The sequence below is a fragment of the Microplitis mediator genome, chromosome 2, assembly GCF_029852145.1.
Source record: "Microplitis mediator isolate UGA2020A chromosome 2, iyMicMedi2.1, whole genome shotgun sequence".
In the NCBI taxonomy this organism is placed as follows: Eukaryota; Metazoa; Arthropoda; class Insecta; order Hymenoptera; family Braconidae; genus Microplitis; species Microplitis mediator.
Window position 1 is genome coordinate 6,153,781 of NC_079970.1, and position 72,089 is coordinate 6,225,869.

Sequence of the window (72,089 nt, forward strand, 5' to 3'; positions counted from 1 at the left end):
AATGTATATTCATTCGTTAAAATAATAATTTTTCTTACAACAACACTAATTTTTTTCTCTTTTAAATTACTAACTCACCGATAATTTATATAAATTATTAATATGACATTGAATATCTTATTTAAAAAAATGATAGCAAAATTTTTCATAATTATTATTTTTCTTTAGTAGTGAAAGCGTTTCACCAACTCATGTACCAGAATTACGTGATATTGATATTCATAGTACGTTATCACAAGCGTGTCAAGGCTTATTGGCTAATTATTGTTTACGAATTTGTAATGATGATACTATCATTAATGTTATTATTTTTATATTTTCTTAATACAATTAAAAATTTATTTTATTTATAAATAAACCAGAGTTTCCTAAACTTCATTATATATTTATCAATATAAGTACACATACACATAAGGTACTAATTTTTTTATTGTTTTCTCAAATATAGAAAAATATATGAAAAAAATATACGTTATTTCTCACACAACAATCGAATGAAACTCAATTTCCTAATTAATATAAAGAAAAAGTTTTAATAATTTCCTATTAATAACTTTCTTAGACTTCTATTCTACTCATTGTCATTTATCTATTGTTGAATAATTCAATTATTAATCCTCGGTGATATAAAATGAAATTAATAAACGATCGAGTGGTATGTTATTGACCCAAATATTTATTTTGTTCGTACATGTGATTCAGTATTCAGGACGTGAGTGAAAAATGAAAGGCTACAAGATGGAGAAGAGAAGCTGATACTAAAGGATAAAATAAAATATTTTTTTTTGTTAACTTTTGGCGGAGTAGTTTTTTAATTTTTTTTTTTATACGGAAGTTATTTACAGCGTAATTGAATAATTCAAAGGCAAGAGAAAGAAATGAAGAGAAGTGAAGCAAAGTAAATGTATTCAAATAACGAAATTAACAATTTAAATTTTGAATATCACTATATTGTAAGAGAATGTTATTCTAATTTGATAATCAGTTAACAGTTTAGTAAAAGGTCCATGTGTTCTTAAGGCAAGTAAACAGAGTTTGACTTCCTTCAAGTGCTTTTCTTACTTGGAATTTAAGCTCAATATTAAAATTAATAATAACAATATCTTATGCATGATAGTAAATTATATACAATGTATATATATGTTGTAATTTTAATAAATGTGCAGCAGTAACTAATAAACATCGAATGTAAATACATACAGGAAATTAAACTTTATGTTATTTATCATACACCGAAAAAAAAGATTTCTTGGCACAAAAAAAATTCGTATTATGAAATAATATCAAAAATTTTCTTGTAGAATTCTTGGGTCAAAAAAATTTTCATTTTAGGCAAGTGAAAAATTCCTTGGGACGAGTAAAATTTTTTTTGCACCAAGAAATCTCGTGTAAAAAAAATTTTTGTTCAAAATAAATTTAGGTCTAAATTTCATGACGAAACTCAGAACGTGACACAAATATGACTTTCATCATGAATTTATTCCAACTTTTCGTCTAGTAAATCGGTACCAATTATGAAATTAATTTATTACGTTTCTGAATTGGACTTGGGATGACTTCGATAGAAACTTGACTGATTTTTTACTGGATTAAACCTTTTGTCAGATTTATCGATTCAGAAATTACCAATAAACTTCTTCTATCAAGTACTTGATTTACGTTAATCAGTTTCGATTGTAAAATTAATTTAGTGACTGAACTTCGGATCACTTGGATTTCAATTTTACTGAGTCATAATTTTTACGTGATTAAAGGTGATGATACAAATTCATGATGAAAGTCATATTTGTGTCACGATCTGAATTTCGGGATTAAATTTATATTTAAATTCTTTATGAACAATAATTTTTTTACCCGGGATACTTTTTTTCTGTGTAGTAATTAAGAAATTCTGAAAAAAAATTCGATTCTTTAAAATTTTTTTCAACTTCTGATAAAAATTCAAATTATGAATATTTTAAAAATCTTAGCTGTACATTTTTAAAAATTAATCAAAACTCATATTTTAATGAAAAAATTAACAACTTGAAAATTCGATTAATTAAAGGAAATATAAATAAACTTTTTTTGAAACTCGTGACCGAAAATTTTTATAGAAAATTTAAAATTCATTATTCCGACAAAAAATTTAAATTAAATACGATCATAAGTTTAAAAAAAAGTAGTGAATATTTATTGTTTAAATATTTAAAATAAATTTATTTTCATAAAAAAAAAATTAAAATAATATTGAGAATCATAAATATTTATATTATAACTAATTTTCAGTAATTCTTTATATATTAAAGTACCTGGAATACGATGAGGGATGAATACAAAAAAAAAGGTAATAATAACAATAATAAATAAAACAGCTCATTAATATTTAACAACACAAATCACGTACTCTCGTTGCGCGTGAAATCACAGAAAATGTAAAAAAAATAGCTCGTTAATTCCAGCACTAATTATCGTTACCATATTTTATTGCTACTTAAAAAGATATCAAAATTGTATCAATCTATTATCTGCTTCGCGGTTAAAGTGCAAGTAATATTTTTGTTATACTTGTATAAAAATGTTTGTATACAAAATTAAAATTTATTACATTATTGTGAATGAATCTTAAATAAATCTAGAAGGCCGGAGATTTAATTCCGTCATACTCGTCACGTGCAACCTTTATTCAAGTCTATTTTATGCATATGGAAATGCGGAAAAACACGAGCAGGAAATAAAAAAAATATCTCCAACACCAACGTACTGAGAAAAATAGTTTTTTTTTTTTATACAAAAACACGCTAGTCTCAATATCAAGACTTTGCTCTGTTCCTCATGAATAAATCATATATTCTTATTCTCATAAATCTTATAATTCGGCAAAAAAATCCATGAATAAATTAACAAATATTACGCATCCTTTTGTCACTCCGTACTTTGAATCGTCCAAGTATTTAATACACCAACGAATAAGTGACTAATTTCGTCAGACTAATATTGAAACAATCTCAAATTATATACCGAGTAAATTTAAAGTTCAACAAAACTTTAATACTTGAGACTTAATAATAAACTTCTCAACTTAGATGATCACAAATTAAAACTTTATAAATTTGAATTTAGTCAAAAGTTTCATTTAAAATAATTCCATTTCAACAAACATTAAATTTGTTGTTGCTTAAATTAAATAGTTTGTATATCAGTTCACTCTAATTAATTAATTTTTATACATGATTAATTTCTAATTAAAATAATTAGACTCAATGTTATTTAAAATAAATAACAAATAGATGATATAAATAATTTTTTATTACGCCGCGTTGTTCGTGAACCCTGCGGTCATAATATTCCATTTATTGCGTCACATTTATGTACAAGAGCTCTTGAATACTATTAGCTGTATTCCAACACTCGTCAACGCATTCCTCATACCAGTGGCAATATTAAAACATTGGATTGCACATTACACTCTCTATTCTACACACCGCGAGGCCTAACGCAGATGCACATTTTCATCCTGTCAGTCTCGCTTCCTGCTCGTTCGCGACCGGTTCGATTTGCAAACTCTCTTGTGTCGATCGTTAAGTTTCTTTTTTTTTTCCAGTTTGCTTTACGTTGTTTCATTTAATTGTTTGCTGATTTGTTTCTGTTGTTAATTAATAATTATAATTATAATAATCAAGTCATTTTCAAATTTTTCTACCCTGATTGTATAAACAAATCAGTCAACATGAAGTTTCCCGCCATAAGGCGGATAGTTTTCTTGGTAGTATCGGCAACGATTGGCTCGTGTCCTACTGCCAGTTCCAGTCCACGTAGTCCAGCATCATCTGGACCAAGTTTTCTGCTCGATGGGATCTCAAATGTTGCCAACAGCGCTTCAAACTTCTGTAGGTTTTATTTATTATTTATTTTATTAAAATAAATAAAAACAAGTTTTTATAATTTTAAATTTAAGTTATTTGTAACATGCGCAATACTAAGTACGCAATTTTAAATATAAACTGTTATGTCACTAAAAAATTGAAAGTTTCATTGAAATAAGTATGTAATGCATGTTATTTTATTTATATATAATAATTTTTAAATTACTCATTAAATGGAAAATCACTTATTTGATAAAATTTAAAAAATTTTTTTTCAATTACTTGCATAGATTGCATTGATCGATTTTTTATTTTACGATACTATTGTTGTCGATTAATTATGACATTATTTTAGGGTATGATTATTATTTATATTTAAACATTGTATTGTATACAATGAAAATTTGCGTGATGACGTGACTGCGGAGTGAAAAAAAAGTGATTGAATATAATCATACATCAGATAAAACTACGATTGATGATGGAACTGATACTGCACGAACAGTATTTGTCACATCCTACTCGTATCACGGTGCAATATAAATCGCCACGCATGCGGATCTTTTATTACAAAATTTTATCTTTCGTTAAATTCAAAAAGTTTGTCATAATAAATCAAATTAATGTTTTAGTTTTATTTTTACTGTGAAATATAAAATATTTGGGAAGAGATGGATTTGAATATATGATTTTTGTAATTTACTTGGTAGGTTTTAAAAATTGAAAGGTTTTTACCGAAATGGGTTGACCTTACATAAAAAAAAAAAAAAAATGTTCTCACTTGGTTAAAAATTTTTTTTTTTTAACTATGCTGTAAAAAATTCTTGGAGTAAACGTGGATTAAATTCGAAGTGATCGCGGATTAAATACGGAGTAAATGCGGATTGAAATAAAATTCAGATCACTCCGAAATCACTACGTTGAAAAAAACAAACTTTCTTTACTCCTTACGCGAAATTTTTTTTTAAATTTCCGAAACTCCGAGTGCCGGATTGAATTCGGATTAAAAAAAAATCCGTTATCGTACCGAATTCACTCCCGATTGTCTATAATCAATAACACATTTTTTAAATTATAAATAAAAAACAAAAATAAGACTTTTATAAAGACCTGATACGAATTGAAAAATGATTACAATTTAATTTTGATGTCCATTAGTTATTATGTTGATAATCACTTAATTTGTTATTTTTTTTTATTTTTGTGAGATGACCCGTCTTGATACAAAAATAAAAATATTTTCTCTAACGTGAATATTTGGATTCAATTTATTTAAAATTTTTCAAATGTAACCACCAAAAAATTAATTTAACAAAAATATAGTACGGCAACTGTGAGCACAATTAATTAAAAAAAAATACGACTTCAAATTGAAAGCGGAATGTATCCAATGCACGTGTTGATAAAATGAAAAAAAAATATTTATTTAATTTTCTCCACAATTCCTATCTCATTTATAAAAAAAAAACTAAACTTCAATACTTACAGCAACATTAATCAAATCAAAATTTCCTGTTTATGTTCATTACAAAAAAAAAAAAAAACATCGAAATTAAGTACATTATAACATAAAAAATTTTTTACAGCGTACATAAGACGGATAAAAATTTTAGACGTCTTCAAAGTTGAAAAATTTTTTTTGCATTAAGATTTTCGTATACTGAACTACTTTAGAAATATTTTTGTGATTAATTACACTGTAAAAAATTTTGGTGTAAAAATGGCCCCAGAGAACTTTACACTGCCGTGTAGCGTAAAATAATCGTGTAAAAAAATCCTCCGTGTAATTTTAACACTGGGTAATCTACTTTTTTTACACCATTCCGTGTTACTCGTTATAATTTTGATTAATGAGCAACGAACGATAATTGAAAATTTTTAACTACTTAATCAACAAGTCTATCAATTTTATTAAGATATTAAACAGTATTTTGAACATTTCATTATTTTTATGATTATTTTTTTTACCGCAAAATTATCATTAATTACACATTTACACGCTTGGAGATGTAAAACTTTTTAATTCACACCGCCTAAATTTAACACGATATCTGATGTAATTTTTACACCAAAATTTTTGCACCGAGTCCAAAAATTTTTACAGTGTATTATTAATGCAAACTATTTCAATGAATTATTAATTAATTAATTTTTTACAATAACTTTCAATGAAAAGTTATACCTTTGTTGAGCGTGTCGAGTAGTAGAGATAAAGAATAAGTTTTTAATTATTAATGTATATAAACCCCGTCGGATTATTTTTGTCCCACGCAGTTGTTTGTATTTGAAATCTCGACGCCTCGACAAAGGATTTAATAACAAATGTAATTAATATGATGTAAATAATGATTTTTTTTTTAGTGACGGGTGTCGTTCAGCGACAAAAGGAGCTACTTCATCATGTGACAGACTCAGCAACCGACTACGGTATTGTTTACCAGCAAAATAAAATGACGGTGTAATAAATAATTAATATTGAAGAAAAAGCTAAAGAATGTTTTTGCAAAGTATTTGAAATTTTTTAGTCGCCAATGCTGTGGAGAAGCCGCGGAACCTCCTGATGAACACGGCCATTATGACGACTAATTACAGTAAGTTTAAAAAAATATAAATAATTATCAAATGAAATTAATTTAAAAAAAATTTTCTGTGTCCGTGACACCCACTAATTTAAAAAAGGATAGTCGACAGTGCAGCGTCAATTGGATTGGACTTCAAACTCAGACGTCTGCTGGAAAAATTTCGTGCTCGAATGCCACATGGGTTTCCAGAACTCGATATTCCGGTACTTGAGCCCCTGCAACTGCGCGAAATTTATCTCGAAACTCATAACCCAGAAATTGGCGAGTAAGTAAACACCCGGATCACATATTAATAAATTTAAAAAAAAAATAAAAATAGTAATATTTTTTTTATCGGGGACAAACATTTACTTAATTTATTTGAATATCAACAGACGTAGTCTCAAAAATATTTTTACAGCTTTGGATAAATTAAACGTTTAAAAAAATATATGATATAGTTGACGATTAAACAGAGATGTTTTTCATATATTTTCGAAGTAGCTACATATGAAGTGGTATTTATTAATAGTTATACGATATTTGCACAGATGCAATAACAAATTATCAATTAATGAATTCATTAGCAATTGAATAGAGGAGTGGTCGTTATTTAAAGATAATTAAGTACACTGACTTACAATGAGGCACGTATATATTTTTTTTAAAAATAACCAGAAAAATAAAGTTATTATCGAGATAAACTTATTTTTTGAATTCTACGTTCATTAATTATGTATTCTGTTGTACTGATAAGACATTTTTAGCATCAAAAAGAAGAAAAAAATGATTTTGTATAAATTTTTTTCATAAATATATTTTATAAATATTCAACAAAAATATATAGGGGAGAGGGGGGGGGCAGAGTGGGCCCCTTAAGGAAAATAATTATAATATCAATAATTTTTTTTATGCGTTTACTTCTTTTTAGACCCTTAATACTTATTTTCACTTCATTATGCTGCGTCCATTAAAATTGAAAAATTGAAAATTAGGGGCAAAGTGGGCCCTCCAAAAAATTTCGGATTTGATATTTTTTATTCTTTACACGTGTGATATTTGCAAATAACTATAATACAATTGTATTTTAATAATATAAAATTCATTTTAATAGTCTGCTGCGATATAACTCTAAAACGTAATTTTGTTATCTTTAACTTTCTTAATAAATTATATTTAATCAACAGTTTTGGTAGTCTATTTTAGCCCTCATTATATAACAAATTTCGATAAGCTTATTATCCGTCCGAATTTATTGGCGTATAGAAAATTTTGAGGGGCCCACTTTGTCCCCATATTTTTTTAAGTTTTGAAAATTTTAAGGGGCCTACTTTGCCCTCTCCTTCCCTATAAAGCAAGGGGGAGGGGGTCAAAAGGGTGTTTAATTAAAATTATACGCCCTTTGATCTATAAAAATTTTTGTTTTTTATTTTTGACATTAAAATAAGCCCCCCAAACGACTACCCGAGAAAAAAGGTTTAGATCTGACCACATATAATTATATCCGATCAGATATAACAAAGCAGATATTTAAATTGTCTCTATCTGACGAGATCTAATCATATCTGGCCAGCTTTCGTCAGATATGATCTGGTATTTAGTTCAGATTTAGTTCAGATATACACGGATAGATTAGAACCCGACTGCTATAGCAATAAAAAAACATGCTAAGTCCTTTCAGTTTTAGGAAGCTCTGAAGTAAAAAAGGCGGGTTCAAATATAACTCTTTTAACCGCAATTTTAATAAGTATAATTTTTTCAGAGTGACTCACTTTACCCCACATTTACAATTTTTTTTATGACTGTCATTTTGATACCGGGAAAACCTAATTTTTTTTAAATTACGCCAAAGCTAAAAAACGATAAAAAAAATTCATTTATAAATAAATTTATAATATAAATTTTTTTTTCCAGTATAGAAAAAATATTGTTAATATTCCGCACAGCTTCCGTATAAAATCTTTTATAACTCAAAAACTTGTACACTAAATATCAGAAATGAATATTACGACACTTGCCTACAGAAAATGCAAAAAAGTAATTTTCTCAAAAATTTGGATTTTGGCAAAACCACTGAAAACGACGATATTTTTATTAACACACAATTTATATAAATATTATTTCAGCCTAAATATATTTGTTGACAATGTGACAATTTCTGGACTATCAACATTCGTTGTGGACCGAGCAAGATTGTCACTTATTGGTCCAACAATCGCTGTAAATCTCACAATACCAACAGTTATTGTCGACGGTTATTACAACATATCTGGAATACTTGGTAACACATTTGAACTTCACGGTTCCGGACCATTTGCAGCAACGGCCCGTGACTTTCGTATTTTTTTTGAAACCGTTCTGGGTTACTCACGTGGGATGTACATGAAAAGTTTTGATCTCGACTTTTCAATTCGCGATGTAAAGATACGTCTAGATAATTTTATGGGTCACACTAAATTTAGTTCAGTCATGAATGAAGTAAGAAATGATTTTATTTGTTCACATGTAGAAATAATTGTAGCAATTATTAAGGTAAAGATTATAAAAATTTTTATCTTTTGTTTTCTCTTTAGGTCTTTGAAGAACTCACCCCGCGAGGTATTGAGATCATTAAGCCTGAAATATTGCCGGATATACAGGACTTTATAGCAGCGCGAGTTAATGACACAATTTATCATCTAACGATGAGAGATGTACTGACCTTTCTCATTGGAGAAAATGAAATACGAAACAACCCTCATTTATTACTACCTTAAAATAACAGTAAAATATATTTTTAACTGTTTTATTTTATTTTACACTCGTAATACATAAATTATATTTTTATTTTTAAGCTTAATAGGTTAGTTAATAAAATTGATTTATTGTATTTTTTAAAAGGACTTTGTTAGAAAAAAGGTAATTAGTTTTTTATGTTTATTAAAATTACAAGTGAAAATGTGAAAACTAATAAAGGAAAATAATAATGGTTAAATATATTTATTTATTCAGAGTTATCACGTTTTTGTTTCTCTTTCAAGTTGATTATTCGCAAAGATATATTGCATATATCTAGAGACTAATACATTAAACTTGCGCTCTCGAATTCGTTAATAAGAAAGTGCGCGCCGAGAAAAAGAGAATGTAGAAAGTTGCATTTAATTATCTTTCTTTAAGTTATTAAGCGACGATGGCTGGGAAAAATTTTTTTATTTTATTTACCATTTTTATAATAATTGTTAAATATAAATTATTTATAAAAAAACAATAAGGTTATTTATAGGGGGGGGGGGGGATATTCAAAGTAAATAGTAAAATTTTCAATTGCAGTTAAAAAGAAAAATTTCTTTTTTGCGGACAAAATGGTTGCCCCCTAAAAAAGATAAAAAAAAAATTTCTGGATGTTAAACAAATTTTATTAAAGTAAATTTTTAAATTGCCGATAAGAAAATTGAAAATTTTCAAAAATTCGGGAAGTCATTGGTTTCGGTCCGATTTCCGGAAATTGAATTTCTATCAAATCTTGACGTTTCGAGGTTCTAAGGAGTTATTCTGTCTAATTTCAAGATGATGTCCGAGTGTATGTATGTGTGTTTGTACGTACGTACGTACGTATGTAAATATTCTATAACTTTTGAAAGGATAACCCGACTTTGATCTCCAAGGTGGCATTAGACGCGGCTTGTTAATTGCTAAGCTGTAAAAATTTGAGCTTCATCAGTACGGTGCGTTCGGAGATATTTCAAAAATAAAATTTTTTCAAAAATGTTTTTTTTGGATAACTTGTAATGTGCTCGATGGATTGATTCCAAAATCAACTGGGCTCTGAAACTTTATAAGCCGCGTCGAATGCCTCCTCAACCATCAAAATCGGTTGATTCGTTCCAAAGATATCGTCGGACAAAAAAAGTTTCACACACACACATGCACACGGACGTCCATCCGGAAATAGTCAGAATAGCTTCCTAGGAGCTCAAAACGTCGACACCTGATGAAAACTAGATTTTCGAAAATCGGACCGAAACCGATAACTTCCTTTTTTTAGAAAATTTCCAATTTTCTTAGCGGAAGTTAAAAATTTCATAGTTTTTATCATAAAACAAAAGCCATTGATATTTTTTGACTGTTACTCGATTTTTGAAAAAGTTTAATAAAAAAATTCAAAATAATGCTCAATTATATTTTTTAAAAAAGTATCTTTGAAATATTTGAGAATCATTTAAAAAAAAAAATTTTTTTTTCATAAAATTGTGCAGGTACTCCGTTTTGCCCCTTCCTCCTATCCCCCACGTAAATTGGAAAATACCGGAAATAAATTTAATTTGCTTTTTAGATTGTTTATTAATTGTATTATTTTGGGATCGATTACTTTGATTTGATAAAAAAAAACTTCGATTTAATTGGCAGCAAATAGAATTTTTTCTATTTAATTATCTATTTTTTAAATGGCTGTCGTGACAGTAATTAAAAAAGTGATAACTTTAATAATTAATAAAATTTTAAATTAAATTCATTTTCGTAGAGAAGTAAAAAATTTTATTTGGGTTGAATTTATAAAAAAACATATTTCCAGAACTATAAATAAAAAAAAAAACTATACAAAAAGATTTGATAACAAATTAATGAGATTTAAAATCATGTAAATGAATACCAAAATAAACAGTTGGTTAAAATTTTTATAAATCAAAAACAAAAAGATTTATCAATAATAAATCGAATATTTTTTTGTATTTAAATAAAAGAGAGTAAATATAATTTGACTATCTCATAAGAATAGTAAATATTAAAAATATATTGAGATAAAAAAAAATGTGGAGTTGACGAAAATACGTCGATGCCACTTAAAGTGTCATCTGTGTAATTAAAAAAATTTAATAATAAGAATAAAGTTGAAAATAATATTAAAAATATGATAAAATAAAAAATCATATCGAAAATAATGTAAGTGGGCAAATAACAGACACGATAAACAAACTTCATTGACATGAACGTGTTTTTTGTTAATAATTTTTTTTTTTTATGCACGCCGAGGATTTTTTCCTGCTACAATATACATGGGAAAAATTTAGATATTTACTACATATCTACAGTATCGAACTTTATGAGTAATTTTTACTAAAAGATTCTCCGCGTGTACACGAGAAGCGACTTATCAATAATCGTATGATAGTTGAAATTTTTTTTTATCCTTTCGTTTTTTGATCTCATCGATGTAGATTATTTTAAAACTTTTATTATCTCGATATCTTCTTACGTCAAACGGTTTTGTGTTATTTTTTATCGGGTACAAGTTCATTCGCCCGAATAGTTTTGTCAATGAATACGAATAATAAAAAAAAATAAACATAATAATTATAATAATTCACTGTAAAAAATCGGCAGTGAATTCGGAGTGATCACGGATTTTATTTGAACCCAAATTTACTCGGAGTTCCGAGGTTTAAAAAAAAACACTCCGCATATGGAGTAAATAGAGAGTTTGTCTTTTCAGCGGAGAGATTTCGGAGGGATCTGGACTTTATTCAAATCCGCATTCACTCCGATTTCGAGTTTTGATATTGAAATAAACTCCCCTCAGAGCAAATTTCACTCCGAGAGGATTAAAAAAATAAACATCGAGTCTGCATTACCTCCGGATTTATTCCGCGTTCACTCCGCAAATTTTTCTAGAGTGTACACACAAAAAAAGGAATTCTTGGGTCAAGAAGAAAATCGTTTCCAAAAATAAATTCTTAAATTAAAATATCCTCTTTTCTTGTTTGAAAAAATTTTCTCTTGGTAAAAATTTTTTTTTTTTTTAATTAGAGTATATAAAGCTCTTCAATAAAGAAATTCAATTTTGATTTAAAAATATAAATTTTTGCTTTAAATGTTTTTAGTTTCTCCGAACAAGAAAACAACTTGGTTGGCTCAAGAAAATTTAGCTCTTGGTTTTAGAAGATACCAACTCATTCTAAAAACATTGTTCTCTCGAATGTAGTCGATATCGATTCATTTCGATACATCGAGTTTTTAAACGGATGCACATTTAACTTACTCCAAGTAAAAATTAATTTATTTAAAGATTTGATAACATTTAGTTCAAAATAAATGTAGACTTTATCTGAAAACAATTAATTTTAGATTAAAAATATAAAAAACTCATTTTAAAACTAAATTATACATTAACGTAAAATAAAAAAAAATACTTTTATTTAAAATACAATAATTAAGTTCAATTTTAAATTAATGGTTTTTATTAAAAATTATATTTTCAGAGTATATACAATTAATCATCAAAATATATTTTGATTCTTTATTACAATGAAATTTTTTTTTTTTGTTACAAAAATAAATGAAAGGTTAGGTTATTTATCCTGGCTTCATTGACAGCATCAACTGCATGATATATACCACACTAGAAAGGAAACAATTTTATGTAAATTTAGGATCAGAAATGATAACAAACGTGACTATCTGATATGATTAAAAACAGCATAAATAATAATTAACTTACTTTTTTGTGATTGAAACGACACCATTTAACTTAACGTGAATCAGGAAAAAACACCAGATATAATGACTAATAACTACAATAACTCACATTTTTACCGAACACTTCAATTCAAAACAATTTATGTATATGAATTAGTTAATTGTATAATTAATAAACTAATACTATTAGAATATTGGTGTGTAATATATAATTGCACATATACGGCGCCAGCGCTGAACAGACTCGTTTCATTTTTTTGGGATCTTCGGGCGTCTACGTGTATACACAAAGTAGTGTCCGAAGTAGAGAAGCTGCATAGACCCGAGTGCTCCTGTTATCCGAATGCTGCTATGGAAAAAAACCAAGAGCTTGATTTTCTTGACTTAAATTTTTTTATTTTTGTTTCAAGCAATAGCCACTAGTTGGTTTAAGAAATCTGACTCCTTACGTAGAGAAGTTAAATTTCATAGAATAAAATATTCAATATACATGAATGAAGAAATTCAAAATATTAATTCAAAAAACAATTTACTTTCTTTAAATATTTTTTCTTTTTGAACTAAAATCATATATTTTTAATTTAAAACTTTAACCCATTTGGGTCGAAAAAATAACTTTTTGAATCAAAATAATCAAAATTAAGAGAAAATTTTCTTCAACCAAGATTTATTCCATTTTCCTAAATATTCTCTTGACTCAAGATAATTCTCTTTGAACCAAGATAACCTTTCGGTCAGTGTAGTAAAAAAAAAAAAAAAAAAAAAAAATTAATTGTGTATTTACTAGGATGCACGAACTTTAATCTAACTAATGGAAAACAAACATTTTTCTTCTTAAACATTTTTAAAAGTTTAGTAGAATGAAATTTAATTTAAAAAAAAAGATGATTTTTTTTCAATTACTTCAACAAAAGCGATATCATTAATAAGAAAATAATTAAATAATTATTTATTGATATGATGATAAAAAAAAATTCCAATGATACAAAAATGAATTTTATCGATATTATTAGATAAATAAATCGTAATTACTGATAATGTAAAAAAAAAAATTCCGTTATTGCATCTTGTAGAATCTACTGTCAACACCTTTGTGGCTTCAAAAAGTTTAGCAAAATAAGAACAGAACAAGACAAAGATGAAGAAGATGAAGAAGAAGCAACAGTTGGCGGGGTAGGAAGAGGAACATACATATATATATTAATAAAACCTGCGCACGCGAAATATGTACAAGCAGTAAAGAGTAAATACGTCAGTCATGCGTAAAGCTCGACAATATATCCCGACGATTCAAGTGTAGTACCGTTAAAACGACGCTCCACGTCAGACACGCGAGAGTTTTAGCTGGAAATTTAAATTTTTTTATTTACCCCGAACTCAAAAATTCAAATAATAACAAAAATAAACATAGATCAATTTTTTTAGTTTTTTTCATTCAATAAATTTTGTTACTATTAAAAAAAAAATTTTTTTAGTAATGCAAATAAAATTATTTACATAAAAAATGAATGAAAAATTATTATATTAATTGAAATAATCTGCAGTAGTTATAGAAATAAATTTTAAATTAAACCTATGAAATTTTGAAAAACCAAAAATTTTTAATCCAAATTTTACTTTATATTTTTTTTATCAGTATCGAATTTTTTTTTTTTTTTTTAATAATTAATAAATGAATCAATGAAAGTCTTATACATATAAATATATGTATATACATACGTTGATATATAAATGAACTGTTAATTCTGCATTATAATCTACAAAACAAATATGATTGAAAAACATGAAAGATCCATGATTTATAATTAACAAGTGTGGCTTTAAAATTCGCATTGAATAATCGGAGTGATGGTAAATTTATATAAACAGTGAGAAATCAAAAATGAATAATATGTAAAAACATATTTCGCGAGAGATCACTTGTTATCTCAGTCATTAATATTTAATTGATTGGATAAATTTAAAATCCAACATTTAAAATTATAAATTTATGGTGACAAATGAAAATAGTCTTAAGACGTGGGCGTTTTAATGCTTCTAGTTTTCTTACGTGACTGATGATAGTTTTCCGTGCAATATCGGAGAAATTAATTTTAACGAGTTGGTAAGTAGAATATTATTTTAAGCATTTTTCTCAATAAATTGTCTGCTCATATTTTTTTACATAAAAAAAAATCCATATATTTTTTTTATGATTTAATTGTTTAGTAAAAAATAATTAATTCTCATATTTTCAAAAAAGGCATCAACTTTTATTTGTTTTTTTTAAATCTCGAATTTAACGTTAATTAAAATAATCAAGCGAATGATAAAAAATGATCCTGAAGTTAGCAGACAATTAGTAATTTTCGGATTTTTTTTTTCAACAAATAAATTAAAAAAAACAAAAACTGAAAATATGCACATGTAGAAAATTTAAAAAACTACAGGTGCAATTTTTCCAAACATTTTTTTTTTTATAATTTATTGTTTAAAAAAAATTCCAAAAGTTATTAGACGTTGGCTAACTTCAGTATCATGATACAAATATTTCAAGAATGAAAAAAATTTATAATCAAATTTAGTTATTGAAAATTTTTGTTTAGTATTTCAATTTTTTATTACATGAATTTAAAAAAAAAAAAAAATGAAATATCGTGCAATAATCTTTTGATTAAATTCGCAATTGATAAAATAAAAAACTATTGCAGTATAAAACTATTTGAAAGCAATGATTTTATTACAAAAATTGAATAATGTATTGAATTGAATTTGAAAAAGCTTGAGAATCCTATTGTGTTGACAGGTTTTATGGCATTTCGTCAATAAAAAAAAAAAAATAATGAAATAAAAAAAGTGAAAGACCCTATTATAGATAAAAATAAAATAAAAAAAAATCGCCCCGACAACATGAACTTGTAACAAATTCAAGCTATCAGAGGATCCTTAGGATATACGGTGGCCAAAATTCTTTGTAAGTTTGAATTGAAAGATGTGTTATTCTTCTATTCCACCTCGACAACTTTTTCAGATAAAAAAATTTGAAAAAAACAAAATTTTTAACTGTTAATATTTATGACATTGAAATGTTTCCTACTATAAATATTTAACAATATCAATGAGAAAACTGCGTTGTATAAAGATATACTTTGATAAAAAATAAAGATTATTGATAAGAAATTATATCATATATATGACACTTAATATTGATTGATCGAAGCCTTCGGTATGAAAAGTTTTTTTCGCCAACAAATAAAGTATAAGTTTGATTAAAAAATAATCCATGTCCTCACTATGAAATAAATATATATCACTTTTTCATTGATGATATATAAGTCATTTAATAAAGAAGTTAAATAATAATCTGACATTGCGAAATATAGAAATTGGGAGATAAAATTTTTTTTTTCTGGCAGCTGTCGCAGTAATAACCATCAGGAATGGTCAGACACATATGATGTTCGAGTAATATGTTTCTTTTATTGTCCTCCGGGTTTTGTAATTATGTCTTCGCTAGTATTTTTTTTTGTTCGGTTAAAAAAAAAAAAAATATCCATCTATGTAAATTATTCATAAAATCTGAATAGACAGATTTTTTTTAATCCTGAAGTACACATTCCAACCCAGTAAACTGAATAGGATTGTGAGTTTTTATTTTCAGAGTAGTTTTTTGTTTGAGTTTATTATTCTGGTATAAATTTCTGAAAACAAATATATACTTGTAATCATATTTTTTGCTAATGAAAAATATTGCAGCCAGCGGAAAGATTTTTATTATCCCGGGAAATTTTCAACGGAGTGCAAGTTTTTCATTTTAAAATTTAAAAAACGGAAGTCATTTACTTAAGAGTGTACTCATCGCATCGTATCAGTGCGTGTTATTAATTAGAGATAAAGTTTGAGTTGAGATACAGGAAAAAATAATCTGTTGTTTTTTTTTTTTATGAAATTACGGTACCATTATTATTATTTTTAATTATGATTCCAACTTCATTAAAATTTTCTGTAAATAGTTCAATTTAATACTGTATAGACTAAAAATAATTACTAATTAACTCACAGTATTACTCATAATTATTTGTTTTATAATCTTTGTTTGTGAATGTTGACAGAACAAAGTATGAATTTATTTTTGTTGCATAATAATAATTTTAGATTACTCATGCAGTTTTTGACGAGATTAATTATTTATAGATTATTTGTGTATCTAATAAAATATTTAATGTTACCGGAAACATGGCAACATTTTAATAAATTCATAAAAATATAAATGTCTATGACGATATTTTCAAAATATATTCTGGTATATTCAAATAAATTATTGATGGAAATAGAGGCAAGACATACAAAAATTATTAAAATAAACATATTTTGTCATGATTTGAGGAAAATTCAAATGAAAGTTATTTTATTTTCAGGAGATTAATTCTATGAGCATCCTAGAATTTCTACACAAGTTGTTATATTTAACGAGGCATTATCTGTCAAAAAAACGATATTTAAATTTTTGCTAAACCGGTCAAGTTGATAGAGTAAAAATAAAATTATTTTACCCGAAAACGGACTGATATATTTTTTGATGGTAATTATATATGCTAACGATATGAGAAAACGCGTATTATGTTAAAGTTCCTAATGTATATTATCCTATCTGACCCCTTCAATACACCAAATAATTATACTGTTTCAATATAATGAGATAATTCGTGGATCATAATCAGTTCAAAACATTAAGACTTATTATATTACAAAACTTTTAAATTTAATTATGCGTATTTTGGATTGTGGGGCAAAAGAACGTCACTGAGGGAAATTTACTTTTTCATCCCGAATATGCTATTACTCTACTATTCGTATATAGTTAACATTCATAAGAAGAATTTTCAATTGTAACTTAAAAAAAAAAAAAATTTTATTTTTGGAGCAATGAAATTTTGACAAAAAAAATTTTTAACTTCCCGCTAAGAAAATTGTAAATTTCCAAAAATTCGGGAAGTTATTGTATTCACCCCGATTTTCGAAAATCGAGTTTTCATCAGATGTCGACGTTTTGAGGTCCTAGGAAGCTATTCTGACTATTTTCAGAATGATGTCCGAGTGTCTGTATGTGTATGTGTGTGTGTGTGTGTGTGTGTGTGTGTGTGTGTGTGTGTGTGTGTGTGTGTGTGTGTGTATGGATGTAAACTCTTCATATCTTTTTAATGAATTGACCGATTGAGATAGTTGAGGTGGCAATCGAAAGAGTTTGTTGGCCGTCAACTTTTCTGAAAATTTCAAATCGATCGCATTTGAGAGACACCGTTGGAGAAAAAATGGTAACAAACGATTTTTTTCGAAAACAACGACATACAAAAGTATTTTCAAGCTCCTAGAGCTCGAAAACAGCGGGAAGTTTTAGAGCTGGCCCGTAGGTTCAACCGATAGACAGATTTTTTTTTCACATTTCTATCATATTTTATCAAGTATGATTATTCCTCCGTAAATTTAACTAAAAAATACAATTTAAGAATAAAAGCATCACAAATTTTTTTCTTATTTTTTGAAAAAGAGATAAAAGAGTTCGCTCTTTCAAAAAAAGCTCAAGAATTCATAAATTTATTAACATTATCATTAATTTTGACGAAGTAACGTGTAGATAATAAGATAAAGTCACGACATTGATGTATAGTTGATAAAAAATAATTTAATCAATAGTAATTTGTAACTGTAGTCGATTTTAATAAATGATAATCCCTTTGAAAGCAAGACCTTTTTCCGTAGATATATAACTTTCTTCGAAGTACTCAACTGAAATATCGTTGACGTGATTAGATTAACTTATAAAAAATACCACGGGTTTATAAGGCTTTTCCCTCTTCTTTTTCACACGATAACAGTAAACTGGCTACTAAAAATAAATTAAATAAAATTGTTACTTTAAAACTCCTGAAAGAACAAATAATAAATAATAATGTGGGTATAAGTTAAGAAGCAAGTGGGTGTAAAAATTGGTTGTGAAATTTAATGTTCACGTAATTCAACACTCTAAAATGGTGAAGAATTGCGATACATATCCCCAAAGTACCAATTCAAACTCACAATAAACTTTTACGATTGAGCTATTATGTACGCGTGAAGCATTTTTACAAACTAAAAACTGTTGAAAAATTTTAACAGAACAGTTTATAAGATTACCGTGCAGTACGTTTACATTTCATCTAATATCACTTTAGTTGTTTCAATAATAAAATTTCATTTGAACAAAAATGAACATACATACAACCTCAATAGTAAAATTTTCAATGGAAAAAAATTAACGAGTCTATTCATTTTCACTCATTTCATTAAAATATCAAATTATAAAAAATTAAAACATTTTATAGCACAAAAACTTAAAAATTTTTTTTTTCCAGCAAAATTGTTTTTGGATTAAATTCTGATTTGAATGAAAAAAATTTACTATCCAAATTTTTTCCTTTCTTTAGACTAAAAAATTTGAGAAGTGAACGCAGATTAAATTTGGAGTTAATGATTTTTTATTAAATTAATTTCTTCGGAGTGAAATTAACTTCGGAGAGGAGTTAATTTTCATATTAAAGCTCCGGATTGGATGGATACTGATTGAAACAAACTCCACATCACTCCAAAATCACTCCGCTTAAATAAAACTCTTTTTTCACTCCGTGCATGGAAAAATTATTTTTATTTGAAATGTTATGGTGTCATAGTAATACAAGACCATGTTGTCCACCTGCAGAAATTTAAATAAACACATATGAAAATTACTATAGCCACAATATAATTTACAATGACTACGGTAATTTGTGATATAATCGTTTTACATTTCACTGTGATCGTAATATTTTCCACATGTGTTTATTTAAATTTCTGCAGGTCCCTCATTAAAAGAAGCGATTTAAAACGATTAGAAAAGAAAAATTTTAAATACTTCTTAATGCTTTTAAATACTTTGAATACTTTTGAATCGCCCTTCTTATGAGGATTTAACATTGCAAATCGTTTTAAATCGTTTCTTATAATAAGGGGTGGCCAACATGGTCCGATATTACTATGACACCATAGCACTTCAAACGTGAATAAATTTCTCCTATATTTAGTGTAATTTTTTTTTAAACTCTGGAACTCCAAGTGACGGAGTGAATCCGGATCTAAATAAAATATCCGTATTCACTCTGAATCCACTCATGAGTTTTACAGAACATAAAAGCTGAATCTAAAAATTTAATATCTATTAGACTAAATAATTCAAATGTCTATATAGCGCGTAAACTCTACTTTTATTATTCATTCATAATTCAAAAAATTAAAAATTTCTCATAGTTTCAAAAGCACATTATATTTCATTCAATATTTTTCAGCGGATATGATTTATTTCAAGATAAAAATCTTGCTTAAATAATTTATCTCTTTTACTTAAAGCGCAATGAGCATTGTACTCTAACCCATTGTACTTGAAGGTTTCACAATAATTCAAACTCTTAAGAACGAAAGAGTAATGTGAATCAATAATAACAACAGAGAGAAAAAAATTGTAATATTCAATATCGTAGCGTATCATCTACTAGTATGTTAATATGGCGTTATATTTTTTAGTTTTATCTCTAAAGCCAAGAGGGCGTATAATTTTTTTTTCATTGCCAATCGTTTTGTAGACTTATTTTATAGCTCAGAATTTTTTTCAAATTTTCAGCATTAGTATAAGCCTACAATATGATTAGGAATTGAAAAAAAAATTATACACCCTATTGGTTTTAAACTTAGTGACTAAAGCCAAAAATATAAGTCTTTTTGAAATTAGTGACGCGATACAATAGAAACTATTATGTGAATATAGTAAGCTTTCATGTACTATATAGTAATTTTTAATATTAGGATAGTAACACCCTTGCAGTATACTATCTTAGTTGGCATTAAAATCGACTAGTCGCAGCTGCGTCAGATCGTTAATAATATTACTAATGCAAGATGGTAACGGTTAGAAAAAAAAAGATTTCTTGCCGCAAACAATTTTAATTTGCACCAAGAAATTTTATGCATTATGAATTAAATACAAAAATTGTCTTGGAGCGAGAAAAGATTTTTTTGGTCAAGAAATAATCCCTTGCACCATGTAATTTTTTTCTAGTTTTAAATAAACTTTTGTTTTCAATTCACAATGCGAAAAATTTCTTGGGGTAAGTAAAAATTTTCTTTAGGCGAGTAAAGATTTTTTGTGTTAATGAATCCTTTTTTTTCTATGCACACTTTTTTAGCATTGAGAAGCTTCCTAAAACCAAAAGGGAGTATAAAAATCTGTCATTTTGGAATAAGTACCCGGGTCAAAAATAAAACTTGATTCAGGCTCGCTTCGCCTTATTTTCTTTTGAAGTGATCGATTTGCCGAAAATTTTTCGATAAGATCTCGACTTTTTCGACTTAAATTTAATTTATTTCAACTTTTTGAACTTTTTTCATCTTAGTTTTAACTTATTTCAACTTATTCGTGTTTTTTGATCTTAGTTTGAACTTATTCGTCTTTACTTCGAGCACGATAGTCATTCACCTTACTTTCGACTTGCTGAACCAAGTCGAAAACAAGTCATTTATTCCCCTTAATATATAAAAATTATTTCACCTTAGTTTTGACTTTTTCGTCTTATAATTTAAGTCGAATAAGTCTAAATCAAGTCATTTTCGACTTGATTTAGACTTTATCGCCTTATATTTTAAGTCGAATAAGTCTAAATCAAGTCAATTTCGACTTGATCTTGACTTTTTCGTCTTAAGATTTAAGTCGAATAAGTCTAAACCAAGTCAATTTCGACTTGATTTCAACTTTTTCGTCTTAAATCGTGACTAAGTAAGCCAGTTAAGTCTAAACCAAGGCGAAAACTCAATGTATTTCATATCTTCGTAAAAAAAAGTCGAGTTTGTCTTGTGAAAAACGGCTCCCAATTTCGACTTGGTAAACCAAGTCTAAATCAAGTTTTATTTTTGACCCGGGTAATGCGATACAAATAATATAGCTATATATTCAGTGACATTCAGTCATATTTAGTGACAGAATAGTTAAAATATTAATTTATTTAAAGAAAATAAATACGATCTTTTTTTTCGCGCGTAATTTAAATGTAATTCGAACGATATTATAGATGAATCTATTTATCTCAATACTTGGCAATATAAAATAGTTTAAACTATGAAAGGGCACAAATTCAAATCAAGACCTTTCTAATGATATCAATTTCAATAACATTAACTAATTCTATCATATAGATATAGTGGGAACAAAATTTTCCTTATTCTCTTATTAATGTAGATAACTTACACGCATTGCAATTGTTAATATATTAAGACAGTTTCAGCAAAAAAACTGCAATTGTAATAATTACGATTACGCCATATAGTAGAGACTACAATATTTTTCTCTCCGTAAAGAAACTGAATTTTCAAAATATCAACTAATTTATTTAATAAAATAAATATAAAGAATTATTAAATAACCAGCAGTATTTCATTTATATACTTAAGTTCTGAAAGTATCATATATTAATACATATATTTTGCTGAAATATAGCGGAAATAGAGTAGTATACATACATAGTTTAATCTCTAAGTGAATAAATCAAATTGAACATTTATATTCTGAGGTTATTCATATTTTTTTATTTTCCTCGACATTTTTTCGTAAAAATATAACTAAAACGATCATAAAAGTTTAACTATTTCCTCTTGTATAAATAATTTATTTGATAATAGCTATTTTCTAGTGATTGGAAATAAAAATTCGTTATTATAATCGCAATCGAAATTTGAATTTTCAACTAAACTACAAAGTCAAACTTGCATAAAGTAACTTCTCGCTCAATTACAGATATCAATACTATCTAAAGAAGATTAGAGTGTTTCCATATATACATTCCAAATAATAGCCACATGCATAACCACATGCATATCAATATGAAAGCATAATTATGGATTATTGTTTGCTAACTAGTTAAAATATTCCTCACAGACACAAATTCATTATATTTAAAATTTTATGTTTTAGATGGCAAAATAAAACAAAATTCTATAAAAGACAAAGTTTATAATCGACCTTTTGCAAATGATATTATCAAAGCAATTTAAGTTAGATCAATGCTTTTGACATGAAACTTTTGAATACTAATCTCTCTCTCTCTGCAGGATGGCGCTTTTGCAAGAAAAAAATAAAAATATAAAAATATACTTTGATATCATATTTTTTTTAAAAATATTTATGATAAAATTAATAAGATTTTCTCTTTTCTTGAGAGCTTATTTGCTCCTGTCACTTTCATAAAAAGAAAAAGAAAAAAAAATTGAATACAGAAGAAAAATATTTTTTTAAAAATTTATATGCGAATTCATTTATATCCATGTTTTATTAAATAAAAGTATATAATTTATAGAAAAATAAATAAAAGTTGAAATTTTGATAAACGAAAATTTAATAATAACTTTTAAATTTCATAAAAAACAATTTTAATAAACTTGATACTCGAAAGTAGTAGTATTTTCATTAAGTTCAAAAGAATTTTTCAAGAAGCCCAACTATTTTTTCACATTATAAAGTTTAAGATTCAATTTCTCTGTAGCCGACTAAAAACCAACAGAATTAAAAAACTGAAAAATTGCAGCCGTTAAAACAAACAAAAACATGCATTAATAAAATTGATAAAAATGAGTCTTATAAATAACGATAGAAAGTTTCAGTTTAAGAAAAAAAAAATTTATTCTTGGTTGAGACACTGAAGTGACTCATTCTGCTGATGAATTTGTCGAAAGACTATCATCAATGAAGTTTATATATAAACGGATCTAATAACATGGTATTGCCAGCGGAAGCTTCATTATATTTCCTATATTAATTGTTTGACTACCCTAGGGTGTGCCCAAAAGGTGCGTGTATGTGTATGTCACTGTAATTTCACAAATTACTGTTTCATCTTCTCTATCAATTTATTACATAAATTATTATCGATATTGTTATCTTCCACTCTTTACTCAATAAAACCAAAATACAATTTATTAAATTATTATCAAGAAATCGATTTTTATTTACTTAATAAATCAAATTCTGAAAAGGATGCAGAAATTTTTTCAACTCTAGAATTAGATTTGTGCGGTATTATTTATGTGACTGAGAGAGAAAAATTCATAAGTAGTTTTTTTTTCAATACACAGTACTGATACACAAACGCGAAAACTCGAGATAAATCCAGTGAATAGCATAAAATTTTATCATAATACTTGGTGCACAAAGCTCTCTGTTGAAATCGAAATATTTTATATCTAGAAAAGTTTATTATCGTATCACTTTGTAAATAAATATACACAACTACGAAGTTTTAAACTACAGACTCATACATTTTATGATTCTATATATAGATATTTACCATAAAATTCAGTTTTCAAACTTAAAAATTTTGCATCTAATGTAATTACTTTATACTTCAATACTATTTTTTTTCAAAATTTGAATGGAATAACTTTGAATTTCAAATTTTAAAAATAACGAAAAATATTTTAATGAACAATTAATTAAATTATAGGTTAGATACTTAATTAACTGATTGATAATTTTCTGCATGAGAGTATTGATGATATTATTTAGCTAAATCGATCTAGAAAATCAATTTCTCGGTTCAATTAATTTTACGCGTGAGTGAACCTTTCTCATTATTAAATTATTTTGGTGATTTTACTGATGCGAATTTAAATCACGGACGAAAATTTATGCTTTTAGAACCTTTACTAGAATATTTATGAAAATAAGCACTCGGGGGCTCGGAATAAAATTAGACACTACTTCAGAAACGAAAAAAATGTTTTCGGCTGAAAACTGCTTAGCCGCCGTTTCTTAAAAAATATGAAGCGCGGCCGATTTGAAATTTTGTTTTTCAAAAATGGTGTCTCATTTTGCCCCGGAAATTTAGGTTTTTTATTGGAATAAATTTATAAATTAAGTTAATTATTTTATTTGTACTTTTTCCTGAATAAATTCGAATTGGCGGATTATTCACTTTCAATAGATAGATATTTTTTTAATTTTATTTCTATTGCATTCATTTGATTATGATAATTAACGGCAACGCATTTCCAGACGAACAATAGAACCTTTTGTTCATGAGCTTATGATTATTGAATTCTCGAATCCGCTGTGATTTATATAAAAAAATCTACTAACAATAGTATTTCTAATCAAATTAATAAGGAGTAATAATTCCTAAAACAGTAGAACCAAAAGTCCATACTCTTGTGTTTAAATTTTTGTGATATGAGAACAAAAATTATTAAGATCATTTTTAAATAAAATATTATTCTTTAATTAATAAATGTGATCTAAATGTTTAATTAATTAATTAATTATAATAATGAAATTTGAAGTTTTGAAACTTTTTTTTTCAGATCAAAAAAGTGGATTAGTTCTCGAGAATCGTTTGGTTGGAAAAACTGGAGAAAATAAAATAGCACCATGTCTGCGCACGTAAGTTAATTAACGCTATTTTCCGAGTATAAAATGTCATGGCTCGAGAAAACTTACGCCTACAAAGAATAACCGTAATACTACCGCCAACCCTCTCATTAAATTTGCAATAATTTTATTTTAATTTTATAATCAAAACTAAACCAAGAATTATCTCGAAAATAATAACAATAATTAACGATCAAAATTAATTAATAATTCCGTCGTAAGATTCTGCTCGTCTACCCTCTATTTAAATTAGCAATAAATTTAATTTTAATATTAATATATTATCACTCTAGGCTAATTTATAATTATTATTATAAATAATATATATATTCAACCCGTAAACAGAATAATTAAATTTCTGAAATAAAATAACTCTTGTTTTATAAATAAAAAAAAGGTCAACAGTCAAACCATTACGGAAAAAATTGTTTCGCTCAATTTTTTATTTATTTGATTTTATCTAGAAAATAATTTGTGTGTAGGAAGTTGCATGCAAAAAAATAATTAAATTACTGGATTTATTGGATTTTATGTTTCTGAAATGCTTTGACTGTAAAAAAACTACAAAAATAAAAAAACGCTAATTCTAAAAATAAAAGCACAATAATAATTTGAAAAGGTCAATCATGGCCGCGGGAAATAACAATAAGAATGTGACTATAAAAAAAAAATTCCCGTCTAAAAAAAATTGTTGAAAAAAGGTTAAAAAAGTGTTGACTATTCAAACTTCAAAACGTGACACAATGACGAACTTTTTTTAAACGATTTTCCAACTTCTAAAAATACACAGAAAAAGACAATTGACTTAATATTATAAATTAACATTTTTCAGTGCAAAATACGTTCAGAAAAAACGGATTTCAAACTATTTCTGAACGTTTTTCGTCTTAGCATATCTTAATAATATTTGGATATTCATTGATTTTTTTCTTGAATTTTCAAAACTTTAAAAAACGTTCGTCGTTGTGTTACGTTTTGAAATTTAAAATAGTCAACACTTTTTTAACGTTTTTTTGACAATTTTTTTACATGGTATAAACCCGCACGAAAAAATATATATCCCGGAAAAACAGTATATATCCGGCTCATATCTTTAGTATTGTCGTATGTATGCTATTTTGCCGGCATATATTCTTGGATATATATTTTTTAGTATGGGAAAAAAAAGTAATTAGTAAACAATTTAATTAAATGGAGTATTTTCTGATATTTCAAATATAAACCACTCTGAAATACAGAGTAATACTTAGAGCACACTGAATAGCTTCACGTTTGAGATGTCTGCAATAGATCTTATTGAAATTCAGCACTTGTTTGTCCAATCTAGCTTTTAATTATTATACCTGATAGTCTATTAAGTATATCGACCGATTTCCAACGATTATTAAATACTTGACCAAGTTTTCAGATTCTAATTAAATAATACATCGCCGAGTTAATTACTGTTGAAATAATTGATTACGATCCCATTGTCTTCAATATCTTAGCAGTAAAAAATAATATTATTATCTTTATTAACCAATAAAAATATATATTTTTATCTACTTTGGGAAAAATGAAACAAAAAAAGGCACAAACATTTTCTTTCATGTGAAATCTAATAAAAATAAATTGATCCAATTAATTGATATGTGCAATTTTATCACTTATCTCTCCATTTGATGGTCTTTTACTTTGATAAAAAAAAGTTATTGATTAACCAGCGAAATGTGTTTGGGAACAAAGGAAAATAATTGTCATCCGACCACTAAAATAAGTTAAAAAAGTTACGGGAAACTGAATACTGTTGATGAATTAAATTACAAGTAGAATTTTATTGAAACTAAAAGCTAAAAGCATAGACACTAGAGTCCCTATATTATTTTCTGACAACCCGATATATAAAAATTTATATATTTATATTCAAAATAATAAATAAGACTATACAAAAAAAAATAATTTCTTGGCGTTGGTACAAGAAAAATTTTACATTATGAAATAAAAACACAAATTTTCTTAGGACTAAAAAACAATTTCTTGCTCCAATAAAATTTTCGATTTAAATTCATAATGCAAAATGTTCTTAGGGCAAGTAAAAATTTTCTTGGTGTGAGTGAAAATTTTTGCAGTGTAGTAATAAAAAATATATTTTTAAAATTTAATTTAAAATTAAAACTGAACTTGAACTAATTAGTAATTTATAATTGAATTAAAATTGTTTTACGTAAGGGGTGACATGAAACATAAGAATTGTCGTCACGTCGTGTTTACTTCATTAACAAATTGGATGTACTGAGAATGAATACTGACATTTATCCACACATGTGTGATGTTGTCTTTGCGATTTATTTGTGATAAAATATTTGTATAATATTTAAAATTTTTTTTTTTACTCAAGTTAATTAAATTTTTTTTGTTATTAATACAGTTGATAAATGAAAAAAAAAATTATTACAAAATAATTGACTTAAAATTGAGCAACTTAAAAATAAAGATAAAAAATCGGTAACTCGAGGATTTGAACCCAAAGTAGGAAAGAAGTATTAAATCACTTTAAAAGCTATAAATTAATGTCTAAGTAAAAAAGTGATGTGCTCGTTAGAACAGATATACAGAGACAAATATACGAGGTATCTGAACTACAAATGGCGATGATTTTTTATAAGATGATCTCTGTACAGTATAACGAACATTAGAGAAAAAGTAGTCACGCGATTATACGTAAATACTTTTTTAACTTAATGTATTCGTATTTAAATTTTAATACTCTTTAGATAAAAAGTTTGATTGCTGATAACGGGTTTTTAAAGTAAACGTAAATAATATTTTTATTTTTATTATCATTTGTTTTTGTTGTCAAGATTTTGAGATTATTGATGAATAGTTGAGTGATAAAAAAAGTGCAATGGGGTCAAAGAATCGTTTTTGGCTGCTAAAAATAATTGTTAAGATAGCAATCAATGACAAATAGAGAATTTCGGAGAAAAATATATATTTAAGAGCCGATTAATTAACTTAATAGTATAGATGTCAAATCACTAAAGCTATAAAAATCATAGTTGTATAATAAAAATAAAAATTTATTTTTATATTATACCTTTCTTTATCGAAAATAAATTTTTTATTATTAAACTTCAGTAGACAATTTTTTTTTGCTTTTTTTGTAAAAGGAAAAAATAATAATGTTAATAATTGTAATCTACTCAGAATATAAATATATTTTAAAGTATCTGGGAAACTCATATATTGCACCTGAAACCCTCAACACCATATATCATGTCGTAAAAGTATATCCCGCATAAATATATATATAAAAAACACTAAAAAAAAAAAGAGGACATATTTTGAGTACGTGGTCCATTTTCATCCCCTTGGTATTATGGAAATCATCACAACAGATGTGAGCAACGGGAATGCAAAAAGACAATGTTTTTAACAAAACAATTTATCAACTTGTCATTTAATACCGATGATAAATTGATTAATAACTAAGTGAACTATTTAATAAAAAATATTAATGGTATAATTTCAGGATATTGATTTCAACAGTCCAAGTATTCAACAAAGAATCCTCGAATCGCAGGCACAATTATGCAACAACGGTTCGACTCCCGAAGCTGGTAATTAAAATTTTTTTTATTATATTAAATAATATAGATTAAAATTATCCCTAGTCAAAGTACAAATGCTATTTTAGTCCTCAAAAGCCTCAATTCTTTTGATGTTTTATTTGCCGCTCAAAAAGTAACTCTACTTTAGTACTCAAAATCTTCAATGAGAACTATGAGGTCTAAATGCGAATATTTTATCGATTTTAAATTATAACTACACTGTAAAAAGAGCGGTGTTAAAAATGGACTCGTTTCAACTCCGCCCGGTGTAAAAATGAAATTACACCGGTGTAGAAGGAGTAATACACCGGTATTTTTAATACCGGTGTTAAAACGGGGTAACCGGTGTAAAAGCGGAGTAATACCGGTGTAAAAGCGGATTAATGCCGGTGTAAAAGCGGGGTAAATTGCGTCCGCTTGGAGTATTAACTTTAAAGATTATAAAACCAAAAAAATGTCAGTTCTTTATGAAAATTAATAAAGAATATCATTTATTAACAAGTATAGTGATCGAGTAAGTAAAAATATTCACAAAATAAAATATTTTAACACCGGTAAAAAATATCTACACCGGTGGCGGCGTTATTTTAACACCGGTCTAGAATATTTACACGGGTGGCGGCGTTATTTTAACACCGGTACAGAATATTCACACCGGTGGCGGCGTATTTTCACACCGCTTTCGGGAGTAAATTTAACACCGATAATTTTAACACCTACACCGCTTGGACTTACCCCGGTGATTTTTTACAGTGTAAGACCTCAAAATCCTCAACAAATGAAAAGCTATAGTTCGGCTTTTAAAAAATTTTAGGTAGAAAAGGGAGGGCAGAGAATACACGTCGAATGAGACTTTTGAGGTTCAAATGTGGATAAAATTATTCCTGTATGTTTTGAGTATTTTGAGGCTCTAATCCAGATTATGTTATTCCAGTTTAGTCCTCAATGTGGTAAAATTGGTCGTAAGTACTACTTTGAGGACTAAACTAGAATAAATTTCTATACTGTTGTCAGTCTCCAAATTCTAAATTGATCCTCAAAAACATTACTGAGAATTTTGAGACTTAAATCCGAATTTGTTTTTTGACTCGGGATTACACTGTAAAAAAAAAAAATGTAAGTTCATGCTATCCCGGTGTTAAGGTTATTGGTGTTAAATTTGACTCCGAAAAATGGTATTAAAATTACAAAGATAGCGGGTGTTTATTTGAATTTCTGCAAGTGGCGAACACGATTCGGCTTTACTAAGACCAGAGTTAAACGTTCTCTGTGTGTACACCGTTTTATCACCGGTGAAAAAACACCGCTACACTGAAATGAGTTTATTTTAACACCGTTTTTTTTTTACTGTGTATTAACTATTACTACTGTGAAATTAAAAAAATTACGTACTATCATAAGGAATAATTACTTTTTATTATTATCGAATTACTACTACATGTGCGCATTATTATTATAATATGTAACGCATGTTATCTTAACTTGCCCTAAATCCATACGAATAGCTTCAAGAATGAATGAGAGAGAAAGAAAACTCAATGAGCTATAAAAGAGTATTATCTTACCGAACATTAGCAGAACAACACGAATTTAAATTAATGCATAATCAATATCACTGTTTGTCTTAACGGTTGAATTTTATCATTTTATTACCTAACAAATCAAAAATTCACTGAGTATAATTAACGCGATAAAATATTAAATCATCGTTAATTAAACATTTTTTTTTCATTTACTTTTTAGTCATTAATTTCCTATATGTATACAAATTTCATATATAGCAACAAATTAAATCTTTAATAAAATTATATCGGTTATGAACAATAATTAGCGCACTGTAAAAAATTTTTGGACTCGGTGTAAAAATTACACCAAATATCGTGTTAAATTTAAGCAGCGTGAATTAAAAACTTTGACACCGTCAAACGTGTAAATGTTTAATTAACGATACCCTGGTAAAAAATAAAACTTGATGTAGACTTGGTCGTCTTAAATCGTGACTAAGTAAGCCAATCAAGGCGAATATGGGTAAAAACTACAGGTGCAATTTTTTAGAATATTTGTTTTCTTCTATAATTCATCGTTTAGAAAAAATTCGAAAATTATTAGACTTCGGCTAACTTCAGTATCATAAATATTTAATTATAAAGTTTTTAAGGAGGTCATTATTTAATGCATATATAAAATTATGAGGTAATATACAAATCTTGACTTATGATAATTAATTAATGGCATAATTGTCAATCAGAATATATAATAAATGCACTAATAAGTAATTCGAAATTTAATCAATTCAATTTTAGATACCACAGGATTACTCAGCAACAGGAAATTTATATTTAATGCCTGTTACCAAACTTTATTGAGTAATATATATTACTTAATGTATGTACATATGATGTAAATATATAGATATATCAGATATTGTTTGACAAAAAAAAACCGATGTTACCGAGTATTTCAAATTCCATTGTTACTTTAAACATAAAGTACAATCTGGCTGACAATTTTATCACTTCGCGTTGCGGTTTGTGTTGTGTAAATGTTTGTTTCATTATATTAAAAAGTATTTAACAGATAAAATCCGACAGGGCTATTTATTTTATTTGCACTGTTATTTTATACTCCGTTAACGTGTTAAATTTTTTAAAAGTTAAAAAAAAACTATTAGCTGGTAAAAAATTTTTATGACGATACGATTATTGAAAATGTTTTTAAAGTTTGAATATATCAATGTGCGATAGGGTATGATCGAACAATTACCTTTTATTTTATTTTCTTTATGAATAATGTTCAAAAAATTTATTCTCATGATTTATCAAAACAATTTTCTTTCATGAAATTCTGTGGTATTTTAAAATTGTAATTTATTTCTTCAAGAGCTTTTACATGCCAGAAAAAAACATATTGAATATCTCTCCAACTCAATTCAATCAGATTTTTTATTTCAATTTTTTATTTTTCAACTTCTTGCTATGAAAATTGAAAATTTTCAAAAAAATGAAGTTATTAGTTTCGGTCTGATTTTCGAAAATCGAGTTTTCATCAGATCTTGACAATTTTAACTCCTAGGAAGCTATTCTGACTATTTCCGGAGGAATGTCCGTCCATCGGTCCACGTATGTGGGCGTGTTGGTGTAAACTTTTTTTGTCCGACGATATCTCTAAACGAATCAACCGACTTGAGCGGCAATTGAAAAGGTTTACCGAGAATTAGAACTGATTAGATTTCGAAGTCGATCGTCGAGTAGTTTACAAATTATACGAAAAATAAAAATGATAAAAAAAAATTCTTTAGGTTTTTGTTACATAACTCGTAAGTTGATTGACCAATTTTTTTTTTAAGTTCAATAAGCTCTTTCGATTGCCGCAAAGCACGTGCAATTCCGTCGATTTCTTCACTGACAACAAAATCATTTATTTCATTCAATTATATATTTGTTTATAGTTAATAAATTTTGGTTGAAAAAAATTCCACTACGGCTGGTGGCGCTACAGTGCTACAATCCAAATACAGATTTGTGAAACTATAAACAAATCATTATTTCATTCAAATGAACCATATTTTTGTCTCAAAAAGATTCTGATTGGGTTCATTCAAATATGGGATTTATTTGCCTGAAACAAATCTCATTTGGCTCAAATAAATTATTCTCTCAGTGTTCTAAAGATATCGTCGGGCAGATATTACTCGTTTTTAGCAAAATGTTTATATACACTGTAAACAGAGCGGTGTTAAAAATGGACTCGTTTTAACTCTGCCCGGTGTAAAAATGAAATTACACCGGTCTAGGAGGAGTAATACACCGGTGATAAAAATACCGGTATTAAATCGGGGTAACCGGTGCAAAAGCGGAGTAAAACCGGTGTAAAAGCGGGGTAAATTGCGTCCGCTTGAAGTATTCACTTTAAAAATTATAAAACACAAAAAATGTCAGTTCTTTATGAAAATAACTAAAAAATATCATTTATTAACAAGTATAGTGATCGAGTCAGTAAAAATATTCACAAAGTGAAATATTTTAAGACTAGTCTATAATATTTACACCGGCGGCGGCGTTATTTTCACACCGGTCTAGAATATTTACACCGGTGGCGGCGTTATTTTCATACCGCTTTCGGGGGTAAATTCAACACCGATAATTTTAATACCTACACCGCTTGGATTTATCCCGGTGATTTTTTACAGTGTATCTTTTTGGTCTAGCCGTTTTTTGAGCTCGAAAAAAAGTTTAACCAATAATAACATTTTCAAGCTCTCTGAGCTCGAATTCAGCGGAAAGTTTTTAGGTTGGCCCATAGGGTCAACCGGTTTCAGATTTTTTTATCTGTATCTATACATATTTCCAAAAAAAAAAATGATTCAAATTTTATCAACCGACCCTTTGTATCAACCTTTCCTCTATTGAAAGTTTCGTTAAAAATTTTTATAAAATTTCCTAACAGTAAGTTTTAAATCAATAACTTTAATTGACGTAATTAAAAAAATACTGATGATACAAATTTTTTCTAATAATTGAAAGATCCTTAAGTACTTTATAGCATCTACCTTATATATATATATATATATATATATATATATAAGGTACATATATATATATATATATATGTGTGTAGTATAGAAAACTAAATTGAATTTTATATACTACATGTGGTTGCAAGGTTGCAAGAGAGCATTAATTATTACCTATTCCGGACTCTCGATTGTTCAATTAACGTCACTGTTGTATGTCACTCATGATATGGATTTTAAATTTCCATTCTCACATCAATTGTATCATTGTTGAATATTATCCTCTATAGTCACTATCAACGCACAAACATTTACAATTTCCTCTACCAATTAATAAGTTATCCATGAAATTTAATTACATACATAAATTTAAATATCTACCCATTTAAAAATTATCTTTCCATTTGAATTTATAACTTTGTAAATAAATTCCGATAATTACTTTTTCCCCTGGAAATGAAATTAATAAAAATAAATTAAATTGAATTGAACTACAAAGTTAACTTAAAATAAACTAAAATATCAGCGATTTTCCATTATAAATATATACGTCAAAAGTTATATATTTTACAATGTGAATAAAATATAAAAAAAACAATATAGCATATATATTATCTGGGTCGTGTCATATTTTATATAAAATAAAATAAATATCAAAGAATTCAATTCAGAAAATAATATTATGAAAATAACGAAATAAAAATAAAAAATTGAGAGGAAAAATTTTACATCCCACGATAAAAGTTTCTATATAAGTTTATTTTTAACAAAAAAACTATTGAACTTATTGATGCGTAGTTTAAAGAAGCTTTTCCTTCAAAGGATTCAATAAAACTATATTGAACTTTCAGGTTGGTGTCCTGAAACTTGGGACAGCATTCTTTGTTGGCCACCCACTGCACCCAACGAGCTTGCGGTACTTTCATGTCCTCACTACATCGCTGGGTTTGATCTACAGGTAGACGTTGACAAATATTGATTTTATCAATAACTCTATTATACATTATCCATAATAAATATATATGTAAATACAATAGGCAAATGCCACAAGACAGTGCATGTCTAACGGACAGTGGTATTGGAGCGCAGAAACAAATAGTACGTGGAGTAACTACACGGAATGTTATAATGCTCAGCTTGTAACTGTACTAATGGATTTACCAGAGATGCAGTCGGATAATGCAACACTTGTCAAGGTAGAGTAATCGAGTGTAGATGTATACAAAGGGAGATTAGACATATCAATAATAATCTAATGCAATGTATAGTCCTGCGACTACATCACTATGATAATAATATTTAATTTCGCAAGCTTTGATGGTCTCTCGGCAGCTTAAATCGCGATTAGATGAAATACGCACACAAATAGAGTCTAAGTACAGTTCAATACAAAGCTGACATTCCTTTCAAAGAACTAATAATATTGAGGAGGAAAAAATATATAATTCCTATTAAGTCTCTTTCATGAGAAAATATACTTAGTTTATTTTATGAGTGAAGAAAATTTATAAATTATTAATGTCAAGGATTTTTCTTTGATCATCGATCTTAAATAATCTGTAATTATTGATAATAAACTATGATTTGTTTATTTGTTAAGATAATTATTTGATATTGGGAAAAATTGTGAAATGTGGATTGATTAAATTCTACACGGAAAAAAAGGATTTCTTGATATAAAATGTTTTATGATCCTGAAGTTAGCAGGCAGTTAAAAATTTTCGCATTTTTGTTTCAACGGCTTAGTTTAAAAAAAAAATAAAGATAAAAATATGCAGATGTAGAAAATTTAATAAACTATAGGTGCAATTTTTTTAAATATTTTTTTTTTAATAATTTATTGTTTAAAAAAAAATCCAAAAATTATTGGACGTCGGCTAACTTCAGTATCATTATGTTTTTAGTCATCCTAAGAAATTTTCTACTTGACCCGAGAAATTTTTTTATTCTGCGTAAATGAATCGTTTATTTGAGAAACCCCATAAGTCATGTTTTTTACGAAATTGGGATTTTTGCATTTTTGGGTTCTTTGGATGTCCCTCCATAGAAATCAATCAAAATATGCACCAAATCAGCGTTTAAAAAACAATTAACGGGGTGACAGCAATTTCATTTAATTAAGAAACCCCATAAGTCAATGACTCAAATAAACATATGTAGTTTTAGTTTTACAGAAATAATTTTTTTTTTTTTTTATATAAAATTTGCGCTTTTTTCAGAAATTAATTTCAAATGTTGTTTTATTGTTGACTGTTATATGACTAGTTAAAATGTTTAAATTAATTATAATTTTTTGCAATTTCTGAGTTTCAGAGTTCAATTACATATTTAATACTTCATTTTATCAGTCTAATAAATGATTTGAGTGGAAACATTTGAAAAAACAATGATTTTATAACTTTTGTTCCCGTTTGGTTGAGAAACCCCATAAGTCAATCAACTTTAAATAATTTTTTCAAGTAATTCAGCTAAAAAATTAAATTTTTCTTGTTGGAATCTTTTTCAGAGACGCCAGCATTATTGTATCCAATTATTTATTTATTATTTTAATGTCAAGATTATCAAAAAAAATGTTTTTTGTGTTTCTTGAAAAATTTTGTTTTCTTGACTTATGGGGTTTCTCAAATAAACGATTTAAATGTTGGGTATTAACTGTAAGCTTTTTTTCTTTATGAATTAACTATTAAATCAGTTATTAATTTTTTTGAAATAGATCGATAAATTTTCAATTCTTTTGTCTAAATTAAATTAATTTTTTTTTCTTTTCAATAAAAACGACAGTCCCCATATGAATTTAAATAATTTTTGTTAAAATTATTAGACGCTCCTGTTTTTAAGATTAAAGAGAGAGGACGTAATTTAAAAAATTCGTATGATTGATGTTGAATTAGAAACTAATTAGAAGAATTATTATGAAAATCAATCAATTGTAAGCTTGCATTTAATACCCAGCAAGAAATTTTAGTAATAAATATTTTTGTTTTACTCAAGAAAATTTTTAAGAAATCGAAGAAATTTTTTTTGTAAAAATGTTATTTCCCACGAATTTTTAAAAAATGAATTTAAGTTCAACTGAATATTTAAAAAGACTTAACTTTCATTGAAAAAAAGCGGAAGAGGGATTTTGTAAGTGTTCCACAATGAACATACTAGAAATATTTAAATAATGAATTAAATGAATCAGAAGAGTAAATAATTTAGTTGAACGTAAAGAGATTGATTTAAAAAGAAGCAAAAAGTTTTAATAAAAATTGTAAAAGAGTTCAAATAGACATACGAGGTAGGAGAAAATAAAATTACAGCATAGATTAAATGAATTCCAAACGTGCAGTAAAACAAGCGTAGATAATGAGAACCTGCTAGAATTGGATCAGATAAAATTGGATGAAAAGAAAAAGAATTAATACGAGTAAAAATAAAAATTTAATAAACCTCTTCTGATTACGTTAGTAAATAAAATGCAAATGAATGCTCAGAATTTATTCAGCAAAATAAAAATATTTGATTAAATAAAAATAGTGATTATTATTATTATTAAGATTAATTATTTATTTTTAGAAATATCTGCCAGTAGTTAAAATAATATCAACAGTTGGTTACGCCGTGTCATTGTCAGCTCTCATTGTTGCTTTTTGCATCTTAGCAATAATAAAGTAAGTAGCTTACGTAAATTAATATTGTTTTCTTTTTCCGTCTTACGACAGAAAGATACACGGAAAAAAACAAACTATATATTGAGACACGACAAGTAATCTAATGATAAAGTGATCAGTAAATGGTATCATTCTAAATAGTAATTCTTTAATTTATAATTAAAACGTAAATAATTATACACCGTAAAAAATCGGAAGTAAATTCGGAGTGACTACGGATTTTATTTGAATCCAAATTCACTCGGAGTTTAGAAATTTAAAAAAAATTAACTCCACATACGGAATGAATAGGGAGTTTGTTTTTTCAGTGGAGTGATTTCGGAGTGGGCTGGATTTTACTTAAATTCGCATTCGGAGTTTTAATACACGCAGAGAAAATTTTAGTAAAAATTAACCAAAAAGTTTGATACTGAGAGGACATGTGGTAAATATCTCAATTTTTTCCATGCACATTGTAAAATATACTACTCGATAGCATGCAAATGAAGTGCGATTTCTACTAACAACATAATAAAAATTTAGTTACCGGCAAATTTCCTCACAGTACCAAATTTTATGGGTAATTTTTACTCGGAAATTCTCTGCGTGATATTGAAATAAACTCCCCTTCGGAGTAAATTTCACTTCGAGGGGATTAAATAAATAAACAGTCATCCGCTCCGCGTTTACTCCGCAAATTTTTTAAAGTGTAGGATAAATATTAATATTTATTGTCTACACTGAAAAAAATAATCGGTAGCCGCTACCGATTATTTGTTTCAGTGTATGCTGGAAACATTGATATTTGAACTTTGAAAATCGCAACTTTAGCATTAAAAATTTATGCCACTTATTATAAAATTTATTGTTTGAAATATTAAAATTCTCTATATTGACACCCAGGTTCCGGGTTATAATTTGAAACACTAATTTCTAATGTTTATTTTTTTCCGTGTAATATTTGTGATATAATTAATAATAATGATATATTATTTTATTAAGGAAACTACGATGTCCGCGAAATATGCTTCACATGCATCTATTTGCATCATTCATAATGCGAGCATTTATGGCATTGCTCAAAGAAATAATTTTCATCTCCGGTCTAGGTCTTTCTTCAGACGTTCTTATAAAAAATGGAGAGAGTTACTGGCTTGTTGACGATATTGAAAGTAATTGGCATTGCAAAGCATTCACTAGTTTCTGGCAGTACGCTATACTTGCAAATTACTCCTGGATATTGATGGAAGGTCTCTATCTCCATAATCTTGTTTTTTTTGCGTTATTTACCGACTCTAATTCCAGTATCGCTGGTTACGTTGCTCTAGGATGGGGTGAGCCAATTATTAAATACATAAATAACTCAATCAACAAGCGAATAAACAAATAATTGTTTTTCTATTTTTTTTTTTTTTTAAGGTTTCCCAGTTATATTTGTAGTACCGTGGATATTTATGAGAGCGTTTATTGAAGATACATTTTGCTGGACTACCAATGAAAATCCATATGTTTTTTCTGTTATTCGTATTCCGATAATACTTTCAGTATTAGTAAGTGTATTAAATATTTATTTAAAAGAGGATGGGGTGCGATAGGGTATCGAAGTAATTAAAAAACTAAAAGTAAAACCCGTTGAAATTTTATTGAAAAGTCAAAAGTAAAGTTCTTGTGACTGAATAAAAATTTGTTTAATTAGTCATATATTTTTTTCATATATTTATTTTTGTGTCAGAAAAAAATTGAAGCATTTAATTTTTAATTTAAAAAATGTAAAAGCTGTAAATTTTTTTTTCAAAAAGCTTTCGTATGCCAGAAATACAAAATTTTTATTAAAATTAGTTCAGTCGTAAAAAAAATTTTTCAATTAAAAATTTCAAATTGATTTTGTTCTTTCAAAAACAGTTCGATCAAAAGTTTAAAATTTCCCGGGTTATTAAAAAATTCAACTCAACGATTAAAAATTTTTCTGACTGACCCATCATGCCCAATCCTCTGTATACTTAAATTTAAATTAAGAAATTCATTTTAATTATTATTGTTATTAGATAAATTTCGTCCTCTTTGTTAATATTGTAAGAGTGCTTTATTTAAAATTAAAATCAGCTGTTTCTGAAGAAACACATCGTTACAGGTATGCTAATCATCCATTTTTAAATATCTCTCAACTAATTTAAAAATATTAATTAACCTATATAAATGAATTAAGACGATGGGCTCAAAGTACTTTAGTACTTGTACCACTTTTTGGAGTTCATTACACCGTATTCCTCGGACTGTCTTACAGTATCGGAGTAGACGAAAGAGTTGAGCTTATTTGGCTTACTGGTGACCAACTTTTTGCTTCATTTCAAGTAAACATTTTATTTTTTACTTACTCTCCTCTATATTAATTATACTGTAAAAAATCGGGAGTAAATTTGAAGTCATTACGGATTTTATTTCCACCCGCATTCACTCCGATTCGGAGTTTTTATATTTAAATAAACTCCAGATTTAATCCGCGTTCACTCCGAAAAATTTTTACAGTGTAAATAAATCCAATTATTATGTTAAATTTCACGATCCTGAAGTTAGCAGACAACATTTTTTGAATTTTTTTTTCAACAAATCAATTACAAAAAAAAAACTAAAAATATGCACATGTAGAAAATTAAAAAAACTACAGGTGCAATTTTTCAAAATATTTTTCTTTGCAATTTATTGTATTGAAAAAATCCAAAAATTATTAGACGTCGGCTAACTTCAGGATCATAAATTTCTACACTTTCTTTAAGGGTTTTTTTGTTGCTGTACTCTACTGTTTTTTGAATGCCGAAGTAAGAACAGAAGTATCGCGAGCTCTGAGGACTACAAGGTGGCCAAAATTTGGCAGCGGCCGATGGGGCCAAAGGTCATCCACACGCTGTAATAGCACTTGCAGTTGCAATGCTACTAAAATAACCAAAGAAACGAGAAAAACAATTTGGTGGCAACTACCATGCCCTTGTTTTTTTAATGAAAAAAATATTCATCATTCCAATCACTCGATGGCGAGTACTCAAGGTGTTATTTCTATTGTATGAACAAAAAATTGTAGTACAGTTAACATACTTTTTTATTATCGATTCATAAATTTATTATTTTCTTCAATTCAATTACCGATAAATAAATTTTGAACTTTCTATGAAAAACTATTGAAAATTTTTCGATCAATTAATATCTGAAATTTTAATCAATGGAAGCTAAAATTGAATCTAATTGCAAAATATCTATCCACAGACGTTACAACGCGAGGATGTAGTTTAGCCAGCAGTAGAGGATACCTGGAGTCTGTTGATCAGGGACACGGCATCAGTTTGCCAGACAGTTATGGACAAACGACCAATCAAATATCACCATTGCGTTCCAAATATACAGATCAGTCAATGTTATCATTTTATTCAAATGTATGTTAGCAAAATTACAAATTTCCGGTCTAGTTTTAATATAAATAAATATAATAAACTATTTATTTAAAGATTTCAGAAGGCTACGGATTAACAGCAAACATGACTGACAAAATAGAACCCAGTGAAAATCATCGCTGGAGTGATTCTGAGTGCTGCAGTTTGTCCTTCGAGCTACACAACTTCCAGCCTGTATGACGAACTAACAAAATTTACGAAGTGATAATAACTTTTAAATCTTAGCATAGATTTTTAAATTTTAAAAATATGTTACTTATAAGTTTATAAGTAATGACAAATATCATATATGATTTCATCATATTTTGAAAAATTTTTTTTATATTTCTGGTACAAATCTATTTATTGTTTCGCGAGTACAAAACTTTTTATCAAATAACTTTTGTACTGGAAATTTTAAAAAATATAAATAAGACTCGAATGAAATTGTAAATTCATATATATGTTTAAGGATAAAAGTACCTCGGATTCTCAGGTAGAATTTTTAATAAATAACTTATCGCAGGCGAATTAATAATAATTATTATTAATGATAATAACAATAAAATACTGATATTAATGCTTCCCATAGTAAAAAAAACATTTAGCTTTTCATAAATAAATAATTTATCAATTTAAAACATCGAGCTAGCAAGATATTATTATATTTTATATAAAATGAAAACTGTAACAAACAAAAAAAATACCAAAGCTCTCTACGTAGTCTTACAATGTCCGATAAAAATGTTATGTAAATAAAAGTATAAATAAAATGATATTTATAAATTTATTTTTATTGTTAGTTCAACTGTCCCACTACTGAATTTTTAAAATTTTTCCCAGATTTTAATTTTTTGTTACTACGAATTTTCGTAGACTTATTAATTTTTTTTAAATTCCTCATATTTGTTTTTTATGCATATTAAATTTTTCTTTTAAATTAAAATATCGCTGTTGGTAAGTGACATCAAGTTACTGTTGCACTAGTGCTGATTTTAAATACCAGAAGGGAATACGTTTTTTCCATGAGTATACACGGCCCGGTTGGGGTTGTGACATTTCCGACCGCAAGATAACGTCAACCCAACTAATACTGCAATCGCTTCCCTGATAGCTACCTTATCCACAAATTAACTTCAAGCTACTGCCGTATTCTAAAGCCAACTTAAAGGAAAGTGTTGGAAAGCAAGCAGTTACCTTTAAGTTGACAGTATATTGTTCTGATCAGAAACTCTGACTATCAGGGTATTCAATTCGAATATGAGCGGAACGTTCCTTAACAGTAAGACTTTCTGATCAGAAAGTTGTAAATTTAAATATTTTAAAAATAAATTATTAGAAATTGGAGAAAACCGAAAATCGTGCGTCGAAATAAAATGGCAGTGGAATATAATAAAAAAAATATTTAAAAAATTAAAAAAAAAGAAACACGCGAGTGTTTGAACAAACCTTGGTGGGGAAATAATATGCAGAAGGGTGTCCTAATACACTTAGAGATTTAAATTAAATTGCTCCAAGTGTATTGCAGCTAAAAAAACGTCACTTAACTGCTATTTCCCCACCAGACGATGCCAGATGATTTTGCTCAGGAACTTGGAAGTTATCAGCATCAGCAACTCACAACACTTTACACTACTACTGAACACTCAACACTTAATGACACCACTGACACTTTGCACAATTTTAATTTTACAAACACTGCACACTTTAATTAAACAATTACTATGAGCAGTAAATTTTATGGATAATTCCGCGAATTAGCTGCAATACTGTTCTTTAATTTAAACGTAAAGATGGATCTGGACTACTGCTGCCATTGTCGATGATACTGACTGCCGCTATTAGACCGCCAGTTGATACAAAACAATCGATTTTGCGATTCTTTCGCCCCCCACTTCAGCGAGAATTTGAACGTTGAACACAGCAACGCGCAGTAGCGCCACCTTGGCGCGAAATTTAAAAATTTTAATTAGTATATTTTAATAATTATTTATATTAAAATATAGTAATCAAAATTATCCACACAAACACATGATACTGAAGTTAGCCGACATCTAGTAATTTTCGGATTTTTTTTAAACGAGAAATAATAAAAAAAAAAATATTTGAAAAAATTGCACTTGTAGTCTTTTAAATTTTCTACATGTGCATATTTTTAGTTTTTTATTTTTCTTGAAATTTAATTGGTAAAAAAAAATCTAAAAATTTTTAATTGTCTGCTACTTTCAGGATCGTCACAAACACTGATATTAATCAACACAATTTGTAATTAAAAAAAAAAAAAAATTCTATCTTTAAATTTTTTCACGGCGGCATAAAAACTGATGATAAAAAACACTTTCACACAAATTACTTGATAAAAAATATCACATCTATGCACAAACACTCACTAATATTTTTTTAACACTTTGGTATATTAATAATAATCAAAGTTATTTATATATTTTAATGTTCTTCAGGTTAACATGATCCTGAAGTTCGCAGACAATTAACAATTTTCGGATTTTTTTTTTTAACAAACAAAAATATAAAAATAAAAAACTGAAAATATGCACATGTAGACAATCAAAAAAACTATAGGTGCATTTTTTGAAAATATTTTTTTTTTTAATGTATTATTTTTAAAAAAAGTTCAAAAATTATTAGACGCTGACTAACTTCAGTATCATGAATTTTGAATTAGTAAAACAAATGACGACGAACGCCGGTAACTGAACAATAAAAGAGGTAGCACGATTTAACTAATTGTTATTTTTTGTTATTTATATTTTACGTACCAATAAAATTATTATCACGGAATGTTCTTTGGGTGGTAGAGAATATTAAAAGACACGAGTTTTTATTTATTTAAACAAAAAAACACTGAATTTATTTATTTAATCACGACTTAGATAATGACCGAGTCGATGCGATGGCGTCGAAGTGAAGTTTGACCCAGAACACTTGCCTTGCGCAGTTGTAGAAATGGTTGGAACGACCTGCGCAGTAGAGACAAAAGAGATATACGCTTGCGCAGAAACCAGTCAGTCTCCCGCGTGATGGCTGCTCTCATTGTCGTTGTCATTTAAGCTCGTTTAAATAATTTGTTTAATTATTGTGTGGCATCATTATGAACATATAGATCTTTTAAAATTATTTTTTGTTTAATGATAAATATTTAAATATATCAAATTATGTGTGTCAGTGAACGTGAACTGAATAATAAATTAAATTCAGTGCGGACGTAGTTCTCGCGTCGTTTTCCGCCATCTTGGTTGTCGGAATTTGAATACACAAACAAATAAATATTCAAATGATCTAGTTTTATTAAAAACATTATTTTAAAATTATTTTTGCTGATTGGTGATTAATTTTTTGTATAAATTTAATGTTTTTTGTGAGTGGTTATATTTTTAATTCATTTAATTGGACACAGTGATGCACAAGTACTCAGCGGAGGATAAAAATAGCGGGAAGAGTGAGTAAATTCAAAAACAAATTTTTTTTTTTTTAGCTAAAACGTTATTAAGTAATTACGGAATTATTATGATGATTTTTGTTGATTTATTATGATTCTGAAGTTAGCTGACGTCCAATGATTTTTGGATTTTTGTTTAAACAATAAATTATAAAAAAAAAAATATTTGAAAAAATTGCACCTATAGTTTATTAAATTTTCTACATGTGCATATTTTTATTTTTATTTTTTTTTTAAATTAAGTCGTTAAAAAAAAAAATTCAAAAATTTTTAACTGTCTGCTAACTTTAGGATCATGATTTATTTCATATGTATACAAACAAAATTTATTGCTCATAGTGAAATATCCCAAAGTTAACAGACAATTAACAATTTTCAGATTTTTTTTTCAACGCACCAAATCCAAAAAAATAAAAAATAAAAAAATGCACATGTAGGAAATTTAAAATACTAGAGGTGCAATTTTTTCAAATATTTTTTTTTTATAAATTTATACTTTAAAAAAATATCCAAAGATTATTGACCCTCGGCTAACTTTAAAATCCTTCATAGTGATTGCTTAATTAAGATGTGCAGTGTTTGTAAAATTAAAATTGTGCAAAGTGTCAGTGATGTCGTTAAGTGTTGAGTGTTCAGTGCTAGTGTAAAGTGTTGCTGATGGCTGATCCTGATAGCTTCCAGGTACCTGAGCAAAATCATCTGGCATCGTCTGGTGGGAAATAGCAGTTAAGTGACGTTTTTTAGCTGCAATACACTTGGAGCAATTTAATTCGAATCTCCAAGTGTATAAGGACACCCTTCTGCATATTATTTCCCCACCAAGGTTTGTTCAAACACTCGCGTGTTTCTTTTTTTTAATTTTTTAAATATTTTTCTATCATATTCTGCCGCCGTTTTATTTTGACGTACAATTTTTAATTTTCTTCGATTCCTAATAATATATTTTTCAAGTATTTAAATTTACCGCGGAAATAATAAGAATAATTAATGATGGTGCATTCCGAAATGCACTACGCTACAGCTGATCGCAGTGCATTTCGGAATGCACCTTATAGGTGCAATTATTTGAAATTTTTTTTTTTCATAATTTATTAATTTAAAAAATTCTTAGACGTCGGCTACATTCAGTATCATTCAAATTTTTGATGAGGCTGAATGTAGCAGATGGGACAAATTTTAAATTACAAATGAAAAAATTAAAAAATAACAAATATAAAATTTAAAATATGCATTTACTTGCGATTGAAAACTTTGAATAGCATAATTTCTCGCGGTCAAAATATACAATGATTCAAAAAAATTTTTTCTCTCAGTAAATTCTACATTAAATTATTAGAAAAATACGATCGTTCATTCACTGGTTAAGCCTTCACTTACTGGCTCACCCTCTTGCATATTTTAACTGGCCGCAAGTCTTGAGTCTATGGCCAAATAAATAAATAAATAAATAATAATAATAATAAAAATAAAAAATGATTAAAACTCCAATAAGTTCGAAACACAAATTTTGTATTAGCCTGTAATATTTTTTACACTTTTCTTATCAAGAACCAAATATATACATCAATAATATTTAAATTAGAAATAATTACTTTATAAATTTAGTAATAATTGATAATTACAACAACAATGTGCTCAGTGAAGTAAGAAACAATTAAGTCAGGTAGGATACATTTGTATCGCTAATTAAAGTCAGTTTCCAGTATTTACAACGATTAATACAAAATAATAATTTATATTTATATATATATATATATATATATATATTTTCAAATATAATATCTGATTAATTTCATATCATCGGATAATTACACCCGTAAAACGTACAACAGACAACAGTGTAGTAGTAGAATATTGTTATTACATATTAACGTCAAATATATATGTATATATACATATATATTTTTTTAAATGTATTTATTCAATTATAATTATCTATATAATATTCATTATCATTTTAAATTTGAAATTACAAGGCTGGGTTAGCTTTAATTCGCGGATAGTTACATGACAAAATAACATTCAAGTTTATTACACATTTATATTATTTATTATTATTATTATTATTTATTATGAACGGCTATTCTATTTTTTTAAAAAAATAATACACACTGATTATTACGGTGTAATAAATGTAAGAAGATTAACTTACACTTCCGCGACCCATAATCATTTAAATTCCAGAGCCTATTTATCTTCCACGATACCCGAAATAAAATTACATATATTTATAAGTAAACGATTACAACATTTAATTATAATGCGCACCCGGTTTACATTTCGCCTGAATACACTGTAAAAAATTTGAGGAGTGAATTCGGAGTTAACGTGGATGATTTTTTATTTATTTAATTCCCTTGAAGTGAATTTCACTCCGAAGGGGAGTTTCGGAAAATATTAATTATAAAAAAAATTACTAATCCATAGTGAGCTTAGGTCTTTGATATTTTGACATTTATATTGAGTACGGAAATAATTACGAGCTCCCTTTTCATATATTCACGCGAAATGATTTTTAAAAATTATAAGCAGCTGATAATAAAACTTGAAAAAATATAATTACACTGAGTCACAAACTGTCGTACAATTTACATCAATCATACCACGAGATAACATTTCATATTGTACCGAAATATCAAATATTCCCATAAAAACTATGCCACTACACTGAAAAAAGAAAAAAAAAACTGTTTTCAAGTATCTGCGTGTTTGTATCCCTCCAAAAAAATTATTTGTTTAATCTTAGTAAAAATGTACTCCAATTAAGAATAGTTACATGGAATAAGTATACAAATTCTCAAATCAAGAAAATATTGCTCGGTCGGAATATATTTTTACTATGATTCAACAAATATTTAGTCAGGAGGATACAAACACGCAGATACTTGAAAAAAGTTTTTTTTTCTCAATGTACAGCTATTCAATAACTTAATATTTTTATTATGTATCATATATACGAAATTATTATTTAATAAGTTACTAAAACATTTTGTAAATTAAAAACATAATATTTTGAGTTTAATCATTAATATCTGAATGAATTATTTGTTGGAATAATTATGTTTCTACACTGAGAAAATAAAATAATATTGTCCAAACAAGAATTTCTTGGTTCAAGAAATCCGTTCAAAATATTTACTTTATTATTATTAATTATCAATTTCTTGAGAAAAGAGCATCATATTTAATTTTGTTATTATATGAATTTGATATTATATTATGAGTAAACAAAAGAATAGCTTTACTTGAATTAAATAAAAATTATTTCCATCAATTCTACGAATTCTTGAGACAAAATTATATATTCTTGAAAATTATCAAGAATATATGTTCTTGTATCAAATATTCTTAATAATAGTATATTTTACACCGAGGGCAGTAAAGTAAGAAATGTCAACTAACATGTGATCTGAGGCTTTCTTATTTACTGCCCAAGGTGTCAATACTATTTTTCTCCTCGACGGAGGTGGAAAGCGGCAACTTCGTTTCGCACAGCGGGACAAAAGTTGACGCTTTTCGCCCGGAGAAGAGAAAAAGTAGTTTTTTCTCAGTGTAATTAACAGCTGTTTCTATTAAATATAAATTTATTTAAGTATTAAAACTCCAGACCGAAGTGAATGCAGATTGAAATGAAATCTACGTCACTCCGCAATCTCTCCCCATTCAGTTCGTATGCGGAGTGATTTTTTTTTTTAAACTCCGGAACTCCGAGTGAGGAAGTGAATTAGAATTGAAATAAAATCCGTACTCACTCCTGATTTTTTACAGTGTAAGGATATTTGGAAATGTTATAAATTTAAATAAAAGTCAGAGCACTTGTGAGAGGCGGCTAACTAGTAGTGACACCTACCGTTGATTAGCCGAACCTACAAACATTTAGGTACACAAATACTATGGTGGCTCTTATCAGATGATAGATTGGACGATTAATAAAAATAAATTATTTATAAATGTTCAGAAAACTCAAGTTTCGGTCAAGTATTGAACTGATTACAATTATCAGTATGTAACTTTTTTAACTGGAATGTTACTTTTATTTTACATTTAAATTTTCATTTCCTTCCGTTTCTTTTTTTTTTTTTTCAACATTTTTTTCATCATTTTATTTATAAAAATAAACTTTCTATCTCTGAGATCTGTCAGATAATAAAAATTACAGAAAATTTAAATAAAAAAAAAAATTTCATTCACTTTCCGTTTTGCGAATTCGCTTTTGGTTTCTCATTATCAAGGAAAAAGTCTTAAATATTTTTATATTAATTATTATCTTCCAGATTTCACGAGATACTGCCGAAATATCCCAACTTGAACAATTAACAAACATTCTGTGCTTGTTACAAATATTCATATATATAATATATAGAAGAAATTACATGATTTAATATTTCTTATAAATCCTTTAAATTTATTATATTTTTTCAAATCAAATTAATGAGGAATGCCCTGTTTTTAAAAATGCACCGGTCTAATATACATATATTTTATTATATATTATTATTAAATATATTCATTATAATAATTAATGTAAAGGGACTTGTATCAAGCTCGGTGAGCATATCTGTACTTTTGTTACAATCCGGAAGCCAGAAAGTGTAGAAGACACATTTAATTACCTTTATAATTTTATTTATTTATTAATTAAACTATAGATAAGTCACTTTAGTGTGTCCTTGTCAGTGTGTACATGTACACAGAAAAAAATTATTTCTTGGCGCAAGAAAAATTTTTCATTACGAAATGAAATCAAAAAATTTCTTAACGCAAAAAATTCTTTCTCTGAAAAACTATGAAAAAGTCTTTAGAACTTTAGAACTGAGTTTTTCAGAGAAAATTCCGAAAAATTCCTACCAGGGTTGGCTCAAGAAAATTTTTTTTAGTCCCAAGAAAATTTTCGATTTCAATTTGTGATGCAAAAAATTTCTTAGGGCCTGTAAAAATTTTTCTTAGGACGAGGAAAAAATTTTTTTTTTCTGTGTATTAATTTTGTTTGTTAAAAATTCTTAAGTTATTAAAATCACATTATAATCTACGGTTAATAATTTACTTAACAAGTCGAACATTGCGTGGATTTATATAAATTTTTATTTTATCTTCAAGAAATATATTTTTTTACTTATAGACTTTTTTTTTTATTTTTGAGGCGATTTCTATACGTGTTAAAATGTGTTTATTTAAATTTTAAATTTTATCATAAAAGTTTTACCGTATCCAGAAAAAAATTAAACACAGCCTCGATAATCGACGGTTTTTAGGGAGGGAAGAAATATTAAAATATATAATATACTTTTTTTTTTTCTAAATTTGACGATACTAATCAGGTAAAAAATTATATTGTAACAAAATATGTATAAATATTGCAACAACGATGCAATTATTTAAATCCATATTTATTTTATTATTTTTAGTAATTGTACGTATCGAAGTTTTATTTAAAATTGAAAAATCAATTTTTTACGTGAGATTTTTTTTATTTTTATTATTTAAATTTAGTATAATTTTTTTTTTTGCTTAAAACTATATATGACACTAATTTATTAGATCCAATTTTCTTTATATAAAAAAAAATAATATAAAATAAAAATAAATTATACATAAGTTCTTTCTCTTACAAAATACTTTCAAATGTACCGAGCTAATCTGTGCAAGACAAATTTTAAAAATAATATTATATTATATTATATGTATTTATACTATTATTATTATTAGTATTATTATTAATATTATAGTAAAGTGTCGGTAGATATCTATAACAACTTGAGATTTGAATGTTTTTTTTTTAAATATTTTTTACGTAGAATGTCAACAGTCATATCTACTCTCTCCCTAAGTCATCGGGTGTTTGATATAAGAGCTATACAAAACCGCGAGTGACCGTAACCGCTTGTTACAATAAAAAAAAAATATATGTATATACATTAGACTATCGAATGAAATCGATTTTTTTTTGGTTTCATATGAAAATTACGCTGAATGTAACAGAAAAAAAATTGCGTGGCAAGTTGGATTCTGATTCAATTACAAAATGCGCGCTCGCTTAAATAACGTAGAAAAATTTTTTTTTTACTTTGAAATTTTATAACTCGTTAATGGATTGATAAATTGAATCGACCATAATATATTTTTGTAGAGAATTGAATGCTCTACAAAAAAGGTCTCTTATAATTTTTTGATAAATCTAACCGTTCAAAAGTTATTTAAGCTTAAATTCAAATTTATGGTAAATTTACCGTTTTTTTACTTTTCTATCAAAACTATCAGTCTTATCGCAAAACGTCTTAGGACCTTTCTTGTAGATCACTTTCTTTACGATTAAAATATGTTAATCAATAATTTTTTACTCTCATAGTTAAATAACTACAGGTTTTACAAATTAATTATTTGGAAAAAGAACTGAAATTTTCTTAAAAAAAGTAACTTTTGAACGGTTGGATTTATCAAAAAATTATAAGAGACCTTTTTTGTAGAGCATTTGATTCCCTACAAAAATATGCTATGGTTGTTTCAATTTATCAATCCATTAACGAGTTATAAAATTTCAAAGTTAAAGAATTTCCCATGTTTTTTAAAATGGGAACTGATTTAAGCGAGCGCGCGCTTTGTAATTTAATTGCAAGACCTCTTGCCACCCAATTTTTTTACGTTACATTCAACGTAATTTTCGTGTGGGACCGAAAAAAAATAGATTTTATTCGACAAGGTCTAATATAAATATAAATATATATATACATATATAGTTTGACAATTAGTTTAAATGTTTACATACAATGTGGTAAGATGTACATAATATTAATAATAATTTACAATTTCCCAGCCTGCGGGATAAAATTGTAAAATCCTACGTCGGAATAGTTGATGATTTAAAATATTAAGCGGGCTAAAGATCACCACAATAATAACAAGCAAAAATTTTAATGCTTTGATAGTGTTTTTTATTAAACTGATAAGTAGTTAGATTTATATTTTTATTCAAAATTTATTTCTCATAAATATTTTATTGATATCTATCATAGTTTTTAATGTTTTCTGTAATCTGGCCCGTTCGACCAGCGAACAAAATCATCATCAATATATCATCAACAGTCGTTAAATCTCCTCTCTCCCAGAAAGTCACAACCACTGACGTTAATTCGTTGTGACCATTATATTTTATTTATCAGTGTCGCGTCATACGACATTAAAAAACAAGAAAAAAAAATAAAAAAAAATTCATAACGTAGATAAAACTATTTCACAGTAAAGTTAAACAAAATAATTTAAATATCTACGTTATTATTATTATTATTTCTTCTTTTTTTTTAACTACTAGGTTTTTTAAAACTTCTCCTAGCTAATGAGTGGAAATATAATTATAAAAAATAGGGAGGGACCTAAAAATTGTATTGGGTCCCCCCTGGCCCGTCTCATTCTGCTGGAGTGCTCGCGGCCCATTTGTCAAATTCAATGCCCGAGTCGGGACTCGGGCCCAAGTCAACGGGACTGAGAAAACTCGGAGCAGGACAATTGCATGGTCCACCAGGTTGACAAGCGCCGATGCAACGGTTGTTGCGTTTCCGATCACCTCGATCACGCAACTCGATCTCGAACCTAAACAACTGCTCCATGAAATTGAAGTTCGGTGCCACGTTTGTCTTTTTATTTCTCACAAGATTGAATGCGTCATTGAGAGTTAGATTACACTTGTGCATCAGATAAGCAATCGTTATCGTAACGGATCTTGATACACCAGCTAAGCAATGAACTAGAACGCCTTTGTCCGAGCTGCGCGCTTCCTCTGTAATTAAAATATTATCAATCAATTATTAATATTACTAATATTATTATTAGAATTGTTATCAATATGCCTCGCTGTTGCTCGTGAGTCAGACAGTGATAAGACACCACTACTACTACAATACTGTTTGTTATAGCATACAGATAAGTGTAATAGGCATGACTGATGTCAAGGTAATGTACATATATAATATAATATAATAGTACAAGCACTCATATTGATAACGATGTAACGTCTAATAATTTTAAATAATTTATTTTACTAAATAAATTATTTATTTGTGTATTTTTTTATGATAACGAACTTAGCCGAGTTGAGTAATTTTTATAATTTTTTAAAAATGATTAATTATAAAAAAGAAAATATTTTAAAAATTGCGCCTGTAGTTTTGGTAATTTTTTATAGAAAATTGTATACAAGGAATATTTTTATTTTTTATTTTTTTCCAGTGGATTTTTGGATTTTTTTTTTAACAAATGAATTACAAAAAAAATAAAAACTAAAAATATGCACACGTAGAGAATTAAAAAAACTACAGGTTCAATTTTTTAAAATATTTTTTTAAAATAATTTATTGTCTAAAAAAAAATCCAAAAATTACTAGTCTGTTAACTTCAGGATATTTTTTTACGATCCTGAAGTCAGAAGACAGTTAACAATTTTTGGATTTTTTTTAGCAAATAAATTACAAAAAAAAAAAAAAAATGCACATGTAGAAAATTAAAAAAGCTATAGGTGCAATTTATTAAATTTTTTTTTTTTTACAATTTATCGTTTCTAAAAAAAATCCAAAAATTATTAGACGTCAGCTCACTTCAGTATCATTATTTTTTAGTGTTTTATTTTTCTTATTTACGTAACAACAAACGAAATAACAATATAATTGAGGGTCGTCAGTATTTCTTACAAGTGTAAGCCACGTAGCCCAACCCTGAGCGGACATCCGTTGTTTAATTATTTAGCATTTACCGCCCAGCACGTGGGAAATTTTTTCTATTTATAAAAAAAAAATCCCTCACCCAAACACCACCCAGGCGCCCAAGTATTTAAACAGGAAATCCTGTTTAAGATGCCGCCGCCGCCGCCGCTACCACCGACGACGACGACGACGTGATCCAGGAATTTTTGTTCTGAGAGACCGACACTATAAATTAGACTTACGTCATTCAATGAATGAAAGAATAAATAAAGGAATAAGAGGAAAATAATATAAAGAACAAGATAACTTGATTCCGAAAATATTTTTACTCCAATTAGTAATTATGAATTGAACAAGTGACGGTTTGAAAATATTTTTATATTAATTGAGTGAGATTTAATGCTGGTACTGACGGTAATGTTGGTGCTGACGCGATGCAGCCAGAGTGCATGCTAGTGAATTACCACTTAGTTAATTTTTTCTCTTTATATCATCTGGCGCAACGGACAAATTAAGTGTTACGATGATCAAGTCAAGTACATTGAACCCATTTGATCGTCATTACAAGTAGGGGAATTGTCAGTAGTTGGATATGAGTGTGCTATTCATTGTGCTAAGATTTTATTGGATTTAATGTGTAACGTAAATCATCAATTAGATCAGCTTTATCTAATCACACAGACTTCTCTATTTATTTATATATTTATTTATCGATGTTTACTTAATTACTAATAAAACTTACCGATAAATTGAATGGCCTGAGGAAAAAAACTCGCTAAATTTTGACTATGGTGGTCATTGATAGGTATCTGCATGTATTTTATAAATCCTGCGTCCTCAAAGACATTTGGTAAGTCTGCAGTGACATTAAGTATATACTGTATTCTATGACGGGATAAAGCGTCATGGTCTTCACTGTTTGCCGCATTACCAAGATATAGGTGAGGTAAAATTTCAACTGGAAAGTCTTTGTCTTCTTCTGGACCTACTTCACAAAATAAAAATAAAAATAAACATATTAATTATCAATCATTTGTATAAAGTTCAGGGTATTTTCAGACGGTGCCTCCACTTTTTGAATTTTTTAATGTCATAAGTCTATCGAAATTTTATCAGTTAATTAAAAATAATTAAAGCTGAGATATAGAATTTTAAAAAAACAACTAAAGTTGATATTAGGAGTTAAGGACATTCTCAATGCCCCCTATTTTTTAAAAATATTCGATGACCTTGAACTGTTATGACAGTATTAAAATTTTGATAGTTAATTTAACAAAATTAAAGCATTAATTAAAAAAAGGGCAACGCAGTTATCACTTCGTCGAGATATAGAATTTTTTTAAAATTTCTCACAGTTGTTATCAATAAGGAGTTGAACAAAATTTGAAAATTCAAATTACAAATTTGACCTAAAGATTTTACTGAAATTTATTTTCCGAATTTTGTTTCACTCCCAATTGATATCAACTGTAAATAATTTTTTGTTAAATCTAGATCTCAGCGAAATTGTCGTTTTTTCAATTAATGCTTCAAATTTTTCTAATTAATTATCAAAATTCTATTACGATCATTACAATTGAGCCATTAGAAATTTTTAAAAAGTGAGAGGAGGGCTGCCTGAGAATGGTGAGCAACAAATTTTGACCTACTAAATTTGAAAAATTTAAATTATATAATTGACAAAGATTTTACTGAAATTTATTTTCCGAATTCCGTTTCACTCCCAATTGATATCAACTGTAAATAATTTTTTTTTAATTCTATATCTCAGCGTTGTTTTTATTTCAATGAATGCTTCAATTTTTTTTTAATTAATTGATAAAATTTTGATACGCCTGACAGTTGAGTCATTGAAAATTTATAAAAAGAGGGGACACTGTCTGAGACTGGCCTTAAATTGATAACTCAAAAAATAATTTATTATTACCAACGGAATCGCAGGTGCTATCACTGTCAGAGTCTGAGTAAGCTCTTGTGGGCGGTGTAGAAATTCGTAAAGTCCTAAGACCCATTAGCTCGCCTACATTGTTCTCCTGGCCTGGTTGTCCTTCAGCATTTGCTTGGCTACCTTCGCACCACTCTGGATATCGATCTCTGAATGTCCCAAATCCGCCTACAACAAAATTCAAAATAATTTTAATTATTTAATTAAAACAAAACATAAAACAACAAGTCATATTTTTCAGTAGTCAAGTAGTCAATCAGACATTAAATAAAAATATACTATTTTAAAAATAATCTCTCATATTTATTGCCATACATGAAAGATGCTAATTTATGGTAATCAGGTACGGCAATGAATAAAGATCAAGATAAGTGTGAATGGACAACACACTTATGACAGTTGTATGAATGAGTGACCATAGGTATACTGTATACATACATATATATAGATTAAATAGAATCAGTTTAAACTAAAGCTACAAATTATATTACTCTCTCTCCCTCCCTCTACCGCTCTCATGCTGTCTCTTCGTCCTCGAGTTGTACCAGAAAGCCTCCCACACAAATCAATACTTCATTCACAACTTCCCCTCCGGTTGTGTTTCAGCTGTCTGTAAGCTACTACTTACTGTTACCGAGATGTTTGATAGATAGTCAACGAGACACTAAACCACTATCGTTTAATGCAATTTATTATTTTCAATTTTATATATTTATTTTTATTTAGGGGACAGGGGGCGAAACGTAGAAAGGTGGGCAAAACGGAGTACCCCCAAAATTTCATTAAAAAAAATTTTTTTTTCAAATATTTTTTAAACATTTCAAAATCTCTTTTGTTAATGTAATTGAGCATTTTTTTGAACTTCTTCAAAAATGGAGTGTGGGTCGGAAAATTTTATTGACTTTTGTTTTATGGTAAAAACTATTAAAATTTTTTTTTTGCATCCTTTATAAAAAATGTTATTTTTCTTAATGTTAATTACTTACAAAAAAATTTAATTCAATCAAATTTATTTAATATCCAGTTTTTTTTTTACCTTTTTTAGGGGTACTCCATTTTACCCGCAAAAGTGAAAACTTTTTTTTAATTACTTTGAATATTATTGAAAAAAAAAAAAGAAAGATTCAGAGTATTTGAGTCCTCGAAAAAAGTATTTCCTTAAGTCCCCGTTTTGCCCCCCTCTACTTTTAATTAATTTCACATTGCCACAATATATAGACAGTGTACAGAAATACTAGCAATTCAAATTTATCCTACATATGAATTCTTACAATTATTTTTTTTTTAAATGAATTTATCATCCTACATACGCTGGGTTAATTGAAGCCCATACTGATGTCTAATGTCGAGTTAAATCTATTGACCTCTCGGTCCTATCCAATAATTGACAACTTGAGTATAAAAAAAAATAATAATAATAAAAAAAAAAAGTCTCACCAATAAGAGTTGCAACATAACCACCCGAGTTTTTCAATCTACGGCTCAAGACCTGTATTGTCTCTCCCTGGTGTCCAGCTGGGTCTGTCGAATCGCCAATCAGGACAAATGTACCTCTGCTGTCGTCGTCGCCGTACAAAAAAACCTCGACTCGATTTCTCAGCTCAAGACACCTGATGGTAGCCAGTAGATCAACTTTACCCGCGGCTAACCTTCTCAGCATGATGCTGGGTATGGCCAATGGTACCGAGTTCCTGATGTGAGCTTCCAAGAAGTCTGAGTGTGCACGGCAGTCCAAAATAAGAAGCCTGTCGGGTCCACCTTGTGACCTGAGTTCTCTGAAAAGCCACTCAGGCCCAACGAATCCCTCCTCTTCAACCATTCCTTCGCCCGGCATTTTCAATTCCTCGATTACTATTCAGATTTACAATCTCAACTTCTACACCAATTTATTATTATCACCAGCAGCAACAAAAAAAAATCAAATATGGCACAAGATCTAGCTGACAGTATTGACATACATTTAAAATAATAAATAATAGTCCCAGTCTCAATGGCACTTGGATATAAAAATCACGAGAGCACCCATTTGATCTCTTGACCCAGCGTAAATGTTTTATTGTTACATAAACCAGCAGCGTTGTGTGCTAATTTGAACCGGGTAAAAAAAAAATACTCAACAGCAGTTGCCTTATGCAGTCTTCTGATGCTCGTCACCTCACGATTATCGATCCCACTGTTAATTTAAACAGCAATACCGATATAAATTCATTTCCGGTCCACTGGAATGTTGTTTACTTAAACTTAAACGCACACATGCACACATGTCGCCACCATGACACTTTACATAAATCAGTACCTACACAAAAACAAAATATCTACCACGTATATAAAATATACTTATATATATTTTTATATATATATATACACGTCAACCGGTCTCTTTGGTGTACCAAGTCATCCCTACGTCACTTTAAACCGTGACAAGACGTTTTATCTTGAGTGTATCCGGCAAACCGTGACCGAGCATCGTCTCCATCCCTGCTGTACCTGGATACCTTTTTTCCGGTACAGTTCCAAGTACTCGTGCTCTGATCTCACGGGGATGCTGCGCGTACGCCGGAATCACTGCTCTCTTACTCCCTCTGTTTTATATTAATTTTTTAAATATTCCGTCTTCTCGATTATCCAACTTCCTGTCACTCGGTTAAATATTTTTTTTATAATAAATTACATCCACTTTTATCGTCTGTAAAATTAATAAAAATATTTTCCACTATCTGTCAAAATTAATCACTTAAATAAACTGAGTCTAGTGAAATAAAGTACTTGGATAAATAAATAATTTAAATATTTAGTAAGAGTAGTTTTACACTTGATACAATAAATGTCGTCAACTCACTGTTAAATATTTCACTGTCTACCGCAACGTTATCGCACAATTATCGTCGTAGTTATTATTATTATTATTATTATTATTGTTGTTATTTAAAAATAATAGTAATAGTAATGGCAACAATATATGTATATGTCATGTGTAGATCTTCATAAACATAACGAACGAGTGATCAACAGAGTAACAGTACAGTGGAGATCAACCGAGAAACTAAGGAACGACGAACAAAACTAACGAAAACGAACACAACCGATACGAGTTCTGAGGATACAGAAGCGATGTGATGATAGTGGATGTGGATGATAATTAAATGTCTTTTAAAACGGCAATGTCTCTTTTTATGTAAAAAAAAACTTATCGCACATAGACCGTTTGCTTGCTATCTATCGTTCTCGTTCTCGTTCTTCCTCGTCCGCTTACCCGCCGAGCACTCAAAGCAAAGCCCCGTGGTACCCGCGATCGAGAGAACCTCAGCCTCAGCTCAGCCTGAGCGCAGCCACACCTTACCGCGAGCGTCCTTCCGTCGAGAATGGGCAAATGGCGGCATGGACAAGCGCAGGGGGAACCAGAGATTCTGTCCGATTGGCCACAAGTCACGAGGTACCACTTTCAGAGCCAATCGCTGAGCAGACTGACGTCAGTTCATTGACAAAAGATGTTTTCATTAACGAGGCGTAGGTTGCTGCGCAAGCGGGGAAATCATATTCTAGGATGCTCGAGTGTGTGCTCGCGATGACGATGGAGGGGAAATCGTTATGTTGTTTATTCACTTTTTCTTATGCTCGAGGTATTTGTTTGTCTTTTTTGCTCATTGCGTGGGCAGCGTCCCGGACTCTGTGTATGAACGCTAGCTTGTGTGTTGGGTCATGAAAACAAAATATATATTAAGTATACAGAAGAGAAAGAGAACAAGTAAAATAATCTGACAAGAGCTAATGTAAATGTAAGTGATGATGCGCACGCAGGACTGCGTCCACCTGCATCAAAAAACCGCGGATTTACGGATCACACATTGGTAGAATGAAATAAGAAAGTTAAATAAAATAAACCAGTTTGTATGTACACATTTAATATTTTTATTTGTGTTTGTATTTATGAAATAGAGTATGGAATAAATAGTAGAGAGAGTGAGTGAGAGAGAGAAAGAGAAAAAGAGAGGGAGTAGAGAACTATCACACGCTCGTACTACATGAAAGGCCTTCAAGTTGGGCGAATACTCCCACTCGTCACGAACGTGGGCCAGCATTCCATTCATTTGGTGACCTGGTCTGGTAGGGTGGTGGCGATGCTGATGTTGGCGGAAGATCCTCCACGTTCGATCGTCGCTTACTCCCCCACACTGTCCCTACTCGCGATGTCCTCGAAACAGCGGCGGAGAGGAGCAAAAGATGCAAGATAGAAGATAGAATTTATATATATGTGTATATACATAATATCAAGCTAGAAGAGGAGAACAGAGGGATCAAGAGACAGAATAAAGATTGGAGGAGAGACTGACTATAGTATATATAATACACTCGACCTTCTGCGAAGTGGAACCCTGGCACGTGAACTCGCGTGTATGGAATCCTGTTCTCTCCTCTCATCCCCTGCCCGCTGGATCCCGGTACTCGTTCTTCTTCTTCTTCTTCTTCTTCCTTCTTTCTTTCTCGTTTACATTACCCGAGTAGTGTCGCCCCTTTCACTCGTGAAACTCTCTCACGCTACCCCAAAACTCACACTTTTCTTCTCACCTACACAATCCAACTTTCGACAGCGTATTTATTCGCCTTCGGCAACATGGTTACTTCTCAGTAACTTATCTTACACTCAACTCGACTCGCCTTTGGCTTTACCTTCGCCTTCGTCTTTTCATTCATTCTCGGACTTTTCTACCTGTGTTGTGTATATGTAGGCACCTAGGTAGCTATGCCACACTACATTAACTCGCGCTTTAAAGAATTCAGCCATTGTCAGCTGCGAGCTGTGAGCTGTCTAACTTTAACCAGACCTCAAACTTTACCGTCTTGCATTCATCAATCCTATCCTATTTTCTTTTTACGCTTAGGTCATGCTTCTAATCATTTAAGTCTTACATACACACACACACACACACATACATATAAAGATATCTTAAAGTCTATTGAGCTATCGATTATCTGGGTCTTGGCATCAACATCAATGCAATCAACCAACAACAGGAAATACAATAGCCTTCAAGGACTTGTTTTCTCTCTTACTTTATTTTTTTTTTTTTTAACTGTCCAACATTTTATGAATTGAGCTGAAGAATATCAGGTAGGTCATGCACGTTATATCAAGTAGCCAGAGCACGCACTTGAATTACGTAATTTTATTTTTATTTTTTTTTCTTTAAAGTCACCAGATGTTTTTTATGACACATTGTACAGCTAAACTACTTCTGGTAGTGCTACTGCTGCTGCTATTATTATAATTCATTGTATATTTCCTGGATTCTGATGTTTAATACGTCATACGTAGCATATACTTGCGGTCGTCAACGTATGGTAGTTATACTGTGTTATTATGAAATATAAAATAACACTGGTACATATATGTATATGTATATATGATGTATTCTGGCACACTCGTGGTCAGCTAATATATTTAACACGTGGGCGGATGACTGCTGTGTGTGATCGATCAGCCCACGGAGTTTCCAGTTAATTTCCAGATGGACCGGAAATACCACCCACGGCAATTCTACATACCCTGTCAAGTAGAGTAATCAATTAATATAATCTCAGTTACATATATGTACATATATAATTAATGAAACAACAAATAATTTTATTTAAATACATATTAGGGTTTCATTTTTTTTAATTCGTGTGACTTTACTCAAAATTTTTTCTCATAATTAAAAGAACGCACGGCGATGCGACACGTAATGTCATATTAAGGTACACACACCCACACACTAAAATTTGTGAGGTCTTAATGACTGTGTATTATACAAACAAGTCTTTCAAGCATCAACGAAATTAAATAAATAGTACATATATATTGTGGGCGTAATTTAGGCCGTGGGCAAAAGTTAGGAGCATGACCTTATAAGTATTCAGTAATAGATGTCACCGTAATAAATCAGTAAACAGCGAGACTGCACATTAGGAATAAATTTTATGTCCATAGTAAATTTACTTATAAAATTTCGGGAGCATTGGAGATTAAATAGACTCCGTATTGTAAATAATCTCGAGTCACGGAAGTGGAAGTTAATATTCTGCTGTGCCAAGGGTTGAACCAAACAACATAAAGCCTTTTTTTTGAAGGCTTAATATTTGAACCATAGACAGAGGGAGACAGTGATGGAACAGGAATAGGGACAGAAATGGACTCACACCCATGCTCAAGTATGAAGAGGAAACCGATTATCGTTGGTGAAGTTTCGTCCAGATGTTGTCTTGATGCCCGCTCCTATGCATACCGGAAGCCGGTGCCTACAAGCATAGCCAAGTCATCACGAGTAGGGAACTCATCATGTATTCATGTTTGTGTGTGTGAAAATATGTGATGGTTGTACGTGGATCAACATCTTAACGTCTTGACACTGTTTATGTTGTGTATACTCAAGTGTGATGACTGTAAAACTGCGGATGAGTGTAAGAGCGTGTGTAAAGTCCATGTGATTACCACGAAAGGAGGCCCCAGGTTGACAGGAAATGGTTCGAGATAAGATAATTACGTCCCTCGCCTCTCTTGCATCCGGAGTCGTATAGTAGCTTTCTTTGCCACTATCCTACACCACCGCGATATGCCGTTTAGTTTGACTTTTATAAAGCCTTCTTTATATTCCACTTAGACAGGTATATATATGTGTATACATATGTACATACATGTAAAAGAAAAACATATACGTAGACATATGTATGTACGCAAAATAAAAAAGAAGGATATATAAAAGTAAACGATAAAAATGATGCAGAGCTTTGCTTCCTTTGATATGTATCTATATCGAGAGAGGCTTTTACCATGTGTACATCCGCTCTCAATTTACAATTGTTTCTTCATTATTTTTTATTATTATTATTAAAAATAATATTTACCACAATTGTTGTCTTGGAGTAATCTGTTATTATTTTTTTTTCTTTCCATGACCATAATAATATTTATAAACACGAGATTGTAGTTTATTATTTAATTAATTAATTAGTTTACTTGGTAATAGAAAAGAGAGGATGTAGTCATTATTTATGATCTTGAAGTTAGCAGGCAATTACAATGTAGCAATTATCGGATTTTTTTTTTAAATCAATAGAAAATTAAGAAAGCTACACGGAGACATTTATTCTTGTTTGAAATGATATGGTGTCATAAACTGTAAAAAAAAAGGGGTAGGTGTTAAAATTTTCGGTGTTAAATTTCAACACCGAAAGCGGTGTTAAAATAATGCCGGTGCCGGTGTAAATATTCTTTACCGGTGTTAAAAAAATTTTCCGGTGTTAAAATATTTTTTCACTGTTGAAAATATTTAACTTTGTGAATATTTTTACTCATTCGATCACTGGAGTTAAACAGTATTTTTATTAATTAATTAAATTATTGGTGATTGAAATGGTGGGCGTAAAATATTATTTTTGTAAATTATTTACTCTATTCATTTATAATTTTGAATTTGTCTGTTGTCTGCTACATTCACACTCATTTTTTTTTATATGTAATACATTTTTTTTTCTACTTTCTATACGTGAAATATTTTTCACACCGATTCTACACCGCCAAATTTCATCACTTTCACTGGTGTCATTTCAGTTTAACACTACGCGGTGTTAAACTGAGTCCATTTTTAACACCGCTCTTTTTACAGTAGTAAAGCTGGACCATGATGGCCACCTGACGGAAATCGAAATAAACACATGGAAAAATTACTATAGCCATAGTTTATTCAAATTTTTCCCGGTGGTCAACATGGTCTTGCTTCACTATATGACACCTAGCATTTCAAAAAAAAATTTCTCCGTCTATAGGTGCAATTTTTCAAATAATTTTTTTTTTCACAATTTATCTTTTTTAAAAAAATTCAAAAATTATTAGACGTCTGCTAATATAAATTTCATTTTTTATAAACACGAGATCACCCGCTCGGCATGAGTGTCAAGAAGACATCTTATTGGTATCATAAAGTTATCTAAAAAATTATGTTATCTCTCTGATATCAAAAATATACCTTTCTGACATTCATGCCGAGCGCGCATAATTTATTATTCAATTAATTAATTAGTTTTAATTATTAATACAAAAGAGAATGTAGAAGTCACTATTTTACTGTTGATTATATTACTAACTATTATTATTATTATCAAAGGGGTTTGATAATTAATTAAATGTTTCAGGCGAGCACGTAGTAGGAACAAAATTAAATGAAAATTGAATGAAATAATGAAAGTAAAAATAATATCTCTGTACGTGTGGTAGAATATGATAATGATAATGATAATAATAATGCTAAATGTTGATAATAATGAGGATGATGGAAACTGGTGTACAGTAGCATTACCCGGAACGACTTTTCCGTAGAAAGTATCCCAGAATAGCTGAGAGTAACAGCTTTCACGTTTAAAACATGCAATGTCTCATTTTAAGACATGACATGTGAATTCTATTGGACAATAATAAATTTATACAGATGCTAGCAGACCGTCTAACTAATCAACCAACACAAATCCAATGTGAATTAATACGCTCTTCCCTCTTGATTGCAGTAATTGATTATTTAATATCCTAAAATTAGAATTATATATAGTATACATTGAGTTCTCCTATAATACTGATATACTGGGAATAGAACGAGTTATTTTATATTAATAGTCATACATATATATGAACATATCAACAGAAAATATGAATTTTAATAGGATATATAATAAAAATAGAATATTTATTTAATACTAAAATATCCTTGCGTGGAATAAAATCATTTAACTTTTTTATTTATAAATTCCAGGTCGCGGGTTTGTTTTATAATATATACATATATTTAAGCATAAAGTTAAAACGGCTGTATGATGTTAACGTCTACAAAAAAATATTAAATTAAAAAAAAAAATTAAAGCTAAATCCCAATATAGATGAACGAGAGACGCCTCTGACCTTTCTTGCTACACAACACAACACTGGCAAAATAGACCAGCGATATCAGAGCCCTAACATATATAACATAACATTGATCGTTCGAATCGCCGTGTGATATGTATATGTATATATGTATACATAAAAAGTAAGATAAAGATGGTGAGAGAGTGAGATATTAAAGGGAGAGACAGAGATGAAAGCACTAAAGTCATTATAAAGACAAAACAAAATATATAAAACGTTAAGCTGAAAATAGTTAATAATACTCTTTGAAGTTAATAATACTTGAGCTGTATACATTTTTTTTTCTTTTATTTATTTTCCCTCCCTCATTTTAAAGGATTAATTATATGTATACAATGTATGTATGTATGTACATAAGATTGTGGCATGGAGTGAACATTAAAGCTCGATTTAATAATGAATATATATGCTGGTAGACTAAGTACTTAGTATGTACACACGTTTCCTTCGTCAGAGTTTATGTAATGGTGCAACTTGTACCTGTGTAAGAGAACACGGCGTGGGCAGAATGGACGTTAAAGGGGGAATGGAGCACCGAGCAGACGAGATCCATACATGCCATCACCAGCACCAGAGTATATACATATCCAGAGTGTAGTAAAGAGGAGATTAAAAAATGTACCGGAGAATCAGAGGAGGATGAGAGCTACGAGAATCTGAATATGGCTGTCCGGTTGGTTTACTCAATGAGTAAAATCTCTCTCAAAAGTTGTGCGCCCACATTCTATACTCCAGGTTTAGTTATTGTAACTATATACATTTATATTAGTCAACCGTAAATCCAGTCGGCTTTTAATATCATTTTTTTTATTAAGTTTTTGATTTACTCTTATACTCTCATATATTTTTATTTTTTTTATTTACTAGATGTACGAGTTACGATAAATGAGAAAAAGAGAGAGGGAATTTAAGAGTAAAATAATTATTTAAACACACGTGTATTGAATTGCTTGGTCTGATGATTTGCAACTCGTTCACGCGAGTATCTGTGAACGATGATGTATTACGTAAAATGTTAAATAGAAAAGTGAGATCCGCGGGAATATAATATTTATTTTTATTTTATATATGTATTGTATACGTTTGTACAATTGAATATCCACTTCATACGTTATTTCAAGTAATTGAATGAGCTCACATGATATAACTTGAGAGGGAAAGAAGATAATATTTATCAAATAGTATATTGTGATTTGCTGGCGGAATTTAGGTCTGCAAGGGAGTAGAATATGACTAGAGTAATCGATTGGGTTATTTTCGGATAGATGTCACCAATAGCTCCACGTTTCTCATGTGCATGGAAAAATTATTCTTGTTTGAAATGCTATGGTGTAGTAAAGCCAGACCATGTTGGCCACCTGACGGAAATTCTAATAAACTCATGGAAAAATTATTATGACCATAGTAAAATTTCCAATGGTTACAGTAAGTGTGATATAATGGTGTCACGCTTAAATAACCGAATGACAAAATAACCGTATGACAAAATAACCGACGACAAAACACACAAAAACCATGATAAAAGGGCGGTTATTTTGTCATTCGGTTATTTTGTCGTCGGTTATTTTTTCGCGATTATTTTGTCGCGGTTATTTTGTCTTTGGTTGAACTGTTACGCAACCGATATAATCGCTGTCAATTTTACTTTGGCCATGGTAATTTTTCGATGTTTATTTAAATTTCTGCAGGTGGCTACCATGATTTGGCTTCACTATGACACTATGCACGGAGAAATAATTCTCGTTTAAAATTCCTATGGTGTCGTAGTGAAGCCGGACCATGTTGGTCACCTGACAGAAATTGAAATAAACACATGGAAAAATTATTATGACTATAGTAAAATTTCCAATGGTTACAATAATTTGTGATATAATCGCTGTCAATTTTACTATGGCCATAGCAGTAATTTTTACATGTGTTAATTTAAATTTCTGTAGGTGGCTAACATGGCCCGGTTTTACTATGACACCTTAGAACTTCAAACGAGAATAATTACTCCGTATGCTCGTCTTTATAAAACGTACACAGATGACCAAACAGAGTGCACTTTAAAAATTATAAATCTAAATTTTTTTCGACACTTTTTTCTGAAAATAAGTAAATTGTATTGACTTTTCATTAAGACAAGTTCGAGTCAACAGCCGAGAGACAAATCAAGTTCGAGGAACAGAAATTGCAAAAGGATTTTACTACAAGTAATCTAGACTTTGTACAAAAATAACTAAAAAAAATTTATAAATTATTCTATCACATTTACTACATACTATTTGCGGTATCTTGCAAATGAAATACTCCGCGATTAAAATATTATGAATTATAGAAGTGGAAGCTATTCTTGCCTTCTACCATGCCGGGAATTACACGAAGTAATCATGAAAAAATTGATTTATTTTTGAATGAATTCAATGTTATAATAGAAAGGAACCGATAAAAAATGATGGTGGTTTAGTCCGGGAATCGAACCCATGTCTTTTCGCGTTGATTTATTACTATTTATTTATGTAATTATTTTAATGTCAATAAGTGGTTTGACCAATCTCGACTAATTGAATATTTTTATTCAAATAAAAAAGCGAGGGAGTAATATGAGGGGGTGAAAAATTATGCGCGACAGCGCCCACGCTACTACACACGAAACCTCGTCCTGACATAAACTTTAGCTCGTATCCCACGTAAATTTTTTATTTTTCATTCATTTCTCTTCTGTATCCAAGTTATCATTTTATATTTTTTTTTATTTTTCCATCCTTTCCAGCTCCCTCGGAATTTTTTTCCATGCGTAGGCGGTCGTTTAATGCAATTGCAAAAGTAAATTCCCATCCCAAATTATCGTCTTTTTTACGGATCAAATAATTCGATAAAAAATTACTGTCTATTTATAAATTTTATTGTGTGACTTGCAGACTTTATTAGTATAAAAATAAACTCAATATTTATTTATTTATTTTTATACTCATATTCAATTATTTTTTTTTTTTATTACGCATGTTATATATTTATTAATATAATGAATGAGAGCTCAGTCAGACAATAACAGGAAAATTTATCACTGTTTGCGGTAGATAAAAATTATGTACTTATGAATGTATGAGTGATAAAATCATTGAGTTTATTGATTAACATCGCTCTTATCATTATCATAATAAGTTATTATCATCATAGCCTCGTCATATCATATCAATTATTAATTCAGCGACCTTGGGGAGTTAAAAATTTTTTTTATGAATGAAACTCGTCAGAGTACACGTGTATTTACATTATTAATTACATTTTGTTTCCGGGCTGATAAATTAACTTGCAGGCTCATTAGTATTAATATTTATTCCGAGAGTAATTAAAACTCGAGTTAATTAGAATAATTACATATTTAGTATATACCCCTCATAAATTATTGATTAAATTATAATTATATTTAAATAAAATATATGTTATATATTTGAAAAAAAAATTAACGGCTATCGGTAAAATAATTTCGGGTTATCAATTAGTAGTAAAATAAATAATGTTACCGAGCAATGGTACGGGTAAAATAAATAATTTTGTACAGTACAGAGGGCGGTAATTACGCAAAAATATGTACGAGATTGTTTACAATGTGATGAAAAATAATTGAACGGCGTCAGGTTTTTTTGAAAAGTATAAAAAATTTATATAATGTATTAATGAAAAAATATTTTATTGATTTGACAGTTAATTTGTGGGATAGTAATTATACGTATGTAATTTAATTGTAATAATTAAAAACTTAAACCTTGAAAATATTTTTTTTTATAAACATACATTGAGGATAAGGTTATAATCCGAGGAAATATATATCCTGATAACACGTAATTTATTTATTGATTTCACATTAAGGGATGATATTAATAAAACGCTAAACTGCAATTATGGACTCTGATGAAACAAATAATTCTAAAGTAAGATTATTGTATTTATTTATTTTTATTTTATTATTTAATGCTTTTTGTCATGCAACCAATCAATAGTTTATTAACTGACTAATATTTTGTTTAATTTTTATGAACATTAAATTACCAGACAATTATGACACTGAAGTTAGAAGACAATTAACAATTTTCGGATTTTTTATTTTTCGACAAATCAATGACAAAAAAAATAAACTAAAAATATGCATGTGTAGAAAATTAAAAAAGCTATAGGTGCAATTTTTTTTTTATCATTTATCGTTTTTAAAAAAATCCAAAAATTATTAGAAGTCTGCTGACTTCAGTATCATAGAGGTTCCATGACAACTGATCCCCGACAAGTGATCACACGATAATGAATCCCACAGACAACTGATCCCACTGACAAATTCATAAAAGAATTAATTATTAATTAATTACTATGACATGAGTAATTAAAACTCACTGATGTAAATATAAAAAGTTAAATTATGTAAAGTAGTTGTTGATAAAAATCAATTGACAATCAATTGTTGATGGGATCAATTTGTAGGGATCACTTGTCGTGGTATAAAATTGTTGGGATCAGTTGACAGCACACCTATCATAGACAATTAACAATTTTTGAATTTTTTTTCTACGATTTAATTAAAAAAAAAAATAAAATAAAAATATGCACATATAGACAATTAAAAAAACTATAGGTGCAACTTTTTTTTTTTTTAATTTGTCGTTTTTGAAAGTAATACAAAAATTATTAGACGTCGGTTAACTTCAGTAGTATTCACATTTTTATGATCCTAAAGTTAGCAGACAATTTAAAAATTTTTGAATTTCTTTTTTCACCAAATCAATTACAAAAAAACAAAAAACTAAAAATATGCACATGTAGAAAATTTAAAAAACTACAGGTGTAATTTTTTCAAATATTTTTTTTTTTATAATTTATTGTTTAAAAAAAAATCTAAAAATTATTAGACCTCGGCTAATTTCAGTATCACATTTTTATGATCCTGAAGTTAGCAGACAATTTGACAGTTTTTGAATTTTTTTTCCAACGATTTAATTTAAAAAAAAAAACAAAATAAAAATATGCACATGTAGACAATTAAAAAAACTATAGGTGCAATTTTTTGAAATATTTTTTTTTTAATTTGTCGTTTTTTAAAAAAATCCAAAAATTATTAAACGTCGGCTAATTTCAGTATCATTTTTATATTAATTTGAGTCTTAATGTAGTTGACAATTACTAATTTTTTAACTTCTAGAATAAAAAAAAAAAATGCGTACTTAGATAATTGAAGAATCAGCACGCGCATTTTTTTTAAATTTATAAATTGTCTCTTGTCTGCTATATTTCCACTCATTATTTTTAAAATCTTAAAGTTACCAAAAAATTAACAATTTTCGATTTTTTTTATCAACAGTTCTATTTAAAAAAAAAAAAAAACTAAAAAAATGCACATGCAGAAAATAAAAAAAACTATAAGTGCAATTTTTTAAATTTATCATTTTTAAATAAAATCCAAAAATTATTAAACATCAGCAAATTTCAGTATCATTAATTTTTTTTTTTTAGAAACCCAACACCCGTTACTCCCGTAAGCAGATCGTCACTGACAATGTAGCCAGGAAATTTCTCCAGAACTTCGATCCCCAGAGTAGCGAAAGAGAAAAACGTAAACTCCACCGTCGTCTTTACCCGGGTAGTAAAAAACACATTTTGTATGACGAGTGCGGTATATTTATACAAACTGGAACAAATATCTGTGACTGTCTCCAGCCAGATTGTTCAGGATGTCATTTCCCATGCTTGAAATGCGGCTCCACCAAGTGCGCTCACGAGTGCAGGTAATTTATTTCAAATGTATAGATCAACTTTCACAAACAAACACATTATTCAAATTTAAAATTTATTTTCAATAGGATCCATCGCAGATGGACGTATGATTCAATTGAAAATGAAGGAAGTGACATAGTTTTAAAAAATCCAGTAATTAAAGACTCTTAGCTCTAAAACCTTAATATTTTAAACTGACCTCTCTCAAAATAATGCATAGAAATTTTTTAAAAATAATATTTATTATTAACAATACATGAAATATACATTCATTTTTTATTTAAAATTTCAAAAAATGTTTTATTAATCGTCCAAGATTATTTTAAATTTAAAGTCTTGATATAAATAAATTTAAGTTATTAATTATTAAACTAAAAAGGATTTAATGCCTTAATTAAATTATTAATTATTATAAGTTACGCTTTTAAATTAATGCTGATAAGCTTTTACAATTATATATGTATATAGATGATAAGTATAGATAGATATATCATACATATATTATTGTAAAAGCACAGTGGCAATTTATGAGCACCTACACAAGTAAAAGCTTGCATCCGTCCCATCAACTACCACCCTCTCGTCGGCTATTGATTTTTCATGTCTTCGTAGAGCATTACGACTGGTCGCCGTAGGAACCCAGTGCGCACATATCTGCACACAACGAGAAACGCGCTCGAACCCGGTGTTGTTCCTAGTGGGTGTGCTTCAGAGAGTCCTCGCGACGCGAAATAATAAAACCCACTAGCGTGTAAAAATTTTAAAAAAGTTAAAGAAAAATTTTTAATTTAAATCAAAATATTGCGTAAATAAAAATAAATAAAAATAATTGCGGAGAAAAAAAAGTCATTCGTGTAAACCAAAGTGCCGACTGAATTGAGCAACGAACAACAACAATAATAAATAAAAAAAAAAAAAAAGTTAATACGGATGTGATTAACTTTTATAAATAAATATATACAGGGTAGAAGTGCGTCGACCCAGTGAGGACAGGAGTGGCTGCACTCTTGACTTTTCTCTGTCCTTATTCGCTGGTGCTTCCTACGTATTCTCTTAACCTGCAGGAGCAGCCCCCACGCGCCATAAAGTTACTGGGGGATCCAACCCCCGTAAACTCACTGGAGTATCTAATAGAGTCTGATACCCTTATCAGTTGATACAGATACAGCACATAGGGTTTAGTCCTACATCATTACACCCTTGATGTAACGTGGGTGTTTTACTTCCGTCATCTGTAGACTTAAAGCTCTCGAGACAAAACCAGAGACGCGTTTTCAGTAAACTTGATATTCAAAACACCCGCGCTAATTGATTGAGTTATTTTTAAAAAATATTGTAATGTGATAAAAGTGGTACAGTCTGTCGCGTTTTAATTTAAGTACTAGTGCTGTCAGGTAATCTCAGTTACAGCCTTGACACTGGTGTAATCCAGACACCAGAGTGAGTCTCATTGAAAGACGATATCAAAATAAACGCGTATTGTTCGGAATTACGAGGGTTGCTTCTGATTACCAGCAATAATAAATAAATAAATATATAAACCCTGACAAGGAAGAAATTAGTGGCTATTTCGGAAAACAAGACGTGTTCGGAGTCAGCCAAAATTCTATTGTTATTTTTGAGGGGATAATTATTGAGTTGTACACATTTTTTGTGTGCGTCATCGACTCTGTCGTCACCAGTTCTGTAAGCAACAACAATTACGACCACGACAAGAAAGACCAGGCAGATAAGGGGAAAAATTATTATAGGTTGATATCTTGATTAACTGGCGGAGGAGAGAAGATTATTGGGTAAAAATATAAAAATAAAACGTCATCAGTGGCGGTAAGATTGCGAGGTGGATTATCGCATGCTCTTGTAGCCTCGTGCGTGAGCACGGGTAAGTGAATAAATAACCAACGTATATAAGGGACCCCGTGACCGGGGGTATAATCAGTCGCGACGGCAGATGTCAGGATGCCGGAACAGAGCAACGACTATAGAGTCGTGGTATTTGGAGCCGGTGGAGTTGGTAAAAGTTCGTTGGTATTACGTTTTGTGAAAGGAACTTTTCGCGAATCTTATATACCAACTATTGAAGACACTTATAGACAGGTACTTTTTTAGTTTTATACTTTTATTACGTTTATACTCGAATTAAAAACAAAAAACACTGGAAAATATTACATTGGAAAAATTTTACTGGTGAAAAAAATTATTAAATATAGGGGAGGAAGGGGCAAGACGGGGTACTTACGGAAATACAAAGTAAAAAAATAAAATTTTAATTTTTTGGCAAAATGGGGTACCCCGAAAAAGGTGAAAAATTTCTGGATATTAAATAAATTTGATTAAATTAAATTTTTTTGAAAGTAATTTACATCAAAAGAAATTAAATTTTATATAATTACTGGGTGCAAAGGAAGAAAAAAAAAATTTTAATAGTTTTTATCATGAACCAAAAATATTTTTCGACTGACACTCGATTTTTGAAAAAGTTCAAAATAATGCTCAATAAATAAGACTTTCTTTAAGAATAAAATTTTTCGATATCTCGCTCAGTTTTTGAGAAAAATGGATTTCGAGAAAAAGGCGATTTTTTCAACAAAATGAAATATTTCATAGATTTTAATATCTTCAATTTTTTTGTATTTTTTTCCGGAAAGTGCGTTTAAAGATAAAAATTTTGAAAAAAAAAAACGTCTGAATAAGTCCATTCTTCAAGAAGTTATAGCTATTTAAAAAAAAGTTTTATTTCTTCGAGTTCTACTAGAATTCGCGATCATTTGGTGGCGCCACAAAAATCGTAGACTTCCCCAAAAGTGATTTTGGATTTTTTAATAATCAAACTTTTTTTATAAAATT

At 28.6% G+C, this 72,089-nt stretch overlaps 5 protein-coding genes across 6 annotated transcripts in view; 4 read left to right on the forward strand and 1 right to left on the reverse strand.

The window, feature by feature from the left end:
- The first annotated feature begins 3,430 nt into the window (after positions 1 to 3,430).
- LOC130662938 (uncharacterized) lies at positions 3,431 to 9,292 on the forward strand. Its single transcript, XM_057461923.1, has 6 exons — positions 3,431 to 3,869; positions 6,207 to 6,272; positions 6,371 to 6,436; positions 6,530 to 6,692; positions 8,533 to 8,884; positions 8,980 to 9,292. The coding sequence occupies exons 1-6, from the start codon at positions 3,710 to 3,712 to the stop codon at positions 9,160 to 9,162; spliced, it is 990 nt and encodes a 329-aa protein (XP_057317906.1). The 5' UTR covers positions 3,431 to 3,709; the 3' UTR covers positions 9,163 to 9,292.
- Positions 9,293 to 13,862: 4,570 nt separating this feature from the next.
- On the forward strand, positions 13,863 to 41,251 carry LOC130662939 (parathyroid hormone/parathyroid hormone-related peptide receptor-like). Its single transcript, XM_057461924.1, has 13 exons — positions 13,863 to 14,963; positions 25,250 to 25,328; positions 28,828 to 28,915; positions 34,271 to 34,377; positions 34,457 to 34,615; positions 36,978 to 37,072; positions 38,054 to 38,385; positions 38,471 to 38,601; positions 39,097 to 39,182; positions 39,258 to 39,402; positions 39,826 to 40,093; positions 40,310 to 40,476; positions 40,549 to 41,251. The coding sequence occupies exons 2-13, from the start codon at positions 25,317 to 25,319 to the stop codon at positions 40,672 to 40,674; spliced, it is 1,716 nt and encodes a 571-aa protein (XP_057317907.1). The 5' UTR covers positions 13,863 to 14,963; positions 25,250 to 25,316; the 3' UTR covers positions 40,675 to 41,251.
- Positions 41,252 to 45,696: 4,445 nt separating this feature from the next.
- LOC130678687 (dual specificity protein phosphatase Mpk3) lies at positions 45,697 to 57,935 on the reverse strand. Of its 2 annotated transcripts, none has more exons than XM_057486075.1 (4): positions 56,003 to 57,935; positions 54,548 to 54,733; positions 53,363 to 53,605; positions 45,697 to 51,701 (listed from the first exon to the last, which is right to left on the reverse strand). In XM_057486075.1, the coding sequence occupies exons 1-4, from the start codon at positions 56,397 to 56,399 to the stop codon at positions 51,331 to 51,333; spliced, it is 1,197 nt and encodes a 398-aa protein (XP_057342058.1). In that variant the 5' UTR covers positions 56,400 to 57,935; the 3' UTR covers positions 45,697 to 51,330. The 2 variants fall into 2 exon arrangements, with proteins under 2 accessions (XP_057342058.1, XP_057342057.1); XM_057486074.1 differs by having other exon boundaries at positions 53,363 to 53,608.
- A 9,150-nt stretch (positions 57,936 to 67,085) lies between these two features.
- LOC130678408 (ARL14 effector protein) lies at positions 67,086 to 69,538 on the forward strand. The gene is made up of 3 exons (XM_057485572.1): positions 67,086 to 67,414; positions 68,982 to 69,253; positions 69,329 to 69,538. The coding sequence occupies exons 1-3, from the start codon at positions 67,385 to 67,387 to the stop codon at positions 69,411 to 69,413; spliced, it is 387 nt and encodes a 128-aa protein (XP_057341555.1). The 5' UTR covers positions 67,086 to 67,384; the 3' UTR covers positions 69,414 to 69,538.
- Positions 69,539 to 69,677: 139 nt separating this feature from the next.
- The window catches only part of LOC130678407 (GTP-binding protein Di-Ras2), a 9,325-nt gene continuing 6,913 nt past the window's right edge, over positions 69,678 to 72,089 (forward strand). The window contains exon 1 of the mRNA XM_057485570.1: positions 69,678 to 71,339. Coding sequence (XP_057341553.1) covers positions 71,202 to 71,339 — 138 coding nt within the window. The 5' untranslated portion in view covers positions 69,678 to 71,201. The remainder of the gene's footprint in view (positions 71,340 to 72,089) is intronic.

Excerpts from the sequence above, each read along its gene's own strand:
- LOC130678687 (XM_057486074.1), bottom strand. The coding sequence starts at position 56,399 with ATGCCGGGCGAAGGAATGGTTGAAGAGGAGGGATTCGTTGGGCCTGAG. Across the intron at positions 53,609-54,547 it reads TAGCACCTGCGATTCCGTTG|TAGGTCCAGAAGAAGACAAA; the intron begins GTAATAATAAAT and ends TATTTTGTGAAG. Across the intron at positions 51,702-53,362 it reads TCAGGCCATTCAATTTATCG|AGGAAGCGCGCAGCTCGGAC; the intron begins GTAAGTTTTATT and ends TTTTAATTACAG.
- LOC130678408 (XM_057485572.1), top strand. The coding sequence starts at position 67,385 with ATGGACTCTGATGAAACAAATAATTCTAAA. Across the intron at positions 67,415-68,981 it reads ATGAAACAAATAATTCTAAA|AAACCCAACACCCGTTACTC; the intron begins GTAAGATTATTG and ends TTTTTTTTTTAG. Across the intron at positions 69,254-69,328 it reads AAGTGCGCTCACGAGTGCAG|GATCCATCGCAGATGGACGT; the intron begins GTAATTTATTTC and ends TATTTTCAATAG.
- LOC130662938 (XM_057461923.1), top strand. The coding sequence starts at position 3,710 with ATGAAGTTTCCCGCCATAAGGCGGATAGTTTTCTTGGTAGTATCGGCA. Across the intron at positions 3,870-6,206 it reads CAACAGCGCTTCAAACTTCT|TGACGGGTGTCGTTCAGCGA; the intron begins GTAGGTTTTATT and ends TTTTTTTTTTAG. Across the intron at positions 6,273-6,370 it reads AGACTCAGCAACCGACTACG|TCGCCAATGCTGTGGAGAAG; the intron begins GTATTGTTTACC and ends GAAATTTTTTAG.
- LOC130662939 (XM_057461924.1), top strand. Across the intron at positions 39,183-39,257 it reads GAAGAAACACATCGTTACAG|ACGATGGGCTCAAAGTACTT; the intron begins GTATGCTAATCA and ends AAATGAATTAAG. Across the intron at positions 40,094-40,309 it reads CTCGATGGCGAGTACTCAAG|ACGTTACAACGCGAGGATGT; the intron begins GTGTTATTTCTA and ends ATCTATCCACAG.